This window comes from Capra hircus, chromosome 28, assembly GCF_001704415.2.
Source record: "Capra hircus breed San Clemente chromosome 28, ASM170441v1, whole genome shotgun sequence".
Taxonomy (NCBI): Eukaryota; Metazoa; Chordata; class Mammalia; order Artiodactyla; family Bovidae; genus Capra; species Capra hircus.
In genome coordinates this window covers 17,233,681-17,303,620 of record NC_030835.1, presented here as the reverse complement: position 1 = coordinate 17,303,620, position 69,940 = coordinate 17,233,681, and the positions used below count along the sequence as shown (strand labels likewise).

General features: G+C 51.3%; 2 protein-coding genes and 1 long non-coding RNA gene across 5 annotated transcripts; 1 reads left to right on the top strand and 2 right to left on the bottom strand.

Moving 5' to 3' along the window:
- On the top strand, positions 7,265-9,391 carry DDIT4 (DNA damage inducible transcript 4). The gene is made up of 3 exons (XM_005699173.3): positions 7,265-7,412; positions 7,535-7,790; positions 8,064-9,391. Exons 2-3 carry the CDS (start codon positions 7,595-7,597, stop codon positions 8,555-8,557), a joined length of 690 nt encoding a protein of 229 aa, XP_005699230.1. The 5' UTR covers positions 7,265-7,412; positions 7,535-7,594; the 3' UTR covers positions 8,558-9,391.
- LOC106503698 lies at positions 29,939-38,865 on the bottom strand. Its single transcript, XR_001917448.1, has 3 exons — positions 38,754-38,865; positions 31,943-32,125; positions 29,939-30,013 (listed from the first exon to the last, which is right to left on the bottom strand). It is a non-coding gene; the product is annotated as an uncharacterized LOC106503698 (long non-coding RNA).
- Positions 48,356-66,917, bottom strand: DNAJB12 (DnaJ heat shock protein family (Hsp40) member B12). Of its 3 annotated transcripts, none has more exons than XM_005699174.3 (9): positions 66,537-66,917; positions 58,913-59,093; positions 57,403-57,548; positions 55,404-55,589; positions 55,203-55,282; positions 54,017-54,126; positions 51,916-52,088; positions 51,272-51,369; positions 48,356-50,199 (listed from the first exon to the last, which is right to left on the bottom strand). In XM_005699174.3, the coding sequence occupies exons 1-9, from the start codon at positions 66,667-66,669 to the stop codon at positions 50,170-50,172; spliced, it is 1,137 nt and encodes a 378-aa protein (XP_005699231.2). In that variant the 5' UTR covers positions 66,670-66,917; the 3' UTR covers positions 48,356-50,169. The 3 variants fall into 3 exon arrangements, with proteins under 3 accessions (XP_005699231.2, XP_005699232.2, XP_005699233.2); XM_005699175.3 differs by having other exon boundaries at positions 51,218-51,369; positions 66,537-66,750; XM_005699176.3 differs by having other exon boundaries at positions 51,224-51,369; positions 66,537-66,750.

Here is a 69,940-nt window from a genome sequence, read left to right as displayed (position 1 = left end):
AACTGGCAGCTGTTATCACCAGCAAGCCAAGGAGTTCCAGACAAAGACTCAGGATGCAGACCCTGGGTGGTTGCCTTTTTGTACAGACCTGAGTTTTTCAAGCCTTTGGCTACTAAGGCCACTAGAGAGAAAAACCGCGATTCTGAGTGAAGTTAAGAAACTTGACAGGAGCAAGGAAGGGGTTACAAGCCTGGGAAAAGAAAGTTCTTGAAGATTGAATAAGGCCTAATTGCTAGGAGAACTCATGAGGCTCCCTGCTGTCCAGCTTGGTTCCTTATCCATAAAGTGGGGAGGGGGTTCCTAAAAGAGGCACTTTCCCAGGAGCTGCAGGCCCTAACATTCAAAGATTTTAAGGTTCACTCCACTGACAGAAGAATCCTGACAGTGGGAGACTGACTTCTTTCTCTGCTGAGTATTAATCCAGCCCTGCTCACCTCACCTCAGCCCCTTAGGGTACCCAGAAGGTGGCCAGCCCTCCTGGTCTCTCTTCTCTGTGTGTGTAGCAGCGGGGGGTAGAGGGGCTGAGCTCATTTTACTTCCCAGACAGGCAGCAAGCCTGGATTCAGGCTGTCCCCAGTGTAGCAGCTTCTGATCACCCTGGTCATCCCCCACCCCCACTTCACCCCCAGCTTGAGGGAACAAAGCCCAACCTGACCCCGCCTCCCCCCTTTGATATATGGCAATTGGAAACCCTCAAAAAGCAAGCACACTGAAAGGGCTGAACTGGGACGTCTGTTTCTACCTTCTCTGGCAGGCCTCCTCCAGATGGTCCACCACCCTACAGGTCAGGCCTGGGAGTTTTAGAAAAGGAGCTCCATAGAATTTAAATCTTTTTTTTTTTCTTTGTTATGATCTTTGTGGTGCTTGAATAGGCCTTTGAGACTCTCTAGTTCTGGGTTTTCAAAACTGGGGTATGAAAATCCCCAGCAGTATATGAAGCCACAGTATAAACGCAGTGAATCTTTTGTTAAAAAGGGTTTTTGTGGGGGCAGGGAAGATTAAGAAATTTAACTATTAAGTCATTTTAAAGTTTGCTACTAAAATTAACACAAATTCCCATACACAGATAAAATATAAAATAGAATGCAAGATTATATTATTTGTAATAAAAGTAATAAAATAAAATGATACTTTGTAATGAAAATACTGAGTTTCAAAGACATTATGCTTCCTAGGGGCTGCTTCAGGCCACAGCCCAGTACCCTATTCATCCTTAGCAGCCAAATAGCCTGAATTGGGGTCAGCCGACTCCTGTCCCTTCACAGGACCCGAGGTTGCCTCAGAAAGCAGTTTTGGGTACTAACTGGAGAGGGGTGTTGCACCTCACCCTCCCTCCACTTCACTATTTTCTTTTCTCATAAGACTTCAGATGTAGGATGGGAGAGGGATTCTGGGAAGCTGGCCAAAAGCTGACCCCACAGATGGGATTCCTTCCTGAGAGGCAGTGCAGTGTGTCAGTGAGAAAAGAGACAGTGCCTGGAGTCTGGGTCCCATGGGCAATTCTGGCTGCGTGGGAGATGAGGAGGGGAGCAGTGAGTTCTGGTAGGCCGTCAGGACTTTCATCAGTGCAAGGGGTAGCTTGAATTCTGGCAGGAGCCTCAGGCTATCCTCCTAGCTCCGCCTATGTCATGGTGGTTTAACAAGCCAGCCTTTCGTGGGGTTCCCTCTGCCCTTTGTCCTGTCCCCAGAGGAAATGGCTTCTTGTGAAACCTGGGAGCCCAGCAGAACTGGCTGTCTGTGAGCTCACCATTGCCACAAGTAGGCCTACTCTCCACAGCTGTCTGCCATTTCACCAACCCCGAACCCACCCCCCACCCACAGAGAGGCTGGGGAGCCAACCCAGTGTTCCTTCCAGGGTCTACCTTTCTTCCTGAGAAGTCAGTCCTCAGTTCTTAGACATCCCAACTAAACAAGAGCATCAGGACCACCCGAGGAGATTTTGTACAAAAGGGTCCCATTCAGACCTACCAAATCAGAATGGGGGTTGGGGAAGTGGGAATCTATGATTTACGAATTCCGCAGAAGATTCTAATTATCAATCAGGCTTAAAAGCCACTAGTTGATGGAAAGATTACAGGACACTTACTCTGGGCCTCAATTTGCTCCCCTGTAGAATGGCATTGTGTTCATTCCTCTGGGTGTGAGTAGATAATACAATTCAAAAGCTTCTTTGAAAGGCTGCATAATACAATGTATTGTCAGTATTTCCATTTCAAAAAGTAGCTTCATTTGCAAAAAGATTCCTCACTGAATTTTTAATTATCCCTCCAATAGCACGGTTAAAATCCTACTGTAGTCTTCAGCTGTCAACAGCTTTTCACAGCCCTCCTAGTAAACCAGGTGCACTTATAATCTTGCTATTTTGACCAAGTTGTTTGTTTTTCAAGGAAAAAAAGCCACAGAAGTCCTGGGAACACTTCTGCTGGCTTCATTGTCCCCACCTCCCACCACCGCTCCACCCTCTCCCTACCTCCCACGCTCTTCCAGCCACTTCCACTCCCCTCAATGACATGTTTCCAAAGGGCTGTTTGGAGGTGCCCCAAGCAGAGCCACACAGGCATGCTGGCTGGCCTTCAGGGGGTTCCCATCCTGAATTCTGGGGTTCCCAGAACCACACTCCCACCCCAAGATCTGGTTAAACTCCCCAAACCCGACTGGAGCAACTTGCCAGACTGAGGCCCTGGGAACCTGTGCGCAGGACAGAAACCACCAGAACAGGGAGGGGCAGGTGGCCAAGGAGTGAGTGCTCATTGACTTTAAATTGCAGGCTGCTGTGGGTCCTACGGGAAGACTGCAGAGCCTGGAAAGACGCGGAGTGAGTGTCTGCATGGGCAGGGCCTTGGCCACAGAGACTGGGACTTGGGACCTGGTTACCAACTCCAGAGGCCTGAGTCACAGGGACATGACACTAGCCCACTGCTGCTGGGAGTTCAGCCATCTCCCTCTCAGGGTCGCTTGGCGCAGATTCCATGTTGCACACTGTGTCTGTGTTAGGAGTGCTTTCCCCAGAAGACGCATGTAAATGCACAGACTTGAATGGTTAACAGTGCCCTCTGGAGTTGTGCAAAGGGACATCTGTACTCCCACAAACACAGGACTATAAACTTCAAAAGCAGAAGAGAGTGACTGCTTGGTGAGCTCAGGGTCTCCTTTGGAATGACCAAGATATTGTAGAAGGGACAGAGGTGGTGAGGGCACAGTGTTGTGGACACAAAATGCCAGTGGCTTGTGCACTTTAGAAAGTTTCATTTGATATGTGAATTTCATCTTAATAAAAAAAATTTTTTTAAGTCTTCTTAAGGCACTCGAAAGGAAAGTATAAATTGCTTTAAAAGATTTCCCACAAGTCAGCCCTCTCTGCCAGTGTGTGCGTTTCCCACAATGCACCTCGTGCGTTTCCCACAATGTACCTCTCTCCCCAGCTTCCTGGGGTTGCCGACTGTACTCCAACTGAAAGAATTAGGTTACTTTGGAAGCCCCACTGCTAGACCTGAGCAAAGGAAGAAGGGAAATATTCAGATACATCCAACACTTTTGGCAGCACTTGTCAGAAATGGGATAGAGAGGTAGCAAGCAGTTCTTCTGAAGGCCTGCCCCAAAGTCCACCAGATCACGAGAATCCAGATGTAGGCCTGCGGTTCTCAGCAAATCCACCTTCTTGCTTTATCCATTAATTCATTTATTCATCCAAGTGTTAGGTAGGTAGAACAGGGAAAAGGAGTCCAAAATGGCGGTGGCTAAAAGACAAAGAAGGGAAAAGCCCGCGAAGATAGAAGAAAGGAAGGTCTGAGGACCGGAGTGAGGACATCAGGTAAAACAAACAACATTCCTGGCTGGCCCAATTTACACAGGACAGGCCCAGGGAGAGAAAAACATATAAAAAGAGGAGCCAAAGCTAGCTCCCTCTCTCTCTCTCTCTCCTGCGCGCTGGGGCACTCTTCTCCTCGCGTCTTTGGATCTACGTGCCCCCATGCTTCGAAGAGGGATTTTCCTGCTATCTTCTAAATAAAATAGAGCTGTAACACTGAGCTGTAACATTGATTTGTCTAAGAGCTATAACATTGTCCTTTCGAGACCTGAGAGCTATAACACGGTCTGTCCAAGACCCAAGAGCTGCGCGACACACCGAGGGGGCTTTAATGTCCATCACTCCAAATCTTTGTTGTAACGAGACAAAGAACCAAGGAACATACACTCGCGTGACACCAGGAATATTCACTGAGCCTCTACTATGTGCTTTACGCTGAAAGTTGAGTAGAACAGGGATTTCCCTGGTGGTCCAAGCGGCTAAGGCTCTGCTCTCCCATACAGGGGGGGTACAGGTTAGATGCCTGTTCAGGAAACTAAGATTCTGTGTGGCCAAAAAAAAGAAAAAGAGAGAGAGAGAGGGAAGAACACCACCTTTAGGAAGCTCATAGTCCAGGGAGAAAACTAAAGTGGAAACAGTTATTAACAGAGATGTGCATGAGGTGCAAGGGGGACCCGAGGAGGGACACCTAAGGGATGGTGACTTGGATTCACCAGCTGGGGAGGTCTTCTTGGAGGACGGGATGCCAGAGCTGGTCTCAAAATCTGCTAGTGGAAACATGTCCAGGCATGCCTCACCAGCAGCCAGCCTAGGCCTGAGAGGGATAGAAGCACACCAAATGCAGGGTTCATAGGATCTTTGAAGGCTCTGAAGAGGCCTGGCTCAGAGGCTAGGAGATATAGCTGTCTCCTTCCTGCAAGTACCACCTTTTGGGGTCCCCCCTCATCCCATCTGTTTCAGGTTGTGAAATGGTAACAATGTCTTTCAAGCCACTGCCGTGGGGAAGGGATCCTGCCCTTCACCTCACAGGATGAATCAAGACCCTTCAACCAGGCCCCTCGGAGGGGTTGTTAAGAAACTCCCCTTTAGATCCAAAGGTTCTCCTAACAGACAACAGTATGGGTGAAGAATGTCAGTGGAGAAGCCATTTTGCCTGCCACCCTCATACCCCTGCAGCTAGGCCTCCTACTGGGTGGTCTTTTACCCTATAGCCTACTCTCTCCTACTATGGGAAAAACCTTCAAGGTTAAGACTGTCCTTTTTTCATCACTTTTTGAAAATGAGACATTAATGGATTTTTTTAAAAGAAACAAAATTATCCAGTGCTCATTTAACATAAACCTTTCTGATTATAAAAAGCTGTGTGTCTTTTTTTTTTTAAAGCTGTTTTATTAACAGAATGAGACAGTGAACGACAAAAGGTGCTTGGCACACAGCATATGGCTCCACAACACACTACTTCCATGATGGCTATTTATTGAATAGAATGAATGATTCCTACTAAACTGAACTTTCTAGAATAGCTCTGGATCCTTTTGCTTACAAAACCTCTATTTTTCATTGATTAGTGTTCCACATTTTTCAGAATGTTTTTTCACACAGGGAATGGGGGATAGAGAAGAAAACCACCCTGTCTCTTGCTGTCTCCCCAGTCCAGTCAGCCTGGGAGGAGAGAATGGTCCTGATACATTAATTCCCTGATCTTTACTCTGAGTGACAGAAAGACACACCCATACAGGTCACCCCAACTCTTTTCTTCTCACCTCAGTAAAGGGTAATTTCAAGAGGATGTCACCTCCCCTAGTCCCCCAAGCAGTTCACCCAACTGTCACCACCTGGTGTCTTTAAGGCTCCCAGCAAGTTACTGGAGCTTGGAGAACAGGAAGAAAGGGCCAGTGTTCAGGCCTAGAAAGCCCTGGCAGCCAAAAGGCTATTCTATTTTGCATCAGTGTTTAAGGTATCTCCTAATCTGAGTCATCTGATTTATTTTTTACCCATGAATTTGTCTCCAGAGATGGTTCTCACATCTGCTGAAAGCAGACGGGGTGCAGGGTTTGAATTCTGATCGTTTAGTTTTAAGTCCTGGTCTGCCCGGAAGACCCGCGGGTCAGTCTTTTTTTTTTTAATGGGAGCGGGGTGTGTGGCTAGCAGTGGCCTGACTACTCCAGTGGCAAGTGCCTTTGGTCACACAAGTCTGCCCGGAAGCGAGGCCCGCCAGTCTGATCTGGTTAGGCTCTGGCCCGCCCCGGCACGGGAGCTTCTGATGTAAGTTTGGTTTTCTCTTCCATCAGAATTCGGTATTCCAGGTTGATAAATCTCTTAAGTAAATAAAGGTCGAATCTGTCCGAACCTCTTCCCACCGTCAGCAATCTGTTAGTTTTCTATATTACGGCCGTCGGGTCACATTTTCTGTGGCACCGCCTGACTGACGAGACAGGGGATGGCAATTGCTCTCCAGGGCTTTTTCTGGAGATCTAGGTCCTCGATCCTGACGCAACTCTCCGGGTCTTTTACACAAAGCTTTTTGGCGAAGAGGGGCGCTAGGACCCAGCAGACGCCTTGGGTTCTCTCGCCGCAGCGGACTGGAGAGACAGCCGCACCGCAGTCGGTCCATAGGGCAGGCGGGTGGGTCTGTGTGTCTCTATGATAATGAGTCAGTACCCAGCTCGAGAACCAAGGGCTAGGAACCCGGGCCCATCAATACTGCTTTAACCACACTTCCCAAACCCTCTTCTTGTAGGCAGCTGGAGGGAGCAGACACTGTTTGGGGACCAGGCTCACATTCCGGGCACGGACCCTGGCCCCTGCATTAATCCATCCCCTCAGGCTGGAGAGTAATTGGCGGGCGGGCAGGTGGGGCGGCCGGGAAGAGGGAGAACGGTGCCCGGAGCAGCCCAGTCTTTGGACCCCACCCCCAGTCCTTTCGTAAGGCAAGGTTAGCGTGGGGTACGTGTGCGAGAGCCGGCTGGATTAACGTCTGCTCCCCGCGCCGCCGTCCCACGAGTATCCAGCCGGGCACCCAATTGTGCCCATAGCTCGCAGGCTCTCAGACGCTGGGTGCAACCGTTTTCCCTGCCTGTTGCCCTCGCAAGTTCCCCTGCCTCTTCCCCCGCGCGGCTGCGGCCTACCCCCTCCATCAGAAATACGACCATATAATAAACAAGTCTTTCCTTGATCCTCCCCTGCCGCGAGCGCCCTCGGGGACCTTGGCAGCTGCAGCGGCCACAGATCCCTTCCAGAAAGGGGGCGTGGCCGCGGCTCGGGGGTCCGTCCCCGAGTGTTCTGGGTTCAGCGGGGGCGGGGCCAGGCGGCTGTCACTGGGCAGGAGAGAACGTTGCGAACGTGCGCCTGAAGCCCATTGGCCGAGGTGGGCCACACTCCCGGGTCTGGATTGGGCCGCCGCGCCGAAGGGGTGTGGCCTCTCTGCACTAGCCCTTATAGGTCTCTCGGCGCTGGTGCTAGGGACCGCGGCAGGCCTAGGGGGAGGTGCGGGTGGGGAGAAGGGACAGGTCTGGGCAGAGCTCGGGGCTTGGCACCAGTTCGCGCACTCATTCAAGCGGCAGTACGCACTTGTCCCAACAGTTCTCGCTGACCGCAGTAATTGGTGAGTGTCCCTTCTGTGTATGCTGATCGCTGAGCCGAGCGGCCTCGGCCGTGGGGGTCTTAGCTCTCTTTTTGATTCAGCCCCCAGACTGACGCCCAATCTGAACCGCTTTTCTCTTACAGCGTCTTCTGAGCTCCAGCACCCTGAGCTCATCTGCAGACGCCCTGGCGTCCATCCTCACCATGCCTAGCCTTTGGGATCGCTTCTCGTCGTCTTCTTCGTCCTCGTCCTTGTCCCGAACTCCCACCCCAAATCAGCCGCAGCGCTCAGCGTGGGGGTCGGCGGCCCGAGAAGAAGGACTCGGCCGCTGCGAGAGCCTGGAGAGCTCGGACTGCGAATCCCTGGACAGCAGCAACAGTGGCTTTGGGCCGGAGGAAGGTAAGCGGTAGGCAGGAGCCGGACGCAAGTAGAAGGGCCGGGGAGGTGAGGAAACACCGCGCTAGGAGTCAAAGCCCCCCTAGACTTCCTATCCCATCAGAATCCGGATTGCGGAAGGGGGCAAGCAGAGGAGAGGAACTGAGGTATAGGGTACTATCATGGGGCATAAACTGAGGCACAGACTGGAAAGAAGTGCTGGTTTCTTAGCGAAACAGCACTTCCTCCGTTTGGAGCTTCTCTTACCTAATCCTCCCCTATTGCTTTCCCTTGCAGATTCTGCATACCTGGATGGGGTGTCCCTGCCCGACTTCGAGCTGCTCAGCGATCCCGAGGATGAGCACCTGTGTGCCAGCCTGATGCAGCTGCTGCAGGAGAGCCTGGCCCAGGCCCGATTGGGCTCGCGGCGCCCCGCGCGCCTGCTGATGCCGGGTCAGCTGGTGAGCCAGGTGGGCAAAGAACTACTGCGCCTGGCCTACAGCGAGCCGTGCGGCCTGCGAGGGGCGCTGCTGGACGTCTGCGTAGAGCAGGGCAAGAGCTGCCACAGCGTGGGGCAACTGGCCCTCGACCCCAGCCTGGTGCCCACCTTCCAGCTGACCCTCGTGCTGCGCCTGGACTCACGCCTCTGGCCCAAGATCCAGGGGTTGTTTAGCTCTGCCAACTCTCCCTTCGTCCCTGGCTTCAGCCAGTCCCTGACGCTGAGCACTGGCTTCAGAGTAATCAAGAAGAAACTGTACAGCTCGGAGCAGCTTCTCATCGAGGAGTGTTGAACTTGGGCCTGGGGGCCGATAATGCCCCCATGTCAGAGAACTTCTGGGGTGGGGGGCAAGCAGAGGCTGAGGAACTGGTGCCTGCCCTCAGAAAACCGACAACAGCCACCTGAGGGTAGAAAAGTCAAGATGGGGGAACACGGTGTTTCCCTAGGAAGCTCACTGAGGTGTGAGTTGGCGGCTCCCTGCTAGGGGCACACGCTGCCCCTCAGTACTGTAGCATGAAACAAAGGCTTAGGGGCCAACCAGGCTTCTGACTGGATGTGTATGTAGCATGTACCCAGTTATTTTTATTGTTACTGACAGTTAAGACAACAGTGGCGTGACAGAGCCAGGAGGGCAGCTGGGCTGCTCTGGCCTCTGCAAGGGACGTGTGTTTCACCATAGCTGGCCCTGGTGGGAGGGGGGAGGTCATCGAGGTGATTAGTGTATCTCATGGTCTGAAGGGCCCAAATGTTTGGTTCTTTGTTTTTGTTTTTTGATCATAGCTTCACTACTGACCTGTTCTAGGCAGCTATCTTACAGACGCATGAATGTAAGAGTAGGAAGGGGTGGGTGTTAGGATCACTTGGGGATCTTTGACACTTGAAGAATAAATACACCTGGGAGCTGTGTGTGGCCCATCCCTGGATGTGTACTAAAGGGTTGAGCTGTGAGGGGATGGGGCTGATTGGGGTGGGGGCTGGAACCCCTCCCTCAGAGGAATACCATCTGGATCTTCCATCTAGAACTGTTTACATGAAGATACTCGCTGTTCATGATTACACTTGATGTTCAAGTATTAAGACCTATGCAATGTTTTTTACTTTTCTAATAAAAAAAAGTTTGTTAAAACACTTGTCTGTCATTAGTGCCATGAAATAAAAGGGAGGGAGATGGGTGCTGTAGAAGGTGGGTTTCATCAGACTGTGGTGCAGCTCTGTGTTTCTCTGTTCCTCAGGAAGGTCTGAGGCCCCCTGCCAGCATGGTACTGGAGGTATGCAGGCTGAGTGCCCTCTGTGTCAAGAACCCTGGCTCCCTTTGCTCTGCTGGTTGAGGCTACCAAGGAAAAGCCCTGGAAACTGAGGAGGAAGTCAGACCTCTCACAGAGTCAGAGTCTCAGTAGAAAGAGCTCACCTGACTGCCTTGGGTTAGAAGGGCCTGGCACAAAGGACTGCTGAGCCCAAGGTTCTTACAGGCACTTAAAGGACTGCAAAAGACATTGTGTGTGTGTGTGAAAAAAGGCACAGTTATATTTGTTCCACAGTCATGAAAATTACACATTTTATCTCCGGACAAGAAAAGGCTAGGGAGCAGGAGCAAAAGGCATGGAGTTTGAAAAAGACTTAACTTTGTTCAAGCCTCTGACTAGACAAGGAACTTAGGGCTCAGAGAGGGGTAAGACCTCCCAGGCAGGAACAAAACACACACACACAGGAGCTGTCGGGAGGGCTTCGGGAGCCAGGAGACTGCACAACATTTCATGAATGTTCTTGGTGACCTGGACTCATTACACTCTTTGGGCCCCAATTTCCTTATCAGTGAAATTGGGGTTGGGCCAGATGAAGGCCAGGGCCCTTCCCTCTCCTCCCTCCCAGCGACTTGGCCAGTCCTCCCACACCAGCCTCTGGAGGGTTGTTATCTCCTTTGTTTCTCTTCCTTGTCTGAGACAGACCTTGTTTGCCCAACTGTGAAACAGTATTTCTTCCACTGGATTGTAGAGTCAAATCTGTTGGGGCCTGAATTAAACACAGATCCCCCTGGTGGAGATGCTGATTGCATGTGTCTGCGGCAGGGCCTCAGGAATCTGCATTTTCATTCAGGATAGTGACATGGTCTTGAACTTTGGGATGGTCTAGAAGACTCGCGTCTCCAGTGGAATGAAATGACTTGTTCCCCAAGATGAATGAAGTGGTTAGAACTAGATTTGAAAATGGTGGTAAAAAGTAAGAAGGTGCCCAGAGCAGTTTTAAGAGAGCCCTTACTTCTTGGCACATCTTCCTGATAGCCACCCTGGGAGGGGTGGGTGGGGTGAGGGTTAGTAAAGTTTTACAGATTAGTAAACAGTTTTATAGATGTCTGTTTGACATCCAAGTGGAGTAGGTGATTGGGTATGTGCCTCTGGAGCTGGGGGGAGGTCCAGGCTGGAGCAGAAACGTTTACTAACAGAGGCCTAACCGCTAAATGAACATATCTTCTGACCTTGGCTGTCCTTGCCCACTCTTGGCCCCTCAGGGTGGAGCTGAAAGTAAGGCAGACTTAGCACTTGGGTGGTGTCTGGGGGCACTCTCCCAGGAACTGAGATCAGGGGCAATGCTCATGGCTGTGCTTCCCTGGCCCCTAAAGAGGAAAACAATCATGTCTAGAGAGTCTTATTGGTGTTTGGAGGCAAGAGAGGGATAGAGGGATAAGCATTAACCCTCTCCTAGGCCGGGAAGCTGCAAGAACCCTCAGATCATTCCTTCTCTTAGCTGGAAGACCAGAGGGAACCTTGCGTTCCCAAGAAGCGTCAGCTAAAATGCTCTTTCCTGTGGCCAGACTGCCTTTCCTCATTCTCATGGTGCTTGAAAATCCCCCCAAATAGGATAGAAAGATCCCCTCCCCGCCCCAGGTTGGGGCTCTTAGACCTTCTATGAGGCCTAAGGGAGTTTTGTCCTAGGTATTGGGCTATTGAAGAGAAGATGAAGCAGGTTTCTTTGTTGCCAAGACTGAAAGCTAATAAAGCTTATGAGACTTCCATATAAAATCCAACTTTGAAAAATGCTTTCTGAAATCATTCTGTTTGGCCTATACAATTTGTATTGATTTCCTTGATATATCTTGAGGCAGGAAGGCCATGAGTGTGGCCTGAAATGGCAGGTACTAGTCTAGGCATGGGGACCCTGAGCTGAGATGCTGGGCAAGTCACTTCCCACTTCCCTCTGGACCTCAATTTTCAGGGTTTATGAATTTTCAGTAGTTAGCCTGACACTCAGACCTTTCTGAATTAACGAAAGACTGCAGTTTCCATCTGGAAAAAGGTATAACTGGAGTCCACCACTGGCAGAGGAAGTCAGTGGCTGGGCAAGAGATGGGAGGCCTGAGCTGTGGTAGAGCAAACACCCTGTGATAGAAACCACCTTTGACTGCCTTCCCTTCTGATCTGACTTTCCTCTAATGCTCAAAAGTCATCATCTTAACAACAGTCATGTCAATATATAACCTTAATAAGTTCTTGTAAAAAACATCATATTGGGCTAATGTGCTCAGATAGCATCACTTCTAAGCTGTAGTTTTCTAAGCCCAGTGCATATTAAGCAGCCTACATAAGGTTCCTTTAATTCTGCCTCATGTTTCAGAAGGAAATTCGAAGGCTCAGAGCGGCTCAGTGAGCAGGGGTAAGAAGGGAAAAGTGTCTCCTACCTCCTGGGCCTTTGGCTCAATTCACTGAACCCTCCTGGTTCCCCAGCTCAGGTGTCCCGGTCAGCCTCATCCTGCTTTTGCTGCTGGGGCAGCAAGCTGAGGAAACATGAGGCATAGAAATCAGGCCCAATTAATAGATTAATACAGGACTCTATAATTATCCTGAAAGGGGGGTTCTTTATGAAGGAATCACAAATTAGAAAACAGTCCATTAAATCCAGACACATCCATGCAGGGTCCCAGCTGGGGAGTCTCCATCTCAGTCCCAACAACGGGCAGCTGCATGAAAATATCTGTGGCCAAGCAGTACTGATGGCTCCAGAGGGCAGACACTGGTAGATAGATGGTCACTTGATTACTGCATTCATTTAGTCAACCTGCATATAATGAAATGGGGCCATGGACCTGCAAGACAAAGCCAAAGTAAGTGGGAACCCTTAAAAAGCTGATGGTAAAGTCAAAGTTCTCTCTCACACACAGACTCCCACGTAATCACACACATACTTTTACAAGCAAAACTGTGAGGCAAAGAAAAATGAGAGAGAGAAAATGGGTATATATTCAATGTTCCCTACCCCTAACTTCCCAGGAAAAAAAATCTAACAATCAAGAAAGATTAAAAGTATACCTATATAAGGTAAAACTAATTAAACTGGTGAATTTTATTGAATGCAAATTATACCATAATATCTGAACTTTTTAAAAGAATTAACTCAAAGTAGATCACAGACCTAAACAGAAGAACTAAACTATGAAATTCTTAGAAGAAAATATAGAAGTAAATCTACATGATCTTGGAATAGGCAATGACTTCTTAGATATGACACCAAAAATACAAGTTTTAAAAGAGAGGATCAACACGTTAGACTTTATAAAATTTTTAAATATTTGTGCTTCAAAGGACACTATCAAGAAAGTAGAAAGACAACCCACAAACTGGGAGAAAATATTTTGCAAATCCTATACATGATAAGCAATTTTCATCTGGAATATATAAAGAACTCATGCAACCTAATTAAAAAATGAACATAAGATCTGAATAGACCTTTCTTCGAAGAAGATATGTGAATGCCCTATAAGCATTTATGAAAAAAATTGTTTTAACTATTGGTCATTAGGGAAGTGTAAAATAGGATACTGTTTCATACCACCAGCATGGCTATAATCAAAGATGCAGGCAATACCAAGTATTGGCAAGGATGTGGGAAAACTGGACCCTCATACATTGCTGGATGGTTTGTAAAATGGTACAGTCATTTTGGAAAAGAGTTTGGTAGTGCCTCATAATGTTAAACATATAGTTACCATATGACACAGCAATTCCACTTCTAAGATATACCTGAGAAATGAAAATGTATGTCCACACAAAAGCGTATGTATGAATCTTCATAGCAGCATTATTCATAATATCAAAGTAGAAACAAACCAAATGTCCATCCATGTGAATGGATTAATAAAACATGGTATATCCATACAGTGGATATATTATTTGTCAATTTAAAAAATGAAGTACTAATCCATGCTACCACATTTGATGGTTCTCAAAAATGTCATGCTAAGTGAAAGAAGCAAGTCATGACCACGTATTGTATAGGTACATTTATATGAAATGTCCAGAAAAAACTAATCATAGAAAGTAGATGAGTTGCTTAGGCCTGGGGGACAGGGGAAGATGGGGGTGAATGCTAGTAGATATAGAGTTTCTTTTGGGGGTGATGATAACATTCTAAATTCTGCAACTCTGTGAATACACTAAAACCCGTTTAACTGTACACTTTTAACAGGGGAAATCTGCAATGCAGTTGCTATGTTCTGTCTGACTCTGTGACCCCATGGACGGCAGCACACCTATAAATTATATCAATAAGACTTTTTTTTAAGTACACATTTTTCAAATCCATAGAACTGAACACCTAATAAAAGGGTGCATTTTTCTGTATGTAAATTATACATCAATTAAAAGATTTTAACACATATGAAAAAGTACATAAAATGACCCCTAGAATTTTTAAAGCATAAATTATTACAGTGCTATAATTAGGGTTCCATTTAGTGTAAATATAGTAAATTTTTCACTAAGGAAGGCAAAGAGGAGCCATGAGCATTTGGGTTCAAATTTTATTTAGTGTCTGTCTCTGCCAACAGAATGTCAGCCCTAAAAAAGTGCCTGGCTTCTAGAAAATGCTTAATCCATATATGTCGAAGAAAAGACAAATGGAAAGGATCCTGACATCTCAAACCCACCAACTCCTAGAGAGGCCCATTGGAGCCACTTTCAAATACTTTCGTTTTTATTATGGTAAAATACACATAACGTAACATTTACCATGTTAACCATTTTTAAGTGGACAGTTCAGTAGTGTTCAATATATTCACACTGTTGTGCGACCCATCTCCAGAACTTTTCCATCTTGCAGAACAGACACTTTACACTCATTAAATAACAATGCCTCATCTCCCAGCCCATTCTACTTTGTGTCTCTATGAATTTGATGTCTCTAGATACATCACATAAGTGGAATCATACCCTATTTGTCTTACTCTGCCTGGCTTGCTTCACTCAGCACAGTCTACAAGGTTCAATTATATAATAGCAAATGTCATAATTTCCTTCCTTTTCAAGGCTGAATAATATTGCACTATATTGATATACCACATTTTTTCTTATCCTTTCATCTGTCAAAGGACATTTGTGTTGCTTCCACTGGCTATTGTGAATGATGCTGCTATGAGCATTGGTGTACAAATATCTCTTTGAGATTCTGCTTTTATTTGGGGGGGATATATACTCAGAAGTGGAACTGCTGGAGCATATGATAATTCTAGTTCTAATTTTTTGAGGAATCACAATACTGTTTTCTATATCATTTTCCCCATTTTAAATTCCTACCAGCAGTGCACACTTCCAAGCACTTTAATGCCTCTCCACATCTAAATTCAGGTCCAAATTGTCCCCACAGTCAAGCCCACTGCACCCATGGCTGTAGGTGGTAAGTGGTAAAGGGCTGAATGAGGGTGATGAATCTGCAGGAATTTGGAGACAGAGTGAGCACAGGGTCCCAGAGTAGGAAGGATGAGATTTCAGCTCTGAAAATGTGAAGGCAGCTTTTCCCATTCTCTCTCCTGGGCCTCCTATCACCACATTCCCATTCCCTCAGAGGGGAGAGGGTAAGCTGAGGCATGAGGACAGAGCAGTAGAGTCGATTTGGGATGGCACATCTCAGAGGACAGGAGAGGGACCTGGGCCCCAGGAGAGAAATGGTTGAGGGCTGGAGAATCTGCCCCCAACCAATTCTCAGCCTCCAAAAATTTTGACTTTTACTATCATTCATTGAGTGAATACATAACAAGCCTGTGACTTCAGTAACAATGTTAAGTGAATATGTACTTTACTCACCAAATTTGCATCTACTGACATTTAAAAAAGCAGCAGCACGAATATGGGCCAGACATGCTGTAGACATTCAGACAACACTAGGCAAACCTTGCTGGAATTTGCCAGCCCCTGGTGAAAACATCGAACCCTTTCAAGGCCCTCGCAGCCTCCCTACCCCACCCCCAGAAGTCTGAAGCGGGCAGAATGGGAACTGCACACTCCTCCACAGGGCTAGAGAAATGGCAGGCTTAGGGTTATATTTATCCTTACATCTTTATTTATTTATTTATTTATTTTTAAACTATTTATTTCGTTGTGCCGTGTCTTAGTTGTGGCATGTGGGATCTAGTTCCCTGACCAGGGATCGAACCCTTGCCCCTTGCATTTGGAGCATGGAGTCTCAGCCACTGGACCACCAGGGAAGCCCCTATCCTTACATCTTTAGCTCACTCCCCTGGTGGCTCAGACAGTAAAGCATCTGCCTATACGGGAGAGCAGGGCTCAATCCCTGGGTTTGGGAAGATCTCCTGGAGAAGGAAATGGCAACCTACTCCAGTATTCTTGTCTGGAAAATCCCATAGACGGAGGAGCCTGTAGGCTACAGTCCATGGGGTCACAAAGGGTCTCACATGATTAAGCCACTTCACTTCACTTTATTCTTACATCTTTAGCTCACTTAACATATCACCAGTCCTGTGAAGTAGGTCCTGTTATTATTATTCCCATTTTACCGATGAGGAAACCCAGGAATGTGGGCCAATGGAAGGAGCTTAAACTGGAGAGAGGAAATCTGCAGTCTAGCATGCTTTTGGCCCTGACCTTGTCTCTTTATCTTTGAACTGAGGGGGTGGGCCTGGATGACACCAAGAGATCTTTGCAGCAGAGCTCAGCGGCCAGCTGCTGCTCTGTGGCTTTCCCCGAGCCCCGCCCTATCGCTGCTCCCTGGGTTCAAGCCTAGGGTGGGGTGGGGGCAGGGGCGGGAGGAAGAACAGAGCTGCCTTGCAGGTCACTGGGCAAAGGCTTCACTGCTTCCTGGGACAAGTCCAAGTCTGTAAGGAGAATGTTAAGAAGAAATTTCCACGGCTTTTCCCCGCAGCCAGGGATTTTCCACTCCGCCTGGGCAGACACGCCTCCCCAGGGACCTGGCAAATCCATAGGTGTTAATGGACAGCTCGGCTGAGTGCTAGGAAGAATAGAAGACCTGATTCTGGTTCCTGCCCTGGGAAAAGGGCACGACTGCCACAGTAAGAACAGGCTGACTGAGAATGGGGATGGTGTAGAACAAAGTGTTCGGTCCAGAACAATCCCAGAGAGAGACCAGCAGGGAGAAGGAACCGTCAGAGGAAACTTCCTGCAAGAGGGGACCTGAGCTGGAGGGCCAGAGGAGGGAGGAGGTTTTCCGGGGCAGACAGGAGACAGCAGAACAGATGAGAATAATGTGGACTAGCTTTACAAAGGTTGCCATGAACATAGGAGCTGGGCAGTAGCCAGGAGAGAGGTAGATGAAAGAAATGGAAAGTTTGATGAAGCAGATGGTGCAATCCAGGAGACAGACAGCCGTCACAGGGGATTTGCTGCGGCCTTTGTACTGGCTGTTCCCTCTGCTGGAAACACCTTTCCCTCACAGCGTCACCTGGTTGGTTCCAAGTCGGCCATGCTAAACAGGGAAACCTTCCCTGGCCACTCCTGCTGCATCAGTCTCTAGCAACACCTCCCTGCTTCATTTTCGCCCCAGCACTCATCACTACCTGTACTTATTTCTTTCAGAGGCCACCTCCCTCCTGGAGGATGCACACTGCATGAGATCAGAGGCCAGCTTGTTCCTCATTGACTCCTCAGAGTCAGGCACATAGCTGGCCCTCCATATATATTGTTTAACTGAACTGCAGTTGAGTCTGATGATAAAAGGAAGCTTATAATAATGTTGTTGTTGTTTTTCCTGAGGACTACTGTATGCCAGGCAGTGTGCTAAATGCTTTACAAACATTATCTCACTTACTCTTCTGAACAACTCTATGAGGGAGGTGCTGCTATTATCTTTATCTTAATGGTAAGGAAACAGGGCCAGAGAGGTTGGATAAGTTGCCCAAGGACACACTGAGCCAGAATTTGAACCCACACATTTATCCTCTAGATTAGCACTGTTTGATAGAAATATAACATGAACCACATAAGTAACTGAAAATTTTTCTAATAGCTACATTAAAAATAGAATCAGGTGAAAGTAATCTTAATAATAGTTTAAATATTTAAATATTTAATAATATTTAACATTTTAATCTGATATATTAAAAATACTATCATCTCAAAAATATTAATGAGTTCTTTTTACATTTTATTTTATTATGTCTTCAAGATGTGGTACGTTTGCACACACAACACTTGTTAAATTTTTGTCAGAAAATGATCTATATTTAGATTTCAGGAAATTTGCAGTTGAAAAAGTAGACCCGCATATTCAAGTTGTTTCAAACATACTGTAATGTTTTCTAGCCACTGCGTCGAGTATCAGTTTTTAAGCTTACATGTAAATTGATTAAAGAACATGATAACTCAGTTCCTTGGCTGCACTAGTCACATTTCAAGGGCTCAAAAGCCACCTGTGACTAGCGTCCACTATGGGGTACGCAGCCTCATCTGATGGGAAGGCAGGTTGGGTGGGAGAGACCTGGGGGAGGGATTCGGAGCAGACAGGGGAGAAAAGGGCAGGGGAGCTGAGGTGGCAGGCCTGGGCACACCTAAAAATGAGGTGGTTTGACCAGCCACGACTCCTACCAAGCAGTACAGGTCTGGCCCACTCACGAGGCGATCACCTCCTATGTTAGTCTGGGCTTCTGCCCACCAAGACAGTGATGGCCCTCAGACCCCTGGGTTAAGCAAATGGTGTTTTTTCATGGGGCTTCTATCCCCTCCAATACCACAATGAAGGGATCCTGAGGATGTGTGAGGCTGGATCTGCACCGGCTCAGGCTGGGGGTTGGATGATCTCCCTCTGACCTCCTCCTGCTGTGGGCGGCAGAGGGCGTGGTCAGGTGAGGGGCCCTGGCTAAACACCTCTGGAGTGAAGAATACCTGGGTTCCAATTCCAGCTCGGCCAATCCCATGTAGTGTGACCTCAGACAAGTCAAGTTCCCTCTCTGAACTTTGCCTTCCACATCTAGAAAATGTAGACCAATAATGAAATGCTTGAGAGTTTAATGATGGAAGGCAATGGCACTGCACTCCAGCACTCTTGCCTGGAAAATCCCATGGACGGAGGAGCCTGGTAGGCTGCAGTCCATGGGGTCGCTAAGAGTGGGACACAGCTGAGCGGCTTCACTTTCACTTTTCACTTTCATGCACTGGAGGAGGAAATGGCAACCCACTCCAGTGTTCTTGCCTGGAGAATCCCAGGGACCGGGGAGCCTGGTGGGCTGCCGTCTATGGGGTCGCACAGGGTCAGACACAACTGAAGCGACTTAGCAGCACAGTGTGTCCAGCTCATAGTAAGCGGTCAATTAGCAACAGTCTTCCTAGACATTGTCCTTTTCCGGTTAAAAACAGGAAAGTAGGCTGGACAATGTCCATGATCACCGGAAAGGAGATGTCCAAAGTGAGCTGGAGAGGGAGTGAATTAATCTGGACAGATGAGGGTTCCCTCCTCAGGGCTCCCGCACCTCCCGTGTGACACAGACTTGGTTAACTGCCTGGTTAACCCGTCAAGAGTGGGGAGGGAGATATGCCACTCCCACAGGCCCTGGGTGCCGAAGCAGGACATAAGAATGGCCAAGAGCCGCCTTCCAGAAATGGGGAGGATGAGTCAAACTGAATCAGAGGCAGTTAAGGTCACCCTGGGTCCCTAGAGTTACTCAGAGTGACCCTGGTATATGCCTGGCAAGAACAATGAGTGGACTGGGTTCCAGGAGAGCAGGTGGGACTGGAAATCACCCAAGACAAGGAAATCAACAGGTGGAAACTCCCTGCAGGCAGAGCACACTAGAGAAGCAGCCGACAGAGGCTGAAAGTGGCCTTGGGTGGGTATTTTTGAGGGTGGGGCAGCTCCAACTCCCTCTCCCAGTCAGCATCCCACTTGAGCCGGGAATATTGGTCCCAGATCCCAGCTTTCCCCACTTCAGCTCCCCGGTCACCAAACCTTTGCCCTGCCCGGATCCGCCCAAGCGCGAGAGCTGAGACAACCCTAAGTCGACCTCTGCCCGCCGAAGGTCTCCTGGCTCTTGCCACTTTGTCCTGTCAACGTTTTCAACATTCCCTCCCTTGTCTGTCACCCTCCACTGGAACTGATGCTCCTAGAGGTAGGACAAGTCCGTCCTGCTCACTGCTGTGTGTCCTGGGCACAGCTCAGACTCTGACGCCCCACTGAGTACTTACCAGATTCTTGCCAGGGCAGTAGACTCAGACCTTGGTGGGTTCTCATCACATTTCTAACACTCATCATGTGGCTATGGGTCAGCCTCTCTCAGCCTTGTTTCCTCATCTGTAAAGTAGGAAACTAAATCCCTGTGAAGAGCTTAGAAAACCCAGGTCAGAAAGTGGGGAGGATGGAGCATCCTGCCAGCTCTAGTAAGCATCTGATGGCTCTTACTTCAAACACAGCTGTGAGCAGAGCAACCTACAGAATGGGGAACTGAGGCCCAAGGAAGACATGCTGAAAGGCTGCCCAGGGAGGGCCTCCCTGTCCCACCCCTCCCCCCCACCCCGCCCCCGGCCCCCGGGCCCTGGTTTCTCCTTCCAGCACCTCTGGTTAGATCCCTCTCATTCAACGTCCCTGGGAGTTTCAACCCAGAGGTTCAACCCAGCCTCTCCCATCACCTTTCTGTATGGGATGGGGCCTGGCTCCTAGTGCTGGAGACAGCAGAGATGGCTGACTCTGGTGCTAGGGTCACAGAGCTAGGGCTGTGTGTGTGTGTGTGTGTGTGTCTATCACTTCGAAAATATTCACTGGCTCCTCACTGTACCCCAAGAGGGAGGCAGTTCAGCCCAATGGTGAGATGCTGGAACCCGGAAGTCTGAATGGACTTAAAATATGAGTGACATAATGCACTTTTCCCTTCCTAAGTCCCAGTCTCCTACCTGACAAAGAGGGCTCTGGAACATGATGCATGTTCAGTTCTCAGCATAGGGCCCAGCTTATCCTTAACACTTTAGAAACGGCAAGTGTTTTTGTTTGTTTGACCGTCAGTCCTATGAGGGCATGAGGGCATTGTTCTGACCATTCTTGGTGCCCAGGTGGATGAATGAATGAGTGGAAGGAAGAAAAGAAGGAAGAGATGGAGGGAGGAGGGGAGAAGAGAGGAAGGAGCTGCTTTCGTGCCCACTGCATCTTCCTTCTCCCACCTGGGAGCTGCCTCAAAGCTCCTCTCATTGAGTGTTGCGCCACATGTGGTCAGGGAGGAGAGCTGAGCAGAGATGGGAGTGTGCTGGGTCTGAACTCTGCATCTGCCTCTTGCCAGTTGACTGAACTTAGCCTCCTCAACATTCTCCTCTGACAAATGAGGATGATCCTACCAACTAACTCACTGAATTGTAGGGAGGTCCAAAAGATGTCTGTGAATACACTGAACCCACTTGTAAACTGAAGAGTGTTAAGGACTGTCTTGGTGCAGGCAGGGTTAGGCTCTGGAACCAGACTTCCTACACTCAAATTCCTGCTCTACTGCCTGCAAACCTTGCACAGGATCCTTAATCTCTGTGGGCCTCAGTTTTCTTATCTGTAAAACAAGGAAGATTTCAGCACTCACGTCACAGAGTTGTGAGATTTAAATGAGATAATATAGAAGAAACTCTTGAATTAGGGGAGAATGCATGGCAGGCACTCAATAAATGGTGGCTCTTGGGAAAGATTCTGTGAACTACATTTCACTAAAGTGTGAATGAGTAATAAGACCTACTATGCCCCCCTCTCAGAGGAATTTGAATCTTAACAGGAATTAAAGGAGTGAAATCCTATTTAATGGTGGAATTTTCAAAAGTAAAGGAGGAATATAGGGGTTAGAGAAGGACCTTCCTAGGGTCCCTCAAAATCAGTTGCTGCCTGTTGCACAAATTCTGCTGGGTCCCAGAGGAGGACCACACAGTGGGTAAGGGAGAACAGTCTCAGTCCCTGAGGAACCTCCTCTCTGCTTGTAGAAACAGAAAGCAACTTGCCCCCAGGACAGTGCATAACTCCAACACGTGGAGTGCCTCTGGCAGCGTGGCTGGCAACAGCCCAGGCCCAGCTATAAGAAGGGCTCCAGAACCAGCAAGGGAACAGCAGAGCCAGGGCCGGAGGTGGGGATACACACCAGATGTGATGAGGACTGACCTGGGACCAGTGAGGAAGTGGTGGGCTCCCTCCCAGGGTGAGGGGGAGCCTCATTTCCCACATCTAAGTTTTCTCTACTAGAACCTTAGTACCAGGCTAGCGCCTGTAGTAGAAGGGCCATAGTTTCTGCAGCCAGACTGCCAGGGTTCAACCCTGGCTCTACCTCTTTTCAACTGTGTGACCTTGTGACATCAGCGTGGGGGACAGAGATAGAGTTAGCTGCGGGCATCCATCCCTCATCTCTTCCAGTGCTTCTTTGGAGAAACACTTCTTCCTCCCTCCTTTCCAGCTCATTGGAACAGGTGAGGCTGCTGGCATGGGACCTGTGACCAGACCCATCAGACAGCACTGAGCCTTACTGGGCAGGGTTTTTATTTGTGTGGTCATGTGACCACCAGTTGTCTAATTAAAGTAAACCCTGGGACCTGTGTCATGATTACTAAGAAGAGACCCTTTTCTACCGACCTAGAATTTGGGGTGGTATGAACCTGGAGCTGTAGAAGACCACTGACGGCAGAGTGGAAAGATTCAGCCTTTATGATGTGTTTGAGCTTCCAGATCAAACCATACCTCAACTTTGTTTCCCAAGTCAGTAAATTCTCTTCTTGGCATAAACCAGTTTGAGTCAGGTTTTTCTATCACTTGCATCAGAAAGAGTCTGAAATTTACATAGTGAACTTTCTTAACCTCTCTGTCAATTTCAGTTTCCTCTTCTACAAAAAGGGAATGATGATAAAAGCATTTTTCAGAAGAAAGGAAGGGTTGTTCTAGGGTGATTCAAAGGGTTGATCAGAGTCCAACACTTACCACGGACTGTGACATATGTTAGCCACCTAATAGCAACTCTTTGGTGTTCCATGTATGCTGTGCTAAGTCACTTTAGTCATGTCCAGCTCTTGGTGACCTCATGGACTATAGCCTGCCAGATTTCTCTGTCCATAAAGTTCTTCAGGCAAGAATACTGGAGTGGGTTGCCACGCCTCCAGGGGATCTTCCCAACCAAGGGATCAAACCCATGTCTCTTACATCTCCTGCACTGTTCAGGGTTTTCTCTACCAATAGCGCCACCTGGGAAGTCCTAGGTGTTCAGTTCAGTTCAGTTCAGTTCAGTCGCTCAGTCGTGTCCGACTCTGTGACCCCATGAATCACAGCACGCCAGGCCTCCGGGTCCATCACCAACTCCTGAAGTTTACTTAAACTCATGCCCATTGAGTCAGTGATGCCATCCAGCCATCTCATCCTCTGTCGTCCCCTTCTCCTCCTGCCCCCAATCCCTCCCAGCATCAGGGTCATTTCTAATGAGTGAATTCTTCGAATGAGGTGGCCAAAGTATTGGAGTTTCAGCTTTAGCATCAGTCCTTCCAATGAACACCCAGGACTGATCTCCTTTAGGATGGACTAGTTAGATCTCCTTGCAGTCCAAGGGATTCTCAAGAGTCTTCTCCAACACCACAGTTCAAACGCATCAATTATTCGTCGCTCAGCTTTCTTCACAGTCCAATTCTCACATCCATACATGACCACTGGAAAAACCATAGCCTTGACTAGATGGACCTTTGTAGGCAAAGTAACGTCTCTGCTTTTGAATATGCTATCTAGGTTGGTCATAACTTTCCTTCCAAGGAGTAAGCATAAGTGTTAACAAATCTGGCCCTGGGAAGTGAACTGCAAGAGCACCTGGGAAAAAGCCTCTTCCTGTAACTGAGGGGTCCCAGGAAACTGGGGAGTAAGGGTGGGGTGGAGGACACTCATCAGGGAGGACTGCTTTTCCATCCAGATCACAGGTGGCACCAAGAAAAGCTCTAGTGGGTGTCATGATTATTTTTCCACTCCTCACAATGAAGCCCATTTTACAGATGAAGAATGTGAGGCTCAGAGATTAGGTACAATCTAAGTTAGATTAACTCTACCACCCACTCTGCTGGCTCAGCCCCTCCCTTGGAGCATATCAGTGCGGTCCCATGGTGGGGCCACCTCTTGCCAAGCCTCAATCCCAAATAGGCTAAATTAATAAATGGCTCTGTTATTGTTAAATGAAGGCTTCCATTAGTAATTCTCGGTGGTTTTGAAAAGGGCAAAAAGTTATAAGCACTCTCTCCCTCCTTCCTCAAGGGCGGCTTTATCTTTAACCCACGGCTCCTGCCCAGGGAACTTCAATGAAATCTACTGGTTTCCCCTTTCTGATCTTAAGTAGTAGAGAGGCTGTCACGAGTCAGAGGCGGTTTACCCCCCAGAGAGAGCCTGACGCAGTTTTGCTAAAGGAAACCACGCAAGCCTCAAGGCTTGGCACGACCCTTCCTTCCGGACAGGCCAGGATGCCTGGGGTGGGGGTGGGAACGGCACCTTCCACTTCCCTCCAGATAACTGCCGGATCATTCTCACGTCTGGGGACTGAGCTCACCTTCGGCTTCTCCCACGTAGCCTCCTTGAGCCTCAGTTTCCTCACCCATAAAATGGCACCCACCTATTTCAGGGTCGTTTTGAGGGCATCGCGGAGGGGAAAGTCCTGTAATGTTCAGCACAAGGATCTGCACAAAGTCATGAGTGTTGGAATCCTTCCCCAAAACGGAGAGAGGAAGGCACACGTGTGTGCTGGCAAGGACAGAGAGAGGATTCAAACCCGGTTCTTTGGTGACTCCAAGCCCAGACCCTTACCTCCAGGAACGTTTACCTCTTTTACGAGTGAGATTCTCCCCACCCTCTTCCTTAATACTTTTCCACCTCAGCCTCCTACCCCGCCCCGCCTCCACCTGGCAGCCCTCGGGGACCTCCCAGCCTCAGCCTCACGGAGCCGGACCTCCCCGGCCTGAACTGCTGAAAAGAAAAACTGTTTCCTCCCCTGTCCATTCACCTAGCTCGGCCTGAGAAACGTCCAGCGAGATGCTCCCCTACCCCCACCCTCACCCACGACAGACTCTTGGACACACCTCCACTGTAGCCAGGATAGATGCGATCATGTGTCCCTCGGTCTCCCTGCCTGATAGGAAGCTAGACGCTCACCCGCTCTAATCCCCCCTCCCCCGACTCACTCTGCTTGCTTCTGGTTGGTGCTTTCTGATGGCAGAGGCGGGATCTCAACCTCAGTAGCCAATGAAGAGGCTCACAGGAGTGCTTCTCGTTGTCACGGCAACAGGGAGCTACATCTTACTACCCCCATTCCACCGAGACCGCTCTTCCCAGGAGCAGCCAGGTCACACTCCGGGGGCCCCAGTTCTACCTTAGAACAAGGATGGGGTCAAAGTTGAGGGGCAGTTAGGGCCCAAGCCCTTCTTAAATGCTACCAGTGTAGATGAAAAAGAAGATTGTCTGGAGCAGAACACTATGGGTAGGCTTCTGTTAGAAGGGACAAGGAAATCCAATTTCCTGTATTGGAAGTGGCCATAGCACTGGAAGGGCAGGGCATGAGGCTGGGCAGTTTAGGTAGAAATAAGTGTAGTAGGTGCTTAGCAAGCATTTAGGGCCTCTGAGCCAAGGCTCACCCAGGGCAGGGTGGGGAACCAAGATGAGCAGCCACAGCTGAACTATGGGTCTCACAGTCCCTCAGTTCTAGGCAGGAAGAGAGAACCAAGGTCATCAAGGCCATTCCCTTCCCTCCAGGCAGCTTGTACTCCATCTTCAGTATAGTCATGTCCGGTCTTGGGCATTCATTAACCTTGAACTCTCCCCAGGAAAGAGGAAGGTGACCAGGTTCATTGTCCCCATTTTACAGATGAGAAAACCAATGCCTACCTGGTAACGTATCTCACCCTTGGGCCCTGGGGCCTGGCACTGGGCCCAAGCAGGGCTCTCTAGGCCTTTAATTCCCTGGCGTGGTGGCTTGTCTAAGGAAGCCCCATGCCACAGTGTTGACACTGTCCACCCTTGCTGATGACACAGGGATGCTGGGGCCACCTGAACCCCATATTTAACAAGGCAGGTGAACCAGGACAGAAAGCCCTGCCCCTGCTTCTGATGGCTCTGGGTGGGGGTGCAGCAAGACAGCCTTGTTAGTCCTTCTATGAGTGAGTCCAGTAGATCACTCCATACTCCCCATCTCAAGAAGCCCACAGTCTAGAATGTAAATTGGTGTAGCCACTGTGGAAAATAGTATGGAGAGTCCTTTAAAAACTAAAAATAGAGTCCCGTATGATCCAGCAGTTCTGCTCCTGGGCATATATCTGCAGGAAACTCTAATTTCAAAAGATGCATGCGCCCCAGTGTTCCTAGTAGCACTATTTACAATAGCCAAGACAAAGAAGCAACTCTATGTCCATCAACAGAAGACAGGTCAAAGAAGACATGTTATGTCAACACAATGGAATACTACTCAACCGTTAAAAAGAACGAAGTAATGCCACTTGCAGCAACGTAGATGGACCTAGAGATGATCACACCAAGTGAAGGAACTCAGAAGGAGAAAGACAGATATCATATGATGTCACTTACAGGTAGAATCTAAAAGCACGATACAAAGGAACTTATCTACAAAATAGGATAGACTCACAGGTGGTGCCTAGTGCTAAAGAACCTACCAACCAGTGCAGGAGATGTAAGAGACACGAGTTCAATCCCTGGGATGGGAAGATCCGCTGAAGGAGGGCACGGTAACCCACTCCAGTCTTCTTGCCTAGAGACTCCATGGACAGAGCAGCCTGGTGGGCTACAGTCCATGGGGTCACAAAGAGTCAGACACGACTGAAGTGACTTAACATGCATGCACAAACATAGAAAACAAATTTATGGTTACCAAAGGGGGAAGGGTGGGGAGGGATAAATTAGAAATTCAGGACTAGCAGATAAAAACTACTGTATTTAAAATACATAAACAACAAGGTCCTACTGTATAGCACAGGGAATGTATTCAAAATCCTGTAATAAACCACAGTGGGAAAGAAAATGAAAAAGAATAAGTATATATATATATATGTATGTGTAACTGAGTCTCTTTGCTGTACATCAGAAACTAAGACAGCATTGTAAATCAATTCTACTTCAATAAAAAAGAAGAATCCACAGCCTAACTAGGAGACAGACCTGCAATGACCGCACAGTGTGATAAATGCTGCAGGCAGAACATGGACAGAACAATAAAGGGCTCACAAGAGAAGGGGTGCCTGAACCTGCCCAGCAAAGCCAGGGGTGACCTCTCAGAGGCCACAAGACATGTATGTAGGCCTTTGCCAGGCAGACGAGCAAAGGAAGGGAGTGCCAGGCAGAGGGAAGAGCATCTGCAAAGACCAAGAGGCCTGCCGAGCCTGGCACATCAGAGGAACTACAAGTCAAGAGGGAGACTGCAGCAGGACCTAGTCCGTGGAGTGAACACGCAGGACAAGACTGTATGCCCTGCAGTTGGGTGTTTCAATCTCTTTATGAGCCAGCAGGCACCCACATTTGCTTTGCTCCAAATGGTAGATTCGTAGACCCCTTAGAACCACTTCTGAAAATCCCACTTTGAGAAATGTTGGATTAGAAGCTAAAACCACTGTCAACTATGGCTACAGGCCAACAACATGGATGAAATTCACAGGGTGAGAGGAAGAGGTCAGGGTCAAGAAAGAATCATCCTATATGACCCACTTATATCAAGTTCGGAGAAGTCAGGATAGTGGTTACCTCTGGGGGATGTAGAAGATTTTAAGGAGGGTGTCCAGAGGGCAGTAATAATATTGTGATTCTTGATCTGAGTGTTGATTTCACAGATGTGTTCTTTGTGAAAATTCATCCAGCTCTATACTTAAGCTTTGTATATTCTTCTGTATGTAGCTTCCGCTTAAAAAAAAAGTTAACTGCTTTCCATAAACATCAGTGCAAATGTAGACATTAAAACTTTGTGATTCCACAATCGGCTATGAGCCAGGCATCCAGATGACATAGAATATGTTTATATTCATTTTTTATATTACTCCCGAATGAAAACACAAACTCTCACAGAGAGCGCTCAAACTCCAGAGAACTCGTCTACAGAGCCCAGGCTTTGAGGAACCCCAGCTCAAGAGGAAGCATAATGGTGCTCAGTTCTAGGTTTAGGGGATGGAAGATAAATGAGGGGCCTGGAGCTTCTTCCAAAACCTCTGGAGAGGTGGGTCTCTCTGGCTTGGCTGTGAGCTCCTGAAAGGCAGGGGCCTCTTTTGCTCACTCTGTGTCCCTGGTGCTCAGAGAGGGACCTAGCACACAGCGGGTCTCAGAGGACCTTTTCTGCCAGGGCCTCTTTGACCAGCCCCACGTGGAGTGTGGAAGAGGAGATCTGTTTGGGAAGCTGTGGTTTCCCAGTCACTGGCTGAGTTCCACACCACAAGCTTGCAACCATGGGTGGGCGATGCTGCAGCAGGGATTCCAGGGTGGGGTTGGTATTGTTCAATTCTCCCCGGAGGGGAGAGCTGCGTGCAGAGAGGGCTCTGAGCTCTTGGGGATCATGATTATGGGCAGGAAATCCCAACCCTGCCTGCCCACCAGCCTTGCTGGAATTGGTAACAACCCAGCTCTGGGGAAGACAAACTGTTCCAGAACCAGAGAGGGCTGCATCTGTGGGCAGGATGCTTAACAGCCGCTCAACAGGTGTCTCCTCCCGTCCTGGGGGACTTCCCTCCCTGGCTCAGCCTCTCTTGCCCACTCTGAAGAACCAACCTTCCCCTCCCACATCCCGTCTGTCTCCACTCAGCCGGCATTTTCCAAACTACCTTTACAATTTCTGCCCTAACCCTGTGCTACCCAGAGCATCGTTTACTTAATAGTTTTCTTTAAAACCATGTTCAGTTGTTGTCTTAACTTGCCCTTGTTAAATATTTGTGAAATCCTGGATTTGATGTTCCAGGTTTTTTTCTAACACACATTAAATTTTCATTTAAAATATCACCTAAAACTACCCTGTGTACCTTCACAATGGAAACGATTTTGTACAATGGTTCAGCCAGGATGGTGGTTATTATTATTAATAATAATGATTATAGCCTCACGTTAGCAGCATGCTGTATGCCTCTTCCCCACGTTTGCATTCAGTCTCATTCAGTCCTCCCGGTTCCTACACCATGCACACCATTGGCCCCGTTTTACAGGTGAGGAAACTAAAGCTCAAACAGTAGTAGCGATTTGCTTAGGGTCACACAGACAGGACTTTGGTCCTGATTCAAGGCTCTAGGGCTCCCGACCTAGGAGGAGGCAGGGAAGCAAGAGGCATTTTCCTGTCTCCAGGCAGACTCACAAGAGCCATAGGATGGCATCCCATGGCGGAGAGAGTTTGGATTAGACATGAGGAAGGACTTCCTGGCTAGAAACGTTTAGGCGCGAGAATGATTGGCCGAGGACGGAAGCTGGGAGTCCTCAAAACAAGATAAAGGCCCAGCTGGGATCATGCCAGTGCTGCCTAGAGGCAGGAGAATGGACTGAATGACCTCTCCAAGCCTCATCCAAGCCCAGAGATTGGGTGCACCCTGCCATCAAGGCAGCCTTCCTTGCCGTTTCCCCAAAGTGTCTATTAGACACGGCAAGGCATGTGGAGGCTCCCACTTAAAGGAACTGGGAACCTCTCATCTTGGCCCTGCCCCATGAAGGAGTGTCAGGAACAGCAGGCCAGGGTGGCAAGGCACTATTAGCTCACCCTCTTCCCTTCCCACCACTCTGGCAGCTCCCGGAGCTCATCTCCGAGGTCTGGAGTCAAAGGCCTGGCTGCCCTCGGAACCACTGGGGCTGCTGGGCCACCCTTGGGCCACCTGAGCCAGGGAACCTGCATTTCTTCCATCCTCTCCAGGGGATCCTTTTCAAAACTCCCTGATCTGCAAAGTTAGACACATACTGACTTAAGGTGTTGCCTCTCCAATAATGAATTGTCGGTTTTTTTAAAGTCAAAGTATTTATTTCTCAAAACAAAGTGGGTATTATCTTCCTTTCTAATTAGACAAATAATATACGCCCAGTGATTTGAAAACAGTATAAAAATGAATGCAAAATTACCCACATTTCTAGCATCTAGAAAACAGTGGCCTTTGCCAGGCAGAAGAGAGAGGGAAGGGAGTCCCAGGCAGAGGGCACAGGATCTGTATAGACTAAGAGGCCGGGCGAGCCTGGTACATCAGGGGAACCACAAGGCAGGAGGGAGACTGCGGCAGGACCGAGGCTGTGGCATGAATGCCCTGGAGAACAGTGCATGCCCTGCGGGTGGGTATTTCAATCCCTTTATGAACCAGCAGGCACCCCAACTGTAGCCATGAGATCCCTGAGGGCAGCTATTGGAGCTTCAGGGGTCTTCATAGCCCCTGGGTTTTGCCCAGTTCAGTGCCGCACGCAGAGCAGATGGTTAGGGTCCATCCACATGGCGAGGCCTTTGTGTGAGGCCCTGACAACAGGAGAGGTCGGAGTTCTGAAGGAGGCAGCTCTAAGGCCCTCTGGGAAGTTTGGAAGGCATCCAGGAGGAGGTGAGGAATACCTAGGGTCGCGGAGATAGCATATAGTTCAGCTAATGGAGACGGAGCAGGTGAACGGGGCATTCTGATGGGAGGACCTGCCCAGGGAGTGATGGGGTGTGGGCTGAGCCCCAGGAAGTCTTGCATGCGGTGACTCCCAGGCTGATGCTGGCAGGCTTACACCAGCATCTGCCAGGAGGTGAGGGTGAGATTCAGGTGCTCCAATTACAGTCATCACCCGGGATGGTCTTGGGGGTGACCCCTTTTCCAAGAATCTGACTTTTGAGGAATTTGCTTGGCCATGGAAATCATGACATGTTTCCACTGGCCTCAGCTGTTGATTAAACCTCCATCCGTGCAACTACCAACCCAGGAAGAAGCCTCTTCCTCACAGCGTGTTCCCCGCTCCTGTTTTTCATGTTTATGGGCAGGTGGTTTGTAGAGGGATCCGCACCCAGTGAGGTCAACTGAGAAAACAAGAGTCGCCATCCTGCTGCCCCTCATTCTAGGAGCTGCAGGCTTGGGCCACCGTCACCCCTGGGCACACACCCCCTCCTCCTGCCTTCACCCGCCCCTGGTGCTTCTCCTCTGTCCTGCTTGCCCTGCAGTCTTGTGCCTGCCCAAACTGTTGTTTATCAACACAGACCAGAAAGTTCCGCTGCCAGCAGAAACACACTTGGCGATGGCGCTGCCACCCCACACCCTGCCGTCAACACACTCCCATGCGCTGCTGGCCACCGTCAAAGCTGCGCTCTCACGCGCATTCTCACCCCCTCCTGCCAACACAGCTGCTCCCCGCTGCTTGGAATCGGGCTCACACACGCGTGTTCGCTGAGGGTTTTTCTCCTGTGTACTCAAGCCTCACACTTGTAAACAAGGCCAGCATACACTCTGCCCCCTGACCTAGGGTGTCAGTCTCGTCACTTGCAACTGTGTGACCGTGGGCAATGGACTTAACATCTCTGGGCATCTGACGCCTCATCTGTAGAATGGGGATAATAATCACCTTCTAGGTGTTTTCCAAAGGCTCAGGGGGAGCTGGGCGAGAGAGCAGGCATCCAGGAAGTGCTAGATCAGCGGGAGCTCTGATGCTGGTGCTGTCGTGTGTCCTCTTTGAAGTCTGGCCACTGGTTTTCCTTTCCCACGCCTGACTGCTGGCCTCACCTCGTGGTCACACCTTCCTGGCCCTGTGACCTCAAGTGAGGCACATCACCTATCTGCTTCTCATGTCCCCAGCTGGTGAAATGGGTTTAATAACTGCCTGGCTGGGCCCAGAGGCATGCTGTGAGGGGCACAGGGAACTGGTCACTGTTGTGCTTCAGAAGCCCATTAGTCCTGGCCACAGCTGCAGGGTGTTGTGGGCGAATGGGATTGGAAGGGGGTAACAGCCACACATGGGCATTTTCAGCCTCCTGCCATCTCCCACTCATCCCCTCCTCAACCCTCAAGCTGAGGCAGTGTTTCTATTTTGGCTCTGCCATGGGGCTGCAGTCTACCCAAAGGGGCCACGGTGGCCCATCTCTGCAGCACCCGGGGCCTTGCTGAGTTGCCCACCTACCCCCCTCCCCACCCACTCCTTCCTTAGGGCACAGCGGTTCTTCCCAGCAGGATCACTGCAGCGCTGAGCCCTCCAGCGTACCGTCTCCTCCTGCTCTCTTGCTCGCCCTAAAGCCAAGGGTCCCCGGTCTTCTCCCCGAGTTCCCCTCCACCCTACCATCTTCTCCAGGACTCTGTCTTTCCTTCTCCTTGGCTAGAGAACCTGCTCTAGATTTTTCTATTCTGGGGAACAGGGGTATGCAGAGGGATAGAAAACAAATGTGATTTAAGAACTGAGATAAATCTGGGCTGAGCAGGAGGGTGTGCGTAATGGAGAAGGAGGCTCTGCAGTGGGTGGAGCGGCAATTCAGGCCAGGTGGGTGAGCTGGGCTTCTCCCCACGCGGCAGCACCATACCTTCCTGCTTCTTGATGCAAACAGGTGAACCTGCTGGAGGGCAGATCCTGGCCTGGTCCTTGCTCAAAGGTTGTGGCTTCTCCATTTGACTGTGAGAGACTCTCAAGCTCTGGCCACCACTGGGAGGCCACTGGAGATCCATTGGCTCAGGGGAACCATGGTAACCAGGCTGCCTTTGGGGCACTGGAAAGAACACAAATGGAAACCCATATACTACATGTATCGATATCCAACATGTGTAAGTCAAGCTAAGAAGCTGTCAAAATATTATACCTTCAGAGTGACCTGGAAAGCCAAGTTTGAATTTAGATTTCTTGGATTCTTCAGAGTCCCTCCAGAACACAAGGAGGGACAGGAGAGAGCTGGGTGGGTTGGTAACCACTGTGCAAGTGGGGCTCTAGAGCAGTTGGCTGATTTGGCAAAAACATAAACTATGTTTCAATCCAATCAGTACCTTCTGTTTTTTACTTCCTCCCAGGCCACTGTGGCCAAAAGAGCTAGAAGGCAGTAGGCACAGTGGTGGTTATTACCTTCATTCAAATCCCAGGGCTGCCAAAACCGAGGCTCAATTAATCTTTTTAGTCTTTTTGAGGCTCAATTTCCCCATTTGTAAAATGGGACTAATGATACCTCCCTGATAAAGTTATTGTAATTACTAAAAGAGATAAGCCTTGTAAAGCCCTTAGGATGGTCCTGGAACATAATAATCGCTCACTAAGCTGTGAGCTATTATAATTTCTCCACATATGTGCAATGATAGTATCAGAGCAGGAAGTAGTCTGCCTGTCTCTTTATTGCGCACATGATGAAATAGGTCACTCAGCTAAGCAGAAGCAGATATGGAACTAGGGTTTCCAACTTTCCCACAGTCTTGGGTTTTTCCCTAGCTAAAAATAAAAAAATGGTGGCCCAATAACGTGAATGTCTTTAATTCAGTGCATACTTTAAAAACGGTTAATATAGCAAGTTTTATGGTATGTTCATTTTGCTACTGTATTAGCTGGTTAGGGCTGCCGTAACAAATAATCGCGAACTAGGTGGCCTAAACAACAGAGATGTACTGTCTCACAGTTTTGGAGGCTAGAAATCTGAAATAAAGTTCTCAGTAATGCTGACACCCGAAGGCTCTGAAGAAGAATCTAGTCCCTGCTTCACTCCTAGCTTCTGATGGTTTGCAGGCAAGCTCTGGCATTCCTTGGCTTGGAGAAGCAGCCCTCCCGTCTCTGCCTTTATCTTCACAAGTTGTTCTGTCTGTGTACATGTGGCTCTCTTCGTGTGCCCAAATTTCCCCTTTTTATAAGGGCACCAGTCAGATTGGATAGAATCCACCCTGTTGACCTCATCTTAACTAAAGACATCTGCAATGATCCTATTCTTGAATAAGTTCACATTCTGAGGTACTGAGGATGAAGACTTCAACACAGGAGTTTTGTGGGGGACACAATTCAGCCCATAAAAACCGCAGTGAAAAATTATGGCTACCTGCACGCAGTATCAGACTGCAGGCAGGGGAAAAACACCTCTGGTGATGTTTCAGGGCCGTGCTCACAGCAAGTCTTCAAAATGTGTTTCCTGATTTGTGTTAAATCTGGTGCCAATAAGCTAAAAGGGCTGAAATCTCCCATTTTCCACAATGAGTCCTCCACTGGCCATGAACTAAAAGGATTTTTAACGACCAGTACTGTTTCCAGACAAGTACTTAATAAACTCTTTAAAAATAACTGGTTCTCTTTGGTTGGCTCAACTCTGCAATCCTGGATGCCATCTTGTTTCTACTATTTCTGTCCTCAGAGAAGAGGTAAAATTCAGCTAGAGCAGGCAGAATGACACACTGTCTTGTTTTGCACTTGGATAGCTTATTTTATTTAAATTTTTTCCCTTTAAGATTTTAGGGAGAAAGTCTTCACACAAATAGAAATCCTGCAAGAATGGCACAATAGACACCTACGTACCTTCCACTTAAATGCAACGGTTATTAACCTTTTGCAGGATTTGCTTTATCTGTAGCAAATTTTTTTAGTGAACCACTTGAAAAGAAGTTGCTGGCATCATGATATTTTAGCCCCAAATATTTAGCCATGAATTTCCTAGGAATGAGGGCTTCCCTGGTAGCTCAGCTGGTATAGAATCTGCCTGCAATGCAGGAGACATCAGTTTGATTCCTGGGTTGGGAAGATCTGGGGGAGAAGGGATAGGCTACCCACTCAAGTATTCCTGGGCTTCCCTGGTGGCTCAGAGGGTAAAGAATCCACCTGCAATGTGGGTAGACCTGGGTTCAGTCCCTGGGTTGGGAGGATCTCCTGGAGAAGGGAACGGCTACCCGCTCCAGTATTCTTGCCTGGAGGGTTCCATGGACAGAGGAGCCTGGCAGGCTTCAGTCCATGGGGTCGCAAGCAGGACATGACTGAGCGATTTTAACTTTCCCTAGGAACAGACTGTTTTCCTATATAAGCACACTGAGAAAACCAATTGTTCCATAGTATCATCTTCTATCCAGTCCATACTCAAATTTGACAAGGCTGATTTTTAAAAAATTCTGAATCTGATGAATTTAAAATCTGTGAAGTTTAGGGTCTTGACAGTATGACCGGTGTAATGGGAAATTTTGGAGCTCTTGAAAATTAACCTAGTATCTAGAACTCTTTGACCCATACCACACTGACGTTCCCTTTCCTCATCTCCTTTCTCTAGGGAGCCAGCTCCCTGAAAGCCCAAATGCATGCTTGGGGTGGGGTGCTCCTGGAATTCCTTTTATTCTAAGACTGAGACTAATTCTAAGACTTACTCTTAGCCTTAGGAGCACCTGAAGGAAGGCCTCCTGGCCTGGGGGCCTGCTACACTTGCCTGGGAGGCCCCTAGAGGGAGTCGCAAAGACTGGATTGGGGGTGCAGGGACGCAGGCTCCACCAGACCTTGACTGAGGTGGAGACTCCCAGACTTAGCACCACCCTCTCCAAAGCTGGCCAGGTGCCAGCCCACCGTGGCTGCCAGCGCTGCCATTGTCACAGCCTCTTTCTGGGGATTTCCAGACAGCGGCCTAGAGGATCATCCTGGCCTTCAGGAAGGTGACTGCAAATGAACAGTGAAAGAAGAAAAAGAGGAAAATTCGGCAATGAACTTCTCTGAGTTTGCAGGGGACAGTCCTCTTCCCCTTATCTGCAAATCCAGGGTTCAAGATTAAACCTTTGGTTTTATTTATTTTTTTTAAAACTTTGGTTTTAAAAACTGTTTCATAACTAGGAACAGCATTAATCAGTAGAACCGTGCAAATAAAAAGGGGGCCAACAAACATGGAGGGTGTGGGGAATGGCTGGTTTGTGATTCAGAACCGCCTCCCCCTCCAACCCCCAGGCTTGTTTGAGCTTGGCTGCAAGTTTCAGCCAATGTATTTCTGGATGGGACAGGAGCCAGGGGTCAGATAAAGTTCCAACATATTTTGCAGCAGGCCTGACACTTTGCCCAGTGCTCTGGGCCTGTGACAGCTGCCAGGATGGTGCGTTGGGAAAGTTAGGCCAGATGGAGCTGGTTTAAATGGGTCTGAGGGAACAGGCAGTTGACTAACCAGACGACTCAGCAACACCCAGCACAATAACAACACCATTGAACCAACATGACTTCCTGGGCCACCAGAGGTCCTGCACGCCATTCCTGGGCTATCACTAGCAGCCACCATGCTAATCCCCCCACCCCACTCCCGGCATCCCATTCCCATCTTATTATCTTTAGTAAAACAAGTAAACGCTGAACACACCAAGCACCTGACACGCATTATCTAACTTAATCCTAACAACAGCTCAGTGAAATAGGTATTGTTATTACCCCCAGACAGACAGATAGACAATTTGTTTTTGTGTAAGACAGCTTACACAAATAGTAACAGATACACCTGCAGGTATGAGGCCCATTTTAAACACTTCCCAGGCGTTGCCTAATTTAGTGGGGAAACCGAGGCGCAGGAGGCAACACCATTTGTCCCGGGTCACAGGGTTGGTAGGTGTGAACAGGAAACCACTGGGAACTAGGGGAGTCCAGATGGAGGGCCCACGCCTGCACCACCCCGTGACTGTCCAGATGGGAAACCTTTTCTAAGACAGGCAAGGGGAAGAGAGACTGGGTTGAGATCCGAAACAAAGTGAAGGCGAAGGTCTGCGCTCTTTTCCGTTTCCTGACAAGCATAATGAGCGGCACCCGTGGGAATAGAAACGCAGACATCTGACCCTGAGCCCTTGGCCGCTCTTCCTTCCTCTCCCCTGGCCCCGTTGGTCTGGACTGTGTGGTCTCAGGCCTCATGGGACAGTCACTGTGGGACAGAGGCAAGCGGGCAGGCTGCAGGGGGCCTTCTGTTTTCACCGAGCTGCATGTCACCCCTCTCAACTCTGAGGCGCCCAGCGGACAGTGAGGGGCTGCCCTGTGCACCTCCCACAGCCGAAGCTGCCTGTCTCAAATCTGCAGTTGAGCCGGCTGGGTCCAGACCTGCACGGAGGCCAGGCTTCCCGTCACATTGTGGAACTCTTCTGATAGCCCAAGGCCACCTGCAGCAATGTCACCTGGCGGGTAGAGATAGTCTGCTCTTTGTCCTCAGCAGCTCTGCTTTCACCTGCACATGGACAAACTCACGTACCCAGGGGAGCTGCTGTCCCCTGTCCCAGCTGCCTGCATGCACTCAATGGCCTCTGGATGGACTCTGAGGAAGGAACACCAAGGCCTTGCTTTGGAGCACCTGCCTACACACTCCAAGGCAGCTCCTCCAACACAAAGGCACCATCAGAAGGGTTCTCAGAGGAGATGATGTCTAAGCAAAGTACTAGATAGAAAATAAACTGTGACAATGTCTGTATCCTGCTCCTCAGGGGTACTTCAGTTGGTGTATGCTGTTGACTTTCTTATGTTTACAGACATATCCGTGCCTTTATCTACATACATGCTCCTGACATTTTAAAAATGTCATGCTCTGACATTTTTAATTAGAAAGGAACCAACTCTCTTTCTTTACTTCTCGAGACACCAGGAACATTTCTCCATGTGGGTTTATATCCATCTAATGGCTGCCTAGTATCCCACCATGCCATCATTTACAACAGCAATCCCCTACTGATGGACATGTAGGTTGTTCTCAGTGTTTTTGCTGATCAGTCATCCACCCTTTCTTCCTTCACACAAATATTTGTTAACCCCTGACTATGTGCCAGGCACCTTGGTAAATGCTGGATATACAGAGATGGAGAAAGTGCACACGGTCTCCCAATGATAGATCTTTCAGTCCAGCGGAGAGACAAACTTCTAATCCCCAGGTGCAGTAAGAGCTGAGCAGGGTAAGAGGCTCTGAAGGGACTATCAGAGCCAGAGCCCCTGCTTTCCTGGACACTGGGGAAGGCCTCTCTGGGGTGGTGACATTTCAGCAGAGATCTATGCCAGGAGCCAATCATTTGAGGAGTGTAGGGAAGAGCATTCTGGGCAGAGAGAACAGCATGAACAAGGACAGAATCGTATGAACACCATGTGTGTGGTCTGTTTGGGGAAGTCTGAGATTCCCCCTAAGGCAACAGTGTAGGGGTGAGGTTGGGGGTGAGGCTAGATAGGCTGGGTGGAACTCAGGTGAGAAAGCCTTGATACCAAGCCAAGGAACTTGGACTTGATTCTCTCAACAGAGCCTCTCAACATGTCACTGAGTCTGGACAGAATACTGCCGGCTCCTGCCTAAAAGACACAGGAGAATATTAATGTTCAGGAGGAAATCTCTGCTTTAAATGGAAGGTTCGTTTTCCTGCTAGAAGTTCAAAGTCTGTCCTGAGCTTTAGGGCCAAGCACGTTACCTTATTACTGAGTTCCCCAGAAATGTGACCCAGAGAGATCAAGGATTTGCCCAAGAGAAACAGCAAACTCACCGCCAAAGGCAAAACCTGAAGCCCCAACAGCCAGCTTTCAGCTCCTGCGCTAAAGCCCGCCCCCTTTCACCTGGGCATTCTTTCTGGCAGCCACTCAAAACAGGAAGCGGGTGAGGAAACGCATTTTCAGAATTTGTGGAACACCCACGAGTGTCAAGCACTGTGCCTGGCCTAGGAGGTACAGGCCTGTGAGGCCAGCCTGGAGGGTGCTCACAGCCCCGAAGACAGCATGAGTCCCCAGTCATCCTCACTCCAGAAATCCTCCCTGCCCCGCCTCCCCCCCGAAAAGTTGCTGAAAAATCATGCGTAACAAAGTGGCCAGGGGTTTCCTGCTTTGGTAAGCTGGCTTACTCAATTTCCCTCATTTGTCCACCCGGCCCAGACGGAGCAAAGGGCAGCCATCAAAGGTGTCTGGGTCGAGGCTCCGGCAGCCGGGTGAATGGGCCGCGGGGGACTCAGTCTGGTCTGGGCCGGGGGCGGGGGAGGGACAAGGCCGGGGGCAGCCGGTGCCAGGGGCGTGCTGCGCGCTACGCGTGCTGGAGGGCGCGAGCCGCCGCGGTCGGATGAGGCAATCGCGGGGAACGTGCGGCTGGGCCCGTCAGGGGCTGCGGCTGGGAAGTGGGAGGGGAGGGAGCCGGCGGGACCGCCCGCAGCAGTTCAGCCCTCTCCCCGCGCCGCTGCTCTCCCAGCCACCTGTGCTGGGCTCCAGGGCGGGCGGCTTCTGGCTCGGCCCAGCGCGGGTGGGCGCGCGCAGGCGCACCGCCCGGAAAGGCTTGTCCGGATCCCCCTTGCCTCCAGGGCGCCCTGGCTCTTTATACCCCGGGCGATTGGCGTTCTGTTCTTCGCAGGTCCTTCCACGCCGCCCGCCCCGCCCCCCGTACTGTGCTGACGGACACATGAGTTCCTGTTACGAACGCGCAGACACACCTGGGCAGCTCCACGTGGGCGTCACGCGCGCGGAGGCCCCTCTGCCTCTGTATTTGGAGAGCTGTTCTAAGTCAGCCCTAGATTTGTTGTCCTGTACTTGCTGGAACAAGCGCTGTGTCTTTGGGGAGGTTGCTTAACCTCTCAGCCTCAGGTAAGCCGTCTGTCCAATGGAGATGATGATAGTATTAATACATACCAACCTCACTGGCTTGTAGTAAGAATTAAATAAGACAGTGCCTGTAAAGTGTTAAGACCCAGTGGTCATTAGAAGTCACCCAATAAAGGATAACCCTGATGATTTTTATAGAGGAGAAAATTGAGCTACAAGCCCTACCTGGCTGGGCTCAGGGAGTCTGTAACAGGAGCAAGACTGGGTGTCTGGGTTTTGTCTGTTTTATTTCCTTTATCAGATTCATCCTTTCTGCAGTATCACTCATCTCTTCACCCAGGGCTTGCAACACAGCACACGTTTCTTGATATTTGTGCCCACTCTACAGCATTAAAAACGGAAGGTGTGGCACCCCGGGTGCTGCCAGCTCCACCAGTGGCCTCCTGGCCTGGGCTGCTGCCAGCTCTGGCCCCTGACACACTGGAGTTAAGTCACTTCCTGCCTCAGTCTCTCCATCTGTACTGTAGGGATAAGAGGCCTCCTCTCTCCCTTCTCCTGGGACCGGTAGAGGATGACTCAGATAATGGTGGGGAAAGCCCACAGAAACAGAAAAGAGGCTCTTTCTGGAGCCGGGGGCCCACTGAGTGATGCAAGCTTTGGGCTTTACGTGCAATCCAGCAAGAGGGAACAGGGATGATTCTGGGAAAGTGTGAAGAGCCTGAGAGAGCAGAGGCATTCCTGCCCCTTGCTCTTTAAAATCAGACAGCCGGGGTGCAGGGACAGAGCCTCAGTCTAGAAGTCTGAGGGGCCAACACTGGGCGCAGGGTCTCCCCCAGGTCTGTGGCCACACCAAAGGCTCATGGTCCCTTTGATCTGTCTGCCTTTTCTGTCAAGTGGGAGCTGTGATATTTCCCTCACGGGGCTGTTGTGAGGAGTATGAGAGGTAACCCCAAGAGAGGGCAGAGTACATTCTGTGTTTCTAGGTGGGAGCGCAGGGTGAGGGAGTGGAGACAGAAGGCAGCCCCTAAAGGCTTGGCACAGTCTAGTCACCCCAGGCTAGTGTCCAAGGGCCCCTTCCCCCAAAAGTCAGAGAGTCACAGAGCCAACTCCAAACATAACAGACCTCCACTGACAGCCCACGAAGTACAGGAAGTTTGGACTCAAGAGTGAGTCCAAACATGGTCTCTGCCACATACTACCTGTGTGATGTGAGGCAAGTTACTTACTGTCTTTGGGCCTCCATTTTTCCACATGTAACATGGGGATAGTAATTCCTGCTGTATGAGGCTGTTTTGAGGACAAGAGAAAATGAGGGGGACTTCCCTCATGGTCCAGTGGTTAAGAGTCTGCCTTCCAATGCAGGGGACGTGGGTTCCATCTCTGGTTGGGGAACTAAGATCCCACATGCTGCGGGCAGCTAAGGCCCCCCCGTCCACAACCACTGAGCCTGCGCGCTCTGGAGGCCTGGAGACACAGAGAAACCCGAGCGTCTGCAACGAAGACCCCATACACCGCAACTAAGACTCGATACAGCCAAACAAATCAATTTTTTTTTTTTTTAAAGAAAATGAGGTAACTATGAAGTGTTCATACTAGTGGCCATTGCTGTTGTTGTAAAATGCAGTTTTACGCCACTGCTCATCTTAACCTGTCACAAGTGGGGCCAGGCAGATTATTATCCTCTTGGGTCTTTAAGTTACAAATGTGTACTGAAACCTGTAGTGCCTTTTTGTTTTCTTCAGTTGATAGCCTCACACCATGAGCTTTAGTGGAAACAGGTCTGTTTGCTTGGAGACTCTATAAGGCAATATTGTATTTGACATGTGAGGAAGACCTTATATGTCATCCATGGTACAGATGAGAAAATTGAGACAGGGAGAGGTCAAGTAACTTGTCTCAGGTCCTGTGGGTAGAAAATGGTTGGCCAGGATTTAAGCTGAGGCCCTCCTGACTCCAGATCGTCCCACCGCTCAGGGCCCTGCCTCTTGTGTTTCTGCTCTGGGTATTGTGCTGCCCTTTCCTGAGGGGGCCTCTTAAAGTGTCCCCAAGGCCAAGGACAGTCATGATTACTGTTCGCTTCCTTGTTTCCCAGGGTGTGGCTCAAGCACACAGTGGGTCCTCAGTCTGTGCTGCTGACCAGGGAAATAGAGTCTCACTTAGCAGGGGGATGAGTCCTCTTAGAGGGAAGTGACTCACAGGCCAGCTGAGTGTGCAGGCTGTGTCTGTGCGTCTACGTGTGTGTCTCTGTGTGTGGGTAGGGGTGGGGCGTGAACCGGGTTCTGCAGAGATGATGTGGAGGGAAATCCAGGCTGGTGATCCCGTCCCTGCCGCCCCTGCCGAATCACAGACTCACCCTCCTCTTTCCGGGCCCTGTTTGCTTGAGGCCTCTGTACCGGCTCCCACTCTACCCCAACGCTACTTGTGCCTCAGCCCTCCAGATGCCCCCTCCACACCTCAGCACCCTACACTGAGCCTGGGGAGGGGTGGGGGGCGCCCTTCTCCTCGGCCTGATGCAGGCAGCTGGCTGAGGTCACAGCTGGTGTCAGCTCTGGTGAGAAGCTGGCTCCTCCCTTGCCCAAGGAGAAGCTCTTTGGGTATCTCCAAGGCTGGGCCCTACTATTTTTAGATACTATCCCCTCCTTTCCCCTCCCAGCCTCATACTAGCTGGGGGAGGAAATGACTCACCTCAAGCCCAGACAGGTAGAAGCTGTCTCAGTGAGCCCCAGGCAGCCCTGCCTGCCTCCAGCCCTAGGGCTCCCCCACCTGGGGTCACCAGGAGTGACCTGCCTCCCAGCCTGAAGATCAAGGCCCAGGATCCCACTAGGCTTTCTGTGGGCTTCGTCTGCTATTTCTCTCACAGGGCCTAGAGTAGGCTGCCCCCAGTAGGTTGTAGACCCTCTGCTCACCTTAGCAGACTCTGGGCTTTAACTCTACTCTGGGCCTGGGCTAGGCCCCAGCCGAGTCTGAGGGGGCCAGTCAGATTGAGTGGACTGACCACCCACTGGCCTCAGTGGGGATCAGGGGAATAGAAAGAAGGAAGACCCTGTTCAATGGAGAGAGGGGAGGGCATGAAGACCCTAGGTATGTGTATGCTGAGTAGCGTGACCAGTTGTCCCAGCTTGCCCAGGTATGAGGAACTTCCTGGGGACTTTAAATGCCAACCAGGAGAGTTCTGGGTCAGCTGAGATGGTTGGTTGCCCTGGCACTGAAATGCGGGCTGTATCTTAGGGAAAGGGCAGGTGTCAGGAGCTTGTTTGGATGTCCTGGCCTAGTCCCACCCAGTCATGGCTGAAGGACCAAGTTCTTGGCCTAAGCCTGCTCTGCAGTCAAGAGACCATAAACAGAAGTTCACCTCCTGGGGAGGGACTGGGCCCAGGCTGTGCGAAAGGCTGGTAGCTCTCTGTGGACTGAGAGACCCAGGAAGCCCCTGGTCGGGGCAACTCTCCTTGCTAAAGCCAGTGGGGGCAAGGTTGGGCCAGTCAGCACAGGGTTAGGTGCAGGGAGAGCAGAGCCCATGTTGTGGGGAGGAGGAAGAGCAGAGGAAAGACATTGAAAAGAGCAGGAAATAGTGATAAGAGGACAGCTCTGACATCAGGGAGGCTCGGTTCCAGGCCCACTTACTGCTGGTGCCTCAGTGCACTTAACTGTAAAATGGGCAGAGGGGCGCCTGTCTGCCTGCCTCGGTTACTTGCAGTGAGGACTGTGAGACAGTGTCTGGAGAAGCGGGTGGTGGCTGGAAAGCAGGGGCTGAGGTGGTTGATTAGTTGGAGGGGGCTGACCGCCCACAGAGCTCTCAGCTGGTCAGAGAAGCGGGCAGCGGAGGCCTTGCCCTCCTCTCCATCCCAGGTCAGCATCTGCTCAACAAGGCTCCTGGCCCTGAGGCCTCACCTCGGGGTCATGTCAGAGTTGCTGTGGCCGAGGCCCAGACCTTCATGGCAGCACCCCGCTTTGCCTTCGTCCTCCTCATCCTCAGGGTGTTGGCTCTTTTTTCGCAGACTAGCGGTGAGAAGCCTGGGCAGCAGCTCTGACCCGACTGAGATGGGCAGCCTTAGACAAACCACTTCTCTTTTCTGGGCCTCAGTTTCCTCACTGGTGAAACTGTGGGGTTAGATGAGGTCTCTGGTTTTTCAATATTCATTTTTCTAGTGGAATCTCTTTTCCAGTCAAAGTTCCATATGCGCTCACTAAACAAAAGGGAACTGTTTTGTTTAGTGGGCAATTGAAATGCCCGGTGGCCCCCTCTACCCCATCCCCTGCCCCCACAGGGGCCCAAGGGCTCAGGCAGACACAGTATGAGGCCCTTCTTTGGGGTGCCTGCCCTCTCCAACACTATTATTTGTGCCTTGAGGGCAAGGGTGTCCTTGTTGTCCTCCCCAGGCAGCCCGGAGTTAGACCCCAAGCCCAGCGCCTGGCACCTTCTACTAAATTCTCTAACTCCCAGTTCCTGTTGACACTGATGTCTGTCTCAGCCCTTGTTGCGGAGTTCAGTGTGGCCACAGGCCCCTTGTCCTGTCTCAGGAAAGTTAAGGACCAAAACCAGCACCACAGCTAACCTTGTGGGGCACTTCCAGGCTTGTAGAGAACTTCCACGTACCTCATCTCATGTGCCCAGTCCTCAGGACAGGCCTGAGATTCCTGTGTGACAGGGATCTGGCTTCAAGATGCCCCCACCTGTGGGTCAGAGCTGGGCACCTCGCCAGGAGCCCTGGTCCTTTCCTGGAGCCGCAGTCTGGGGCACCTGGCCAGAGCCCAGGATAGGCCCGAGCTCTCCCTAGCTTATCCCGGGATGCTGGCACCTGCAGGCACCAACAACAGGGAGGGGAGGTAGGAATCGATGAGGAAGGCTGGAAAGAGGGGGAGCTTGCTTCCTCATCTTGGGGGTCATTGTTTCCAGCTTACCAACAGGCAGGGATATTCCCGCCCCACACATCACCTTCCCCAGTGAGGGGTGGGAAGAGGGAGGGAGCATGGGAGGAGGGGGGAGGCCAGGACCTCAGAAGCTGTGCTGCACAAATGGGTACGGAGGATGCCAGAGACCAGGCAGCTGACCCAGGGTCACCCAAGGGCCCATGAGAGGCCCCCGCCGGCACTGACATCAGCAGTGCCCCGCGGGACGTGCAGTCCTCCTGCCGGCTCCTCTGGCTCTCACGGCAGCAGGCGTGGGGAGGGCCCTGAGCGGAGTCAACAGTTCCTCGGATTGTGTCACTGCCTCCGCCTGCCAGCTCTGGAGCTAATAACACAAACACATGTAGGTCACAAAACTCCATCCCGTGGCCTGGATCCTGCCCCGCTGCGTGAACCCCAGGCTCAGGTCCTGGGTGAGGCTGGGTCTGGGAGGGGCCCGAACCCCTGGGTTGGCCTGTTTGTACAAGCCCACCCCGGTCAGGCTACATGGTTCACAGAGGTCGACATCAAGGACTTAGCCGGTGTGGTCTGTGGAATGATGATAACTGTCACAAAAATGTTTAAATGATACAAATGAAAAGTGCTTCTTTATGTATAATTTTACAATTATAACAAAAAAATTTTAAATGATGCAAATGAAATTTGATACAAATGTCCTTCACGGCTGAGGTGTGAAACCTGATCTCTGGACTTTGTGCCCAGGGCTTCAGTGCTGAGGAGGGACCAGGGGGAGACTGAGGTCCACACAGTCCCAAGAGGAGCAGCCCAAGCCCCTTCCCCCGGAATACCATGGAAACCATTGCTGCCCATGTGGCGCCGTGGGAGGTGGTCTGACTCACGGGGTCCAGGGTGCCATCCTCAGCACCCGGGGCCCTGGGCTGGTGGCCGGCAGGTAGCAAAGCCTGCCAGCCATGACCCTGAGGCCTGTGGCCAGGGCCGCACTGAGGCAGCCAGGGACAGAACCAGGTCTGAGTCCAGGAGTGGGTAGTGCCACCTGGCAGAGGCCTGAGCGCCAGAGAACACATCCTCTTCCACCCATTAGGGGTGGGAACACTTCGGACAGCCGTCAGAGGTGCCCTTGAGCATGAGCACTGCTTATGATTCTCACTCTAGCCCCTGGCCCAGCCATCCTCCCACAAGGACAGGAGACGCAGTGGGCATCTGAGCAGGACTCTGCTTCCCTTAGGAGGTGGGGAAAAGGGAAAGGCCTCACTCAGTGCTTATCTCATAGCAGGCTGGTTCACACATCTTATCTGTCCAGCTGGATGCTGGCCCTCCCTGGAGCCCTGTCAGCTCTGGCAGAAGTGTCCCTGGTCCTGCAAGAGGGCTTATGGCTGCAAAGCTACCTGGAGGGTCACCTTGGGCAGGGCTGGGGGTAGTATCACAGAGGGACAGCTATGAGTGGCCATCAGAGAAGTGCCGTGGTGTCGGGGGTGCCCCTTTGTGCCTCGGCAGTGTTCACGGATGCCCCGCTGTGCCCAGGCCGGGGGCCGCAGCACTGAACACGTGGACAGGCCCCAGACAGGCCCGTGCCTCTCCAGGCTGTGAAACCTTCCGAGAACTACATGAGCTCCTCCAGTGAGACGGCAGGGCAGGCCCAGGCTGTGCAAACACAGGCAGGCCTCCTGGGGGAGGAGGACGGCGGAGGCTCAGGGAGGCTGCAGGCAGAAGGAGCACGGTGGCGGGTCAGGGAAGGGTGGGTGGTAGGGGCTGCACCAGGGAACAAGGTCAGAGAGGAGGTCACCTGGAGATAGGAGGAGGACCTCACTCCACTTTTCCGGCCTCCACTTCCCTCCTCTGTATCGAGTCCGTCAGCATCCTCCTGTGCTGTTTGGGTGCCTGTCTCTCGGGCCCCTTCACTGTGTCCATCAGAAAAACAGCAACCACCCATGTGGTCAGGTAGTGGGGCTGCTGACCAGAATCCTGAATTCCTTAAGCCTGACCTCTTGGCCTTACCAGTACCAGCTCCACTGTGGAACTGCACCCCATCATCCCCAAGGAAAAGCCCAGCCAAAGTCAGAGCTAAGAAAGGCAGCCAGGTTCCCCCTGGGACTTTATTTAGACTAATGTGAGGGACACAATATACAAAGTCAGACTGCCCACTCTTCTCCAGAGCAAAGTCCTGACTCCCGGACTCTCGGAGGACTACCTGGACGTGGGGGTCTTGAAGATGCCCGTCAAACCCCTGGTCCTGTCTGGGCCCTGGAACTTTATTTCCTGCCCAAACAGCTGCGGGGCTGTTGGAAGTAACAGGAAGCCTGGGCTCTGTGCCTGGTGAAACATCCCTCCATGAGGGTCAGGGGTGGAGTAGGGGGTAGAGGGCAGGGATAGGGCGATGGTGTGAATGCCCCAGCATAGGCTTCCAAGTTTGCCAACCTCTCTCCCAACTCCCCTGTCCCCCGTCCTGTACGACTGGCCTCACAAGGCTGCCTCCCTGAGGGCAGGGCCCAGCAGCAACAAAGGCTCAGACATGCTTGGTGAATCCCTAAGTGAACAGGGGACAGCCAGGATTCTGGCGGTGCAGGGGCTCTTGTTCATTCATTCCCGGTGAAGGTCTTTCTCTGCCCAAGGCCCCTGGGTCTGACTGGGTGAGCTGACAGCTATAGACCGGGGACCCGGTGCATGCACTGTTCCCTCCTGTACCTTCCGAGGGCTCTGCCCGCCTGTCCCCTCCAGCCAGAGTGCCTGCCCACCCGAAGCCCTGCCCACGCCCACCTCCTTCACAGATGCCGCTCTTTACTGCGAGTTGCTCACCCCGCCACGCTCCCAGCTTTGTTGTCAGCCTGCTTACTGGGGTCTGCTGAACGCTGGGCTCACCCACCCGGCCGGAAGTTCTTCCAGGGCAGCCCCAGTCTTAGTCACCTTTGTGGTTTCGTGTCTGGAGTGGGATTTGACTCCAGTTGGTGCTTGGTGAATCTTCCTCGACTGACGACAGATAACACGGAGACCCTTCTGTGTACCTGTTATGTTTTTTTTAATATGTACGGGATAACTTTTACTCCTCGCAGTAACCCACTGAGGTAGGTGGTTTTATTATCTGCATTTTGAAGATGAGGCCACTGAGACAGAGGGAGGTTAAGTGACATGCCCAAGGCCACCCAACCAGTGCATGCAGCTGGGCTGTGGGGTCCACACCGACACCTGACGGATCTGCTGTCCTGCCTCTGGAGTGTGGGGCCAGCTCAGGGAAGCTGCCCGCACAGCAGGTGGACACCTTTGTCGTTGCTGGGAGAGAGTAGGTGTGCACAGCTCGAGGGCAGCCTGTCCCCAGCCCTAGACCCTCAGATTAAGTCTCATTTCCCTTAGCGTGGCCTTTCCCCGTTCCCACCCTTCTGAACTCAGGGCTCCTGCCACTCTACTTGGTGTGAGTGGGTCTGACCCTTCAAGGACTGATTGTTTTGCTACATAAACCCCCAATACATGCACAGCTTCATAGATTCTTGGGGTCGAACTTCCCTGCCTCAGGGTCTCAGTTTCCCGCTCTGGGAAATGGGCTGACTGGCTCAGACCACATGGTGTGACATTTGGTAAACACTCTGAGCTCACATTGTGTCAACAGTCTATTCATCCAAGTCTGTGCACCTCTCAACAGCCAGGTGACTGCCCAGGAACTCTGGGTGGGGATGAGGCTATAGTCAGGCTGGGGTGTGTGCTCCTTGCCCCTTGGGGCAAGTCTAGAATGGGGAGATAAGCCGGCTGATCCCGGGAGCTTGCACGGACTCGGGGCCCTGTTGTGCCACCTGACAGTGGGTGGGGACACTTGTCAAAGGCTCTTCTTTGTAGCAAACAGTCAGACAGTGTCTGTCCCGCCCCTTTTGGCTCACAGAACTGCACACTGAGGGCAGAGGGACTTGAGGGGGGTTGAATGGGGGCGGCTGGCAACGCCCCTGCCAACCGCAGCCAACAAGTGGTGGCTCGCAGACTGGGCGCGGGCCGGTAACCCAGGTGGGGGCAGCCAATGAGCACCCGGGCTGCTGTGGCACCACCGGGCAGCCTGCCTGTCTTTGGCTGGAGCTGCAGCAGGAGGGGCCTCAGGCCACCAGTCAGGGCTGCGGGCCCTGTCTCTGGGAGGCCCCGGGCAGATCTGCCACTCCATTCACGGAGGCTGCCACATTTTTAACTTTTCCATGGGGGAGGAGGGTGGGCTGTGGGGGCGGTGTGGCAGGGATGGCTGGGAAGACTGCACCCAGAGATGGAAAGAAACTCCGAGAACTTTTCTCTTGTTCTGGATCCAGGGTGGGCTGGAGCTCCAGGCTGGGGAGAAGGGAGGTTCTGAATCTGCTGTGTTCACCATAGGCCTGATAGTCAGAGGGGTAAGACTAAGGGGAGGCCCGGGTTGCGCACCCTGATTAGTGCCAGGGACCCCCCTGGGTCCTGGCCTAACTGAGCTGCTTACCCTTCGTTGCGATGGAAATCAGCCCTGGAACAACACTTGTGACTGAAGTGGCTGTCAGCTGGGGTGAGGGGACGTTCCGACTAGCCACCAGACTCCTCGTGGTCTTGGCAGGACAGTGTCAGCAGCAACAGGTGCTTGTACCCCCCTTCTACCCTCCGAGCTTGGGCCCCTTGCTCAACACAGACCCACCAATCACATAATAAACATGTATTTATAGATATACAATTTCAGAATTCTAATTCAAGAAATACAGCTTCTCAGGGGATCCATCAGGATCTATGTTCTTATTGCACATGGCTCAGCCCGTCTAGGGACATCTACCGAGACCAGAGGGTTGGGGTGGTCGGGGCAGAGCACCGGGGCCACCGCAGGCAGGGCGCTCTCATCCGCATCCAGTTCTGAGCATCTCTCTGGGCTGGGGCGGCCGCTTCATCACAGGGCAGGACCTTGTTTAAAAACCATATTTGACATCTCTTAACCAAGCTTCCTTTCCCAGCAAGAATCCTACTTGTTGGGAGACTTTTAAAAAAAGAGCCAAGAGAAGCTCTGGGAGGGTGGTGACCCCCCTCCTGGCTGGCAGCTTGGTTTGGGGTAGTAAGGCTTCGGAGGATGGCAGGCTCAATTGACACACCCACCACGAGAGGAAAATTTGGGGAAAACGGTAATTCCAAAAGGCCCAGTATAAACTGTGGGAATAAATAAAACCTCCTTCCCTTCCCCTGGCAGCAAGTGCTGTTTTGAGAAAAATCCTCATTTGAAGGTGACGATAAGAAAACCTTCTGGTTCATCCTTTGTCCAAAGTGCAAGAGAAGGCCGGGTGGCATCATGTCCTTGGAGAGTAGACAGAGGTGCCCACGGTCATGGACTTTCTTCAGGATTTGGCTGCTGCCCCAGGGTCCTGGGTGCCACCTGGTTGACTCTTGGGAAAAAAGCCTTCTGAAGCCTTGGTCCATGACTTAGGAAAAACCAGTAGCAACAATGGGGCTGTGCCTGGGGGCACCTATAAGGCAAAACTCACATAGGGACTAAGCGGGGAGGTGGTCAGGCAGAACCCGATTCCCCTCTCCAATCCTGCTGTTCTCGGTGGTAGGGGGAAGGGGGCTCCTGGACGCCAGGACTAAGTGCCCACCTGAGCTGACCAAACTTACGGTGGGTGGGCTCATCCCCCTGGGCCATCTGGGGCCTCTACCATGACACAATACTGACCTGGCACCTGGCCCTAGGGGCACCTTCTTTTCCCCATGGCCTGTTCCCCTCCAGTTTAATCATAACGTTGGCAGCCTTCCAAATTCTCTACAGATTTATGCTATCATGATTACTGCTGCCATCAAAAACAGGCTGGGCTTGAGGGCAACGTTAGAAGCTGTGACCCAACTTTCCTTCTGCTGTCAGCTATGGCTAATGTCTAGCCTTTGAAGGACCAGGCTCCCTTCCCCAAACAGGCCTCATTTTCTAAATCAGGGAAGAAATCAACTCAACAACCTAACCAAATCCCTGCATAGTTTCAAAAAGTAGACTCTCTCTATATATATCTTTATATGTGCTATTTACATATAAATAGATATATACATATACACGCATCTATAAATTACATTCTATGGAGAGTTCTCTTTCCTCTTCCTCTTTATCCTTGGCCAACACTGATTGCTTCCACTGAGGTGACTGGTGGTGGCTCCTGGGAGGGGGGAGGAAAGGCAGTTGGGTGCCCCCTCCCCCAGCCCTTCCCACAGACATTTGCTGCAAGTTTTACATTCTACTTTCGTTGCCATGGTTTCTGTATCCTAGGAGAGAGCTGACGTGGAGGTGGAGCCCGAGCATTTGCCAGCCCTGGGAGGAAGGGAAGCAGCCCCGTGGCAGGTTTTCCTGTCTGTCCTAAGAGCTTTCTGCATTTACTGGGTGAGAGAGAGGGCAGTTGTGCAGCGTTCGGCCTCCAATTCCATTTTAATTTTTTTTTCTTTTTTTGTCTTTCCTTAAGTGTATAGTCCGTCACCTTGGCTCAGTGCATGTCACCAAAAATTCTCCAGGGATTTCATAGTCTGGGGAGGAGAGTGGTAACAGTTAGCCTGGCAGTTATGTGTCCCGGAGCCTGGAGCTTAGCCCCCACCGACAAGCCAAGTCCTAGGCCCTGCAGTCTGTTCCTCTCTCCCAGCGGCACCAGCGAATGGCCTCAGAGCAGAGCCTGCAGCTGAGGGGACACAGGCAGAAGAGGCAGTGGGCAGAGCACCAGCTGAAAAGGAACCTTGACCAGCTCTGCCCACACTCCTCTGGGCCTGGTCCAAGCTGTCCCCTCCAGCAAATGCTGGGAACAGAGCCTGCTGTACCCGGGGGGAAGGTGGGAGGGTGGCGCGGTGGAGCCTGCTACCACCACCTTTAATTTTTTCTCCCATTCCTCTGTGCTGAGGGCTCTCTGTTCACTGGACCCTGAACTCGTGACCTTTTGTTCCCTTCCTCAGACCACAGGTGAGATGCATGGGCGGTCAGATGCCTGCAGCTGCCAGGTGAAGAGCTGCTCAGAGTGCTTCCGATCCAGCCAGACTAGCACCAGTCTCGGGGCAGGGCCTCTCCTGCCCCCAGCCTGTCGGCTCCCTCCCATGAGCACCACATTTCTTCCTGCCTGGAAGGACAGGGCAAGAGGAAGGGCTGTCCGCTCACCCATCCCCACATGGTTCATCCCGGTGTCTGCCGGGGAATGTCGGGGGTAATACCAGGTGGCCTAGATGCCAGGGCACAGGTAACAGTCTGTAACACTTGGGAAAGGGCCCTGGGGGACCACATGGCTGGAGTAGACCAAGTGAGCCCTGGGCACCCCTCAGTTCTGGAGCCAGGGGGCAGGGTAGTGTGGCATGGAGGCACCCTGGAGGGCTGATACAGACTTCAGTTTCCCCACTCACCCCAGGGCACTCCCAGCTCTGCAGGCTGGGGTCAGGCTGAGGACAGGGAAACTGCACTGCGCGATCACTGGGCGCCCTCCCTCCCTCCTCATACCCTCCTCTGCCTCATGACCAAGACCAGAGCTGCCAGGAGTTGCCAGGCAGAGAAGGCCCTGGCTCATACTTGGACCTCGGCGGCACGGCTGGCCCAGGACTATCCATGCAGGGAGGCCTGCACCTCTGACAGTCGGCTGCAGCTTGGGGTTCCCATCTTCTGTGCTTTGTTGTACAGGTCTGTGTCACCAAAGTAGCGGGCCCGGTACAGCAAGCCTTCCTCTGCAAAGCAATGGGGCAAGTTGGGGTGTGCTTCTAAGGCTGCTACGATGTCAGAGTGGTCTGTGCAGGAGGGGAAGGGCAGTTACGGGCCCAGGGACAGGGGCAGAATCCCTTTAGGGTAGACCCCCGCTGGGGAGCAGGATAGAGGCCCCTTTTGATAGAGCACAGGTGAGGCCAGCCAAGGTGAGGACCTGTCATCCTGGGCAGACTGCCCCAGGGCCCCACAGATAGATCCAGATGTCCAATCAGCGAATGGCCAGGAGATTTGCCCCAATTTCTCTCTACATAGTTACCTATGGCAGCCAAACAACAGGCTGATTGCAGTGATTTATAGGAAGCTGGAAGAAATCCCCAGGTGGCCCCTGGCTCCTAGCCCCAGGGAAACACAGGGGTGGTAGGTGGCTTTTGGCTGGGCCATGCTGGCACAGGGCAGGGCCAGGCGCTTGGCCCACAGATCACGGGGGAGCAGCGCCTTCTTCTTCCAAGCTCTCAGGCTTTGTGCACCCCACCCCCCACCCCCACACGCACAAACACACACAAACCTACTTTGCTGCTTCTCCTTCCAACAGTTGTTTCGAAGATTGGCAATATAATCGTCTTCCACATTCCGTTCAACCATTTTGAGGCTGGAGCCTGTGTACTCCTCAGAGAACGTGTCTGCCACATAGTAGACGACGTTCAGGTGGTCAGTGACTCGCTTGTGGACGTGGCCCACCGACCTGGCCAGAAACAGACCAAGCGCAAAGTGGGCGTGGGTCCACAGACCCAAGGTATCGCTAGGGATGACTGGGGCCCCCAACAGAAGGTGCCACACAGGTCACGGGGTAGGGGCTAGAGCAGGAGCTCCCTGCTGCTCTAGAGAAAAGAAAGAGGCTCCCTCCTGTATGAGTGGCCCAGACCACGGCAAGGTGTGCCTCCAGCTCTCTGCTTACCACACTGCTGCCTGGGGCCTCTGGGGAGCAGCCCCTCTCTGGGAGGACCTGGTCAGGGAAGCAGGTTCCACCTGTGATGAATTGTGTGACCTGAGCTCCCCGTGCTTCCATTCCCTTGTTCATCCCCTAAGCCAGTCCTTGCTGAAGGCCTGCCCTCCTATCCAGGGGCTCCCAGTCCAGAGTGGAGAGGCTTAGGAACGAAATGACAGGAAGGATTCTAAGGCACTGTATCCTTCCACCTCTTGGAATCTTCGAGCTCCAACTGCAGGCTCAGGGCTTCCCAGGTGGCCCTAGTGGTAAAGAATCTGCCTGCCAATGCAGGGGACATAAGAGATGCAGGTTCAATCCTTCGGTCGGAAAGATCCCCTGGACGAGGAAATGGCAACCCACTCCAGTATTCTTGCTTGGAGAATCCCATGGAGAGAGGGGCCTGGCAGGCTATAGTCCATGGGGTTACAGAGTCAGACGTGACTGAAGTGACTTAGCATAACGCGTGCAGGCTCAGGGAAAAGCCTCTATGTGCTGATAGGAGTCAGTGGTTTGGTGAGGACAGCTTCTGTCTGCCCATTCCTGCCTCTCAGCTCTCTAGCTACAGAGAAAAAGGATGGCATCAGGCCACAGAGTGCCTGTGCTGGCTGGTGTGGGTCCAGTGGACCGACTCTGCCCCCTGCTGGCTCAGAGGGATCCTGCCAGGCTCCCAGGCTGAGCCCGGCCGCTAGGTGGGAGCACTGGGCTTCTAGCTCTATATCAGATACTTGGTCAGGTGCTGGAAATAAATGAGGGCAGCTGATGCCTTAAAAGGGCAAATAACTTGCCCAAGTTCACCATCGTGGTTGAGACCGTATATTCATTTGACAAATGTTAGCAAGCATTTCTCGGAGAAGGCAATGGCACCCCACTCCAGTACTCTTGCCTGGAAAATCCCATGGACGGCGAAGCCTGGAAGGCTGCAGTCCACGGGGTCGGTAAGGGTCGGACACGACTGAGCGACTTCACTTTCACTTTTCACTTTCATGCATTGGAGAAGGAAATGGCAACCCACTCCAGTGTTCTTGCCTGGAGAATCCCAGGGACAGGGGAGCCTGTGGGCTGCCGTCTCTGGGGTCGCACAGAGTCGGACACAACTGAAGCGACTTAGCAGCAGCAGCAGCAGCAAGCATTTCTAACGAGCCTGGCATTTTATGTGTATAACTCATTTAATTATCACAAGCAGATATTCCCATTTTGTAAGTGAGGAAACAAAGGCTCAGAGAAGTTACATAACTAGTCCAGGGTCACAGAGCTGCTTAGTTAGTAGAGGAGCTGGGATTCAAAGCGACCCTTGCTCTGACTCTAGAGCCTCTGTTCTTCTCATGGTCTCAGGGCCCTCAAGCGGAATGGAAGAACAGAGGTTCCTGTTTCGAGGCCAGCAGTAAGATGGGGAGAGTGTCATGAAACCTGTGAAACCACACCCAAAACGGTGTGCACGCACAGCGTTCTAGGGAAAAGAGCCGCAGGTTTCACTGCGTTTTCTTAGGAGACTATGATCCTAAAAAGATCAAGAACCTCAGCTTAACAAGGTCTGTTTTCTTGATTCTAAGCAGCTTCTGCAATTTGATCAGGCACCTGCTGGAAGAGGATGGGAAGGCCCCTGGTGGGGGCTAAGACTCCAAAGCTCCCGCCCCACCCCACCGTGTACCCACGACCCTGGACTCACCCCAGCGGCAGGTACTCACGGTCTTAGGCTCAGACTGTAGGGTGGACTGGACACCATAAGCTGGCTGAGAGCTGACACGAGGATCAGGATGAGGATGGGCATCAGCTGGACAAATACCCCCAGCCCACCCTGGAGGGAAGAGCCAATGGTCACCCAGGCTGAACCTGGTGGGGCGAAACGCTGGCAGCAAGCGCCAGAGTAGGGCCCAGGTGGTGGGAGCCTGTGCAGACAGGCCTCGATGCCTCTCTCCCAGTCCCTCCCATGGGCCCCCAAATACAGAAACCCCTCTACCTGCCAGTTTCCCCAAATAAAAACAAAGCAGCAACTGGGGTTAAACACTGGGGTGGGAGGTGCGTATATGTATTTACTTGTGAGAGAATACAAAAAAAAGACGAGCAAAAGTGTCTGCCTTCAGAGGAATGGGAGGCAGGGCTTGAAGGAGGCTTTCTCTATATCTGCCTTTCTGAATTCTGAACCCTATGACTGTATTACCAATTTAAAAGTTGCCAGTTGAGAAATTATAAAATAAATTTGTTCAGTGTGTGATAATTTGTGATTTCAAAAAACTTCTGTATGTTAAATACACACAAAATAAAAGTTTAAAAAATGAATAAACAAAAACAGAAGGCCACATTATCAGAGCAAAAGAGAACCCTCTGCCTGGTATAATTTTAAATATTCTGCAACTGTCCACAGTATTTTAATCTTAGCTAACTGCTGTAATTTCAGTCAGCCACCTGTTCTTATAATCTGTGGCACTCAAAGGATGTTTGACGCATTGTCTTGTTACAGCTCTTTTATACATTTTTAAAGAATACTGAAGAGAAGCAAGAAGACCCACCCTTATGTTGTCATCCTTCACAATTCTCTTGTGAAATTTAACCTTCCATTGCTTGGTAAAATATCATTTTACCTTAAGAACATATAGACCTCACGAAGGCCGTTAACACTGGAACCTGCCTGGAAGTAGGGAGGTTTCTGCATTCCATTTCCCAGCAGAGGCCATCACACCCAACTCCCGCTGTGGGTGCTGTGGAGTGTGGCTCCCTCTGGTGTCCTTTAGTGGAATGGCAATGGGGGGACTGAGTTAGCTCCCTGGCTGAGTTGTGGGGTACTGCTGTCGCAGGATAGCAAGGTACTCCCCACTCCAGGCCTCACCCCCTTGGGTGAGGCACTCTCCCCATACCCATCCCTTCCTCACTCACATCACCCTGGTTCTCCCTGCGGTCCTGCCTTTGATGGTACGTGTAGCGCATGCGGCCATTGCTGTAGACGTGGACGTTACCTGGGGGTCAGAGGGACTGAGTCAGGAGTGGGGCTGCTGGGAAGGGGAGCGAGGCTGGCATCCCATGTCCCACCATCACCACCAGGGAGGCCTGGACGTGGGGGAGAGCAGGGAAACTTACTAGATGGAAAGCCACCACCAAAAAACATGTTAAAGAGGTCTTCAGGGGAGATGTCGGCCTCAAAGCCGCGGTGGAAGTCCGCATGCCCGTGGCCGTGCCGGGCGGCCTGGCCCTTGTCATCACCGAACTGGTCATACTGCTTCCTTTTCTCTGGGTTGCTAAGTACCGCATATGCTGTGCCGATGGCTAGAAGCAAGAAAGGAGGCAGAAAGGTGAGGTCCAGGGATGCTGGGGGGCAGGCCCATGGTGGCCAAGTGCTCACTTCCTTCAGGTGTTCAAGTGGTGCTCTAAGGTGTGGAGGGTGGGGTGGGAGCAGGGATGCTGGAACACCTCTGAATGAATCGGGGCAGCCTGGACTGGGTGGAGTCCTCACTCTCCACCACATGATGATGGTCCACTTTTTTCTATCGATCAGGTCCTTTATGGGCATTCCCCTACTTACTCCTAAGAACTCATCTCCATTTTACCAATGAGAAAACTGAGGCTCAGGGCGGTTAGGTGTAAGCTCACACAGGTCTGATGCTACAGAGCCAGGATCAAACCCAGGTGAGTCTTGCTTCAGGTCTGCTCTCTGACTTTATGAAAACCACCAGAATACCTCCTCCTCATTCCTTTCTCCTGGGGTGTCTGGTGGGATGGGGCATCCGTTCTGGAGGGTATGTAATCTTCAAGTCACCACAGCACAACACAAGGGCGAACAAACACCAGACGTGCTACTGTAAACCGGAGAGCAGGAACTGCCAGGAGGGGCCAGGTCCCCAGGCACTAGAGACTCCACTGCTGGTGGTGTGGCCTGGGCGAGCCTTCTCTTCCCTGGGGTCCAGGTCCCAGCTGCGGTTCCTCGGCCCGGCCCCCATTAGAGCTCCTGGGGGTGGGGAAGCCTGTGCCTGGAAGGCCCCAGCTCTGAGCCCTCCTAAGTCTCTCCTCCTCCTCCAGCGGCCCACACCCTCAAGGCAGCAGGTCAAAGCTGCCTCTGCTTCATGGCGTGCAACCCCTTGAGAATGAGAATGCCTCTCCTCCTTCCACTGTGACAGGGCCCCGAGGCCAGGGCTGGAGAAACGTTAACCCCAGCCACCTTGCCTCCTCATTCCTTTCTCCTCCTGCCCCGGGGTTGGCGGACAGGCAGTGGGGGAAGATGCCTGCAGACTGCCCCACTGGGCACCAACCCTGAGCAGCCTGGATGGAGCACCTGCGGTGGCCCCGAGAGAGGCACACGGGGTCTTGGGGGTCTGTTCTGTGCGGGCTCCCCACCTGGCGATGGTCACAGCCCTGGTACAGCACAGCACCCTGCCTGAGCCGGAGAAGGGGGCCAGTCACCACACCCCAGAGGGAGGTGAGCCTAAGACCATGAAGGTCCCGTGGAGGACAGACGTGTGAGAGAAGAGAAGGGATCTCTGTGGAACTGCAGGCCTAGCAACTCAGCACTGGCACAGAGCCGGCCTGTGTGCCTCATGTGTTCAATGAAAATATCGATTCAAGGGCAGCTTATGTTTTCAGCCAGAACTGAAGCCCCCTCCCCAGAAATAACAGGCCCTGAGTCCAGAGAGACTGCCATGTCCCCTATTGGAGGTGAGCGCTTGTGCGTGGTGTGTGTGTGGGGGTGTGTGTGTCGGGGTGTGTAGAGATGGGTGGGTTGGCTGCGGCTGCTGGTCTGAGGAGGCCACCCAGCTTCTCAGAACAGGGAAACAATTTTCAAGCTCCCAGGATATGGAAGTGACACAGGTGGGTCAGGAGGCCTCCTTCAGCCCCTCCATCAGCATGGGACCTTGGCAAAGGCACTGGTTCTCAGCTCCAGCGCTGTAACTGCAGGGAGGGAGGGGGAAGGAGAGACAGGAGCAGTGCCAACTGCACTCTGAGACTGCGGGGTGGAGGCGACCACAGGGCCTTCTTCCCAAAAGCACCTCCTGAGCTGGGAGGACTTGGGTCCAAGGCAGCTTCCAGGAAAAGCCCCTCCTTCCCTCCCAAGGATAGGAGATCAGAACACCCAAACACAGCTTACCTTTGAAAGCTTCAGTGGCACCAGGCGCATGGTTCTTGTCGGGGTGGAATTTGAGGGCTAGTTTGCGGTAGGCCTTCTTCAGGTCCTCATCTGAGGCCCCTCTGCTCACCCCCAGGATCTCGTAGTAATCTTTACACTGCTTGACCCTGGAGGAGGAGGGAGTAGAATCTGGCTAGGGAGCTCTCGTGGGCCCAGGCTGGGAAGGGAGGTGGCTGATGAAAGAGCAGTGTGGGCGTCCAGCTCGGAACAGGCTGGGGGACCAGCAGGACAGGCCCAGCGGAGACAGCAAGAATATATTTAGGACTTAAGAGGGGGCAGCTGCTGTTTCTGCTAGGCCAGGAACCATTTCCCTGAGCTAACAACAGCACCCTTGCTGCAGGCACCTAGGAAGGACTGTCAGTCAGGGGCCTCTGGCCCAAGGGCAGGTATGCCCCGGGTTGGGCAGCTCTGCCATCCTGGCAATCCAAAGCTGAGGGGCAAACAGGCCAGATGTGGAAGGTGTCTGTCCACCCATCATAGGGCTCTGAAGAGACGCTGTTTCTCTGCCTCTAATTTTTACTCCTGGGGTCCCTGGAGACTCCCTGATTCTCGGCCCACAGTCAGTCTCTCTCTCTTTCTAGTGCTTATTTTTATTCGGCTGCCCTGGGTCTCAGGCACAGCATTTGAATTCCTAGTTGTAGTATGTCGGGTCCAGTTCTCTGATCAGGGGTCGAACCTGGGCCCCAGTATTGGGAGCGTGGAGTCTTAGCCACAGGACCACCAGGAAAATTCCCATCACCAGTTCCTATTGCCTACAACCCATGGGCTTGTCTGGTCAAAGTCCTGTCTGGTCAGAAAGATGTCAATTCAGCAAATACTTTTATGGGAAACTATCATCACACTGGGTCTCACACAGGCCTGAAGCTTGACAACATCTTCACTAGCAGCCAGGACCATGGGGGAGTGACCGCAGAGGGACTCCCAAGGCTAGCTGGTGGGGAGGCCTCTGGAGAAATGTGAGCAGGAGTATCTAATCCTGAGCAGCCGTGGCTGGGTTGTCTCGGCCTGGTGTGAGCTGCTCTGTGCTGAGCCTGCCCAAGCCTTGGAGGGATAACGCCCCCTGTCTCCACCCTACCCCGCACAGGCTCTGATCTGAAAGGGTCTTTGTTGGGGGCAGGAGTGTGGGTTGGGGGAGTATCTGGAGGGGAGAGCAGGCCTCATCTCTGACAAATGGGGCTGTGTAAGAGGCCCGGGATCTGCCGGCCTGTGGCTGAGGAGGCCGGCAGCATCAGCGGTTTCCAGCTTTGCTGTGGGCTGCAGGGGCAGCAGGGGACAGCAGGGCCCCAAGGCCCACACTAGACTCCAGGGCCTCATGGGAAATAGGAGAGGGCCTTGTGAGCCCGGCTTCTGAGCATCCTCCAGCCTCAAGGTCCTCCCAAGCGAGGTGGACGATGGGCGGCAGGAAGCCTCCTCTAGATGTGAAAATGTCCCAAGCCCCAGGCTCTGGCCCTCCCCCTGCCCAGTCATCTACCTTTTCACGGCTGCTACTTGCTCGGCGGTGTAGCCTTTGGTGCTCTCTCCTCCTCCCGCCTCACCGTTGGCTGAGGGCGCATTGGCCCCAGCTGCTTTCCTATGGGTCGCGTGAGTTGCCTCTGTGGGTTGGGGTTGGTCACCGGCAGGCTGTGGTTTCTGGTTGAGGGACTCGATCAGGGCTGTGCAAAAAGCAAGACAACTGTTCAGGGTTCCTGCTCCAGCAACGGCTGAGGGCCTGCCTGGCCCTGGGAGATCCCAGGACCCCTGCACCCCACTCACTCTTCTTCCCAACATAGCTTGATCCTTTCCTGACTTGGGCCTGAGGGCCTAAGGGGCTAATCACTTGCTCTCTGAGGAGCCACAGTTCTGAGGGTAAACCCAGCACAGAAATAAACTATTAATCTTTTAGGTTTTTAAAATCCCAAAGTAATGTGTGTAACAGCCACCCTCTGTTGAGTGCCAAGATGGGCAAAGTGCTCTGTAAGGGAGCTCCACTTGGCATGACCATCAGAGTCAGCAGGGACTGGGAGGAAGGCCTCCTCCCGCTCAGCTATGGAGAGGACAGGGAGCAGTGATGCTGCCCCAGGGGGCAGGGGTGTGTGGGGCTCAGGACACACATCTGCTGTGCTCATGGCTTGCTACTGTTTACCTTCTTCAAACAGCTGGCCACGCCCAATGTCCTGCTTCAGCGTTCACAGTCTATACAGGGCATTAGCGGTCATGCTCAGAGAGGCTCACAGATATCCAAACACAAGTCCTTGGTGCCTTTTGATTCAATGAGGAAAGGCCCATGTCTCTGGGAGGAGTCCCCTGTGCCCACTCATTACAGGCCCAAAGCCAGCTCTGAGCCCCTGAGTCATGTCTGGGGAACAGCACCCTGGGAATCCAGGCATCTGGGCCACTGCAGGGACCCGGGACCCCTCCGTGCAGAGGAGGGGCAGCAGTGCAGCCTGGCTGGTCCCCAGCTTCCTTCAAATATGCCAGGTGTTTGCTGGGCTCCAGGCACTATGATGCATGTGGGCCTGGAGGAGGCCCAGAGCTGGGCTCCAGGGAGCCGAGCACTGGGGCTCGAGTGGCCCACTGTATCCTGAGCCACAGCCACCGCTGTGCTACTTGAACACTTGCATGTTCTGAGTCAGAAGCTGGGAGATACAAACACAGAGGCTGACAGGTGAGCTGGCCCTGCATGAGGGGGTGGAGGGACTCCTGCAGCAAAGCCCAAGAGGGTGCTCGGAGGGAAGCCACAGAGGTGAGCGCTCAGCGTGAGTCAGCAGCCTAGACACGGAGCTCTGCATGTATTCGCTCATTTAATCTTTTTTTAAAAATTAATGATTTATTTTTTGGCTGCGCCGGGTCTTCGTTGCTGCACGCAGGCTTTCTCCAGTTGCAGCGCGGGGCTCCTCCCTAGCTGTGGTGCTCGGGCTTCTCATCGTGGTGGCTTCTCTTGTTGCGGAGCACAGGCTCTAGACACGCAGGCTGCAGCAGCTGCAGCACCAGGCTCAGGAGCCGTGGCGCGCCGGCTCTAGGGCGGGGGCTCAGCAGCTGTGGCGCCTGGGCTTAGCTGCTCTGCAGCATGTGGGATCTGCCTCAGCCAGGGATGGAACCTCTGTCCCCCACACTGGCAGGCAGATTCCTATCTACTGCGCCACCAGGGAAGTCCTCACCCGTTTAATCTTGACAGTGGCCTCGGAGCTGGGTCTCATCACTCTCATCCCTGTTATAAGGGAGGAGCTGTGTTTGATCACCTTGCCCATGGCTACACAAGGTGAGTGGCAGCACTCGAGTTCCAGGATGTCCAGCTCCGGAAACCATGCTCTTGACTACTCTGCCATCCCAGACCACATGAGCCTGGTAGGAGAAGCCCCTTCCAGCCATGTTGTTCTGAGAAAGAAGTGCATTCCCAAAGACCCAGGCTTTGAATCTCAGTTCAGCCTAACACTCCGACCTCTGGTGGATTGGTGAAACTTCTCTGAATTTCTGTTTCCTCACAGTACGTGTGTGAGTGTGTGTGCTCAGCCGCGTCCAACTCTCTTGACCACATGACCCCACCGCCAGTCTCCTCTGGCTCCTCTGCCCATGGAATTTTCCAGGCAAGAATAGTGGAGTGGGTTGGCATGTCCTCCTGCAGGGATCTCCCCACGCAGTAGATGAGGATAAAATGAGACGTGGAACTAGCTGGCACAGACACTGACATACAGTAAAAGTTCAAAATGAGGAGCTGCTAATACTGTGACCTGGGCTGATGAGCTGGCTGGCCAGGGAGGTGAGGTGACTGAGGTGGGGGGTGGGCAGGGCACTCCACATCTTGGGGAGCCAAAGTCTCAGCACCCAGTAGGCTCTGGACTCAGCTATAACCATGAGATGTCAAGCCATCCCAGGCTCCAGTTTTACGCTGGGTACCAAGGAAATGGCAAAAGTAGAAACCAACAAAGTGATTCTGATCAAGACAGGACTGTCACTCCCAGACCCTGAATGCCAAACCCTCTCAGTGGCCCGTTCTCTCTTCTCCCAGCTGGTTTCCTAAGGCTTTTAAAGAGGCTGTTTATTTTGATTTCTCTGGAAGCCTCAGGGGTCCAGGCTGATGCCCTCAGGAAAATATGACTGGCCATTCAGTTACTGTAGATACACAGCAGCATCAGCCAGGAAGTGGGATGGACTCTCTCTGGTACCTTTCAGGGAAGATTCTGGAAGATTTTTTAGACAGTTATGTGGAATCAGCCCTTCTAATTTCCCTACACTGCACAAAGACAACGCAAAGGGGAACGAATGTGCTCTGGGTCACAGAGAAGATTGCTGTTTGAGGTGGCAATTCAAGATTTCTGGGTGCTAACAATTAAGACTTTCTTGTGGCCAGGACAACCCCTCCACCAGCCCCTGGATATGACTGCCCCATGCTGTCTCACTGTTACACCCATCACAGCACAGCTCCTGGGAAGCAAAATCACAGAATAGTGGGCAACAGAATAGCTTAATGTGGTGATGGAGTTAGACAGACAGGGTTGGGTTCAAATCCCAACTCTGCCCCTTCTCAGAAAAGCTGGCAGACAGAAAGAAGGGAAACTGGAGGAAGAGGCCAAAGCTGGGGTGGGAGGAGGAGCCACTGAGGTGGAGGTGAGACCATCTGTACAGACAAAGCTACTAGAGGAGACCCCTCCTCAAACCCAGACTGGAGATCAGACTGCCCGCTTCAAACCTGGCCCTGCTGCTCGACAGCAGTGTTTCCTTGGACAAGTCAACTTAGCTTCTCCATGTGAACCTGGGTCTCCCTCAAGACAGCTGAAACAGTAAATGAGTGAATGCCTCCAAAGCACTGAGCACTGCCTCCAGCAAACACTGTGTCACCGCGAACACATCCTCTCCAGGCTCTCTAGGTACCTACAGTGCTCAAAGTAGTCAGGAGATGGAGGTCAGATTAGAGGAAGAGCCTGGGAGCGGGGCTGCACAGTCTGGATCCTTTGCTAATTAGCCACGTGGCCTTGTCAAGTTACCTAATTCCTCAGTGAAGACACAGTCCCTGCCCTCACAGGCTTGTTCAGGGGGGTAAAGAAGATTCAATAAAACAAGATAAATGGAAGGACTGAGTGCACAACAGGGTACACAAAGGCTGACCAACTTGAACAGACAGCTCCACACTCTGGACCTTGCCAGTCTTAAAACACCCCCCACTCCCAGACCCTGAATGCCACACCCTCTGAGTGGCCCGTCCTCTCTTCTCCCAGCTGAAACAGTAAATGAGTGAGCTAGCGTGTGCTGGCCTCCCCGACTGAGCCTGAACCCCAGAGCCGGCACCACCCAGAACCTTGGGCAGCCTCTGCATGGACCCGGAGTCTGGGACTTCCTGACATCTCTTGGTTACAACTCAGTCCACAGCCTGCTGAGTGTTGAGACTTTACCTTCTGAAGCCCTGGCGCCTCCCAGCCCCCAACCTTGGGTCCCCTCACCTCCCTGGCTGGCCTGCTCCCGGGGCTAGCCGGTTCATGAGCCCAGATCAGGACATTAGCGGCTATTCATTTTGAACCTCGTCAGTCTGTGCCAGGTGCTTCACAGAAGCTGAGGCAGCCGAGCTGTCCTCCATGGCTAACCTTCACTCTGGATGCTGGAAACACACAGGCCTGTAGATGTTCTTAACAGCTCCCAGGAAAACGCAGTGCCTTCCACCACTGTCGCTAAGCCCAAGGCGAAGCCACTGCTTACCAGGCTGCAGGACTGGATATAAACTCTCAGAAAGGGACCGACTGGCTCCATTCCCCTGCCCTGTGACTCCTCACCTCAGGGCCCCACCCCTGCTCCAGAGCACATCAGTCCAGCCCCTGGTGCCTCCCTATCCCACCTCCTGCAGCAGAGTTTCAAGTCCTCTTGGACCATTTCACTGTGAGGTCCTTGGACTCTTCAAGATTTCTCTGAGCCTCCTCTCACTCCTAACCTTTCCCTGTCTGTCCTTCCACGTCTCCAAGACCAATCCTCCTCTGATGCTCTTGATTCTCTGCCTTTCATTTCTTGACTTGCCCTTTTCCCATGTGGCCTCTGCAGCAACTGACAGTGCTGCTCACCAGCTCCTTGACACAGGGCTCCATGGCTACCTGGCCACTGCTCCCTCCCGGGACTGCCTCTTCTGCTGTTGCTCCATCTCACCTCTTGCTTCCTGTCTCTCCCCATTGGCTACGGGCAGATGGGGCAATGACTGTGCCTGCAGTAACCTCTGCTACACGTTCACACTTTCCCACAGTGACCTCAGCCAGGCACGACTCCAGTGAGCTCCATCCAACTGATGACGAGACTCTCAGCTGGAACTGGGAGCTCTTTCCTGAGCTCCAACCTGACAGCTTACTTGGAACATCCCACCAGCACCTTGCACTCTGCCCACCCATATTCTTTAGCTTGGTTTCTTCCTGATCACATAGGGTTGGATTCTGAGTCCCCATTTCTCCTCAGTATCCTTCTTACAGAAGCCTCAGCACCTCTCCTCCAGTGAATTTATTCTGATCCATGCTGCCTTACCTTAGGCCTTTGTAACTCCTAACCCACGCCACGCAATTGCCTCCCAACTGATTTCTGCCTTGAGTCTCTCTTCCCACTCAATAACCCTATATGTTGTTTTAAGATCAGTACCCTATCTTCCACCTGCTATCAAAAACTTCAGTCATTTTTCCACTAACTACAGAATAAAGTGAAAATATCCGGGTATGGCAGCAAAGGATTCCCCCAGTCTGGTCCCATCCTATTTTCAACTATAGTCCCTTCCATACTCAAATTACCACCTCCACGGCCTCCACATCTTGTTACACTCAGTCTCTTTCCCCACATCTCTTACAACTTCCAGCCTCTATATTTTTCCCCCCACATGCCTTTCTCAAGCCCCCTACTCTCCTCTGAAGTGCAGTTAAAATGCGGCCTCTTATCTTACTACCTGAAGCCTTCCCTCACTGTGATCTACCATCATTTTCACATCCCTGTCATGAGACTACTTATAATTTACTCTCCATGCTTCCTACCCCCAAGACTCCCCTCCACCTCGTGAAGGGCAGGGACTGAATTTTTCACATTTGCCCAGAGGTTCTCAGCATCTAACACTGGGTTTCATTTCTGTTTAATCACAGCTCCCGTTTCACAGTTTGCACTATCATCTTTTCTGTAACTGTCTCCTTCACTAGATGTAAGCTCCTTAAGGTGAATGATCACCTCCTACCAATCCTTCTATAACCACTTAGCACCAAGCAGAGACTCGGCAAACAAAAACAAAGAAGTCTTTGCATTAAATGAGTATGTGGAATGAGTTCAAACTTTAAACATCGAGTGCAGACAACTACCTAGTATTTTTTAACCAAGGTTTCCCTATCTCAAGCCTAAACCACCCCTACATCCTTGTCAGCTCAGTGCAGGGCTGCAAATGGCACAAGGTAAAGTTTAGAGAAAGCTGAGAGGCATCTACCCTTTCCAGAATAATATGAATGTGACAAATATGCAGCAGGTCACGCCTCTGCCTGAGCAGATTCCAGTACTTGTGCCCCAGGAAGGACACCATCCAAGCACTTGAAGTGTACCAGGGGGCCCTGGTAACAGAAGAGTTCCACAGGCCATGCTGTTACCATCCATTCTTGGCTGCCTGTTTCTGAACCTCCAGAAGTACTAGAGTCAGTCCGGGAGCGGCCCTCGTGCCCCCTTATACAGAGCGCCCTCCTACAGAGTGTGATTTCACAGAAAAGTTCCTTGAGCAGGTTACCTCAGGAGCTGTGGAAAATAGAGACTGAACCTCTCTCTAAAGCAAACAGGCCAAACCTGCAGAGTCAGGAGGGAGAGAAACTCAGGCATTCTAGACTGCCTCTTCCACCACTACTCCCCTTTCTCAGTTTCATAATGTGGGCATGAAGGGTTAGAAAGCTAACTGCTGCTGTTCAGTTTCATTTTATTCCTTAGCAAACATGTAAAGACTCACAAAACTTTCCAATTTCTAGCTGTGTAACCTTGGACAAGTCCCTAGCCTCTGAGGTATTTCCTTATCTACAGAACAAAGATAATGATCTGGTCTGCCTCCCTGACAGGGCAGGTTCAAGAGAAAAAATGTACTGAAAGAGCTGTCTAAACTGAAAAGCCCTTTTGGGTATGATTGTTATTCACATTATCTGTGCCAGCCCTCCAATTTTCCAGTTGAGGAAACCCAAGCTCAGAAAGATCACAGCGTAGCAGTTAGGATGAAAACTCCCATCTTCTGAGTACCTGCTGTCGGCCAGTTTACTTAGTGGTAATTGCAGGTACAAACTTTGTATTTTTAATGAACTACCTCTTTCTCTCCTCCAGCGTGTGAAGAAAAATCCCGAAGAAGACGTAGGTTAAAGAAAACAAAAAAAAAGGCTTCCTGGATAGAGTGAGTAGTACAGACAGCCTCACTGTTCCCTCTCTGGTTTGGAAACAGTCCAGGGCTGCCTAGCAGCCTGGTGCTGTCCAGCCGCTCGTATGCCCGCCCACTGACGGACTCTCGGGGGCGAGGGTAGGTGGGAGTGGTGGAGGCCATCGCTCTGAATCTCGCAAGCGGGAGAAGAGGCTCCAGGAGGGAGTGAGGGGGTGTGTGGAATGGGAAAAAGGCAGGTTCTAGTCTGGTGAGGGTGGTCCTTGACCCTAGCCCGGAGACATGCCAGGGAGTGAACATACGGAGATGACTTTTCAGGCCGTCCGAAGGTCAGAAGTCCTCTTTCTTTCTCTAGAACTTATTTCTTCCTTCAGAGGAGTTATGTTTATTTTCCTAAACTATAATATTTCCCAGGCCGGCAATGGCCCTGGGCCACCGAATGGCCCCTTGGGAAAAGTAGTTCGATTTCGCTTCCATATAAGTTCCTTTCGCCCCATCTGTCAGAGCCTCTCATTCTTGGGAACTCCAAATCTCAGAGGGTTCCGCAAGCACCTGGAAAGCTAAAGCCACCGTTGCCCCTGTCACCAAGTGTCCAGTATCCCGGAGAGGGGTGGGAGCCAAAGACTACACCTCCCGAAGGCCACCGCGCGTCTCAGTGCGCAGGCGTAGCCGCGCCTCGCCACCCCTCCCCCTCCTCCAACTGCTCCCGTCGGTCCGTTCCCGTATTCCCCCCATCAGTTCTAATGTCCCCTCAGTGTCTCCGGCATCCTACACTCACAGCGAACTCGCGGCGTCGGGTACAGCCGCTGCGCCTTCTCCAGGAAGCGGAGCGCTCGGTCCGGCTGGTTGCTCTGGATGGCCTTAAGGGCGATGCTAATACAGCGCTCGGCTTCATCCTTGTTGGATTCCATGGCGGAACCAGAGCGCGGAACCAGGGAGGGGGAGGCCGGGCGAGCGAAGGGCTGCGCCAGCAGCCGGCGCGTCTAGGGGCAGGCGGTCGCAGGGTGATGACATAAACCCTCCGCCCCTCCTTCCCTGGGGTTTGAGCGAGGGCGGAAGCGCTACCGTATGTCTTCTAAGAGCGGGAAGTCTGAGAGAGGCCCTAATGGTTGTAAGCTCACATTCAAGCGGTCATATGCCGAGGTCTTAAAGTTGTATGGAGAAGGAAATGGCACCCCACTCCAGTACTCTTGCCTGGAAAATCCCATGGACGGAGGAGCCTGGTAGGCTACAGTCCGTGGGGTCACAAAGAGTCGGACACGACTGAGTGACTTCACTTCACTAAAGTTTTGTATGTTCGCAAGTTCTTGGTAGTAACTCTATGCATTTGAGACGAAGGTTTCTTATTTAGTCATTCGATAGATATTTGGGTACCCGCTATTTGCCAGGTTAGATATATAGTAGAAAACAAAAGCCCTTGCCCTCATGAGCCTACATTCTAGTGTGTGTAGTGGGGGTGGGGAGATGTCAGATAAAGAGATAGACTCAAATAGTGACAAATGCTAAGAAGGAAAAAAAAAGATAAAGAAGTAAAGGGATTGAGAGTGGATGGTGCTATTTTAAATAACCTGATAGGAGAAAGCTTTCAGAAGCTGTAATTTTAATAGAAATCTGAATTCAGGAGAGAGAGCAGATAATTCAGATGTGACTACCTGGAAGAAAGGTGGTCCAGGCAGAAGGAAGAGCAAATACAGACTCTGAAAGGAGAATTTTCTTGATGAATTATTACAGATCAACAAGGAGCATATAGAATTCCACTGTACTGTGGAATCCAGTTCTGTCAGATTTTCACATATCTGATCAATCCAGGGAAAGCAGTCTTACTAATGTTACTAATGACCTGCATTGGCAAATCCATCAGTCATCTCTCAGTCCTTCTATTATGTGGCCTCCCCAGCGAGATTTGCTAAGAGTCTTACCACAGATAAGGGTTAGGAGGCTACTACTATAATCCATAAATGCTGGGCTGGATGAAGCACAAGCTGGAATCATGTTGCTGGGAGAAATATCAAATAACCTCAGATATGCAGATGACACCACCCTTGTGGCAGAAAGTGAAGAACTAAAGAGTCTCTTGATGAAAGTGAAAGAAGAGATTGAAAAAGTTGGCTTAAAGCTCAACATTTAGAAAACAAATATCATGGCATCCAGTCCCATCACTTCATGGCAAATAGATGGAGAAACAGTGGAAACAGTGGCTGACTTTATTTTTGGGGGCTCCAAAATCACTGCAGATGGTGACTGCAGCCATGAAATTAAAAGACGCTTACTCCTTGGAAGAAAAGCTATGACCAACCTAGAAAGCATATTAAAAAGCAGAGACATTACTTTGCCAACAAAGGTCCATCTAGTCAAGGCTATGGTTTTTCCAGTAGTCATGTATGGATGTGAGAGTTGGACTATAAAGAAAGCTGACCGGTGAAGAATTGATGCTTTTGAACTGTGGTGTTGGAGAAGACTCTTGAGAGTCCCTTGGACTGCAAGGAGATCCAACCAGTCCATCCTAAAGGAAATCAGTCCTGAATGTTCATTGGAAGGACTGATGTTGAAGCTGCAACTCCAATACTTTGGTCACCTGATACAAAGAGCTGACTCATTTGGAAAGACCCTGATGCTGGGAAAGATTGGGTGAGAGGAGAAAGGGACGACAGAGGATGAGATGGTTGGATGGCATCACTGACTCGATGGACATGAGTTTGAGTAAGCTCTGGGAGTTGGTGATGGACAGGGAGGTCTGGCGTGCTGAGATTCATGGGGTGGCAAAGAGTTGGACATGACTGAGTGACTGAACTGAACTGAACTATAATCCAGGTGAGAATTAATAGTATCTTGGGATAAAGGCGGTGGTGGAGGTGGTGAGAAGTAGTCAAATTCTGGATATATTTTGAAGGCAATCAAAATTATTTTTCTAATGGACTGGATTTGGAATGTGAGAGAAAGAAAGAAGTCAAGGATGATTCCAAGATTTTGCCCTGAGTATGTGGGAGAACTGTTTCCATTTACTGAAACTGGGAGAAGTTCATGAGAGGAGCAGTTTGGTAGGAGGAATATTAGATGTCTGATTTAGGGTGGTTTAAGTTCGTGATATCTTTTGGAGTCAAGTGGAGATGTAGAGTAGGGGGTACATATATACCCCCTGTATATATGTAGGGTTTAGGGATGAAGATGGGACTGGAAATATAGTTTTTGAAGTTATCAACGTAAGCAGCAGGACACAACTTTTCAAAGAATGACATAGCCCAAGGACACAACATAAACTGATTAGAATCAAATGGGACCAAAGATGGTAGACAAGACTAGACCTTGATCCTGAATCAGCAAGTGAAATGACACAACCAGAGGTGCCATGACAGTTCCAAGTCACTAAGACCAAGGAGTGGGCGGTGGCCCAAATCCAGGAAGTCTCTGCCCCATCCCCCAAATAGTTGGAATAGTCCTCCCACTCATTAGCATATGAAATTACCCAGCCTATAAAAACTAACTATGCCACATTTCACAGCCACTGGATTCACCCTCTGTGATGGCCCAGACTCTGTGGAGTGTGCTTCTCTCTGTTTCTGAATAAATCCACTTCTTACCTATCACTATGTCTCTCACTGAATTCTTTCTGCAATGAGACATCAAGAACCTGAGCTTCATTATGACCTGAAACCAGGTACTGTGAGTTTTGGCTGGGTTCGGGTCCCAGTCATGTGGGTTCGAGTCCCAATCTGAGGTAAATGGTTTCAAAATGACATTTAAAGTTTCAAGACTAGGTAGACAAAGACATATAAATAGTATTTAAAGCCATGGAACTAAATGCACCTAGAAAGTGACGGTAGAGAGGGTAGAGCCCTTTACCAGGCCCGTATGCAGACGTCTGGAAGAGAAGAGAAGTAACTCATAAGGTAAAATTACTTTCTTTTAACAAAAGTTTCAAGGGGGGGGGAGCAAATTCCAGAAAACCATGTAGACCAATCACTGTGAGGACTGTGAAATGACCAGCGGATTTTACAAGGTGGAGGTTGAGGGTGACCTTGACCTTCTTGCTGTCAGTGGATGGTAGTGGTAAAAGGTCTGTCAGGAATGAATTTAGGGAGGGAGAGTGAGGAAGAAATGGATGAAGAATGGGAATGTAAGGAAGAATAAGGAGAAGTTTTGGCCATACCTTTGGCATGAAGGATCTCAGTTCCCTGGCCAGTG

Excerpts from the sequence above, each read along its gene's own strand:
- DDIT4 (XM_005699173.3), top strand. The coding sequence starts at position 7,595 with ATGCCTAGCCTTTGGGATCGCTTCTCGTCGTCTTCTTCGTCCTCGTCC. Across the intron at positions 7,791-8,063 it reads TGGCTTTGGGCCGGAGGAAG|ATTCTGCATACCTGGATGGG; the intron begins GTAAGCGGTAGG and ends TTTCCCTTGCAG.
- DNAJB12 (XM_005699174.3), bottom strand. The coding sequence starts at position 66,669 with ATGGAATCCAACAAGGATGAAGCCGAGCGCTGTATTAGCATCGCCCTT. Across the intron at positions 54,127-55,202 it reads GCAGGGAGAACCAGGGTGAT|GGTGGGCTGGGGGTATTTGT; the intron begins GTGAGTGAGGAA and ends TCTTCCCTCCAG. Across the intron at positions 51,370-51,915 it reads TTGGAAGGAGAAGCAGCAAA|AGGAAGGCTTGCTGTACCGG; the intron begins GTAGGTTTGTGT and ends ATTGCTTTGCAG.